Source organism: Syngnathus acus, chromosome 17 (assembly GCF_901709675.1).
Source record: "Syngnathus acus chromosome 17, fSynAcu1.2, whole genome shotgun sequence".
Lineage (NCBI taxonomy): Eukaryota > Metazoa > Chordata > Actinopteri > Syngnathiformes > Syngnathidae > Syngnathus > Syngnathus acus.
In genome coordinates this window covers 4105727-4168163 of record NC_051102.1, presented here as the reverse complement: position 1 = coordinate 4168163, position 62437 = coordinate 4105727, and the positions used below count along the sequence as shown (strand labels likewise).

At 39.2% G+C, this 62437-nt stretch overlaps 6 protein-coding genes and 1 long non-coding RNA gene across 7 annotated transcripts; 2 read left to right on the top strand and 5 right to left on the bottom strand.

Annotated features, from left to right (window-relative positions):
* Positions 1 to 8144: 8144 nt before the first annotated feature.
* On the bottom strand, positions 8145 to 9261 carry LOC119137410 (gastrotropin-like). Its single transcript, XM_037276704.1, has 4 exons — positions 8797 to 9261; positions 8539 to 8714; positions 8379 to 8468; positions 8145 to 8266 (listed from the first exon to the last, which is right to left on the bottom strand). The coding sequence occupies exons 1-4, from the start codon at positions 8861 to 8863 to the stop codon at positions 8216 to 8218; spliced, it is 384 nt and encodes a 127-aa protein (XP_037132599.1). The 5' UTR covers positions 8864 to 9261; the 3' UTR covers positions 8145 to 8215.
* Positions 9262 to 14615: 5354 nt separating this feature from the next.
* Positions 14616 to 15145, bottom strand: LOC119137232. Its single transcript, XR_005100883.1, has 2 exons — positions 14858 to 15145; positions 14616 to 14679 (listed from the first exon to the last, which is right to left on the bottom strand). It is a non-coding gene; the product is annotated as an uncharacterized LOC119137232 (long non-coding RNA).
* A 61-nt stretch (positions 15146 to 15206) lies between these two features.
* Positions 15207 to 19234, bottom strand: elovl8a (ELOVL fatty acid elongase 8a). Its single transcript, XM_037276387.1, has 8 exons — positions 19083 to 19234; positions 18402 to 18468; positions 18130 to 18317; positions 17498 to 17578; positions 17221 to 17277; positions 17015 to 17129; positions 16810 to 16937; positions 15207 to 15715 (listed from the first exon to the last, which is right to left on the bottom strand). Exons 1-8 carry the CDS (start codon positions 19086 to 19088, stop codon positions 15533 to 15535), a joined length of 825 nt encoding a protein of 274 aa, XP_037132282.1. The 5' UTR covers positions 19089 to 19234; the 3' UTR covers positions 15207 to 15532.
* Positions 19235 to 20281: 1047 nt separating this feature from the next.
* Positions 20282 to 22828, bottom strand: selenop2 (selenoprotein P2). Its single transcript, XM_037276389.1, has 5 exons — positions 22685 to 22828; positions 22167 to 22423; positions 21491 to 21703; positions 21291 to 21399; positions 20282 to 21077 (listed from the first exon to the last, which is right to left on the bottom strand). The coding sequence occupies exons 2-5, from the start codon at positions 22391 to 22393 to the stop codon at positions 20817 to 20819; spliced, it is 810 nt and encodes a 269-aa protein (XP_037132284.1). The 5' UTR covers positions 22394 to 22423; positions 22685 to 22828; the 3' UTR covers positions 20282 to 20816.
* A 1335-nt stretch (positions 22829 to 24163) lies between these two features.
* On the bottom strand, positions 24164 to 26250 carry si:ch73-382f3.1 (uncharacterized protein LOC100151273 homolog). The gene is made up of 4 exons (XM_037276710.1): positions 25811 to 26250; positions 25402 to 25561; positions 25153 to 25328; positions 24164 to 24802 (listed from the first exon to the last, which is right to left on the bottom strand). Exons 1-4 carry the CDS (start codon positions 25958 to 25960, stop codon positions 24419 to 24421), a joined length of 870 nt encoding a protein of 289 aa, XP_037132605.1. The 5' UTR covers positions 25961 to 26250; the 3' UTR covers positions 24164 to 24418.
* A 250-nt stretch (positions 26251 to 26500) lies between these two features.
* toe1 (target of EGR1, exonuclease) lies at positions 26501 to 29271 on the top strand. Its single transcript, XM_037276705.1, has 8 exons — positions 26501 to 26871; positions 26961 to 27001; positions 27102 to 27198; positions 27327 to 27485; positions 27670 to 27783; positions 27950 to 28098; positions 28233 to 28395; positions 28595 to 29271. The coding sequence occupies exons 1-8, from the start codon at positions 26758 to 26760 to the stop codon at positions 29216 to 29218; spliced, it is 1461 nt and encodes a 486-aa protein (XP_037132600.1). The 5' UTR covers positions 26501 to 26757; the 3' UTR covers positions 29219 to 29271.
* Positions 29272 to 29955: 684 nt separating this feature from the next.
* On the top strand, positions 29956 to 32218 carry tmem53 (transmembrane protein 53). Its single transcript, XM_037276711.1, has 3 exons — positions 29956 to 30167; positions 30335 to 30438; positions 30524 to 32218. Exons 1-3 carry the CDS (start codon positions 30113 to 30115, stop codon positions 31223 to 31225), a joined length of 861 nt encoding a protein of 286 aa, XP_037132606.1. The 5' UTR covers positions 29956 to 30112; the 3' UTR covers positions 31226 to 32218.
* Positions 32219 to 62437: the final 30219 nt, after the last annotated feature.

Here is a 62437-nt window from a genome sequence, read left to right as displayed (position 1 = left end):
TGACTGTAAAAAAAAATTACAGTTAATTCTAGTCTGGTTCCTATAAGTTAACTTCGTACTATGTATCGAGGTGCTTTGATGCAATTCAACAAGCGTAACATAAAAGAGAATGGTGACAAGTTTTCCTTTATGCAAAATGTCCTTTTATTAATAGAAAATCCTTTCTCATATTTATCATCGCGCTTGTCAAATGTGCATTCAAATTAAGAGTTATTATAAGAAAAATAAAACAATTCCTCCTCATGAATAGCAAAGTTACTGTTTTTAAGTCACACTACACGTGTCTGATACATATCAATAACTCCATCCATCCATCCATCCATCCATCCAATCCACTAATTTGAAGCACTTTGAAGGAATTTTCCAGAGGTAGAGGATTTGGAAACTTCAGATCCAAGGCTGAATCACCATTTTAAATGTGTTTAGGACTTGAATATGTTTAGGATGATATAATAGACCGTGAAGACAACATTATGTTTGTGCCATCATACACTTGAACACGCACATGTATACATCACTCAGAGAGGGAAAATAATTACAGAGGTCAAGACCTGTGAGCAGTGGCCATGACATCGGAAAGGGATATGCAGCAGGCGAGCCAATATTCCCAAGGCAACTGGTGCAGCTCTAAAATTTGGTTACTGATGATGATTTCTATCTGCTAGTTATTAGTACTTTGATATTTTCTATTTTTGCAGCGTGCTTCATGAAATGTGCTAATAATTTTGTGCTGTGGCTGTCCCACACTTTCCGATATATATAGTCATACAATTATTCATATTTCATAATAAGTAATGCTTGCCTGAATGGTAAAGTTTCATCAGCTCAGAATAAAAGCAATCTGTACATAATGGCTAATAAAATCTTGAATGAATTGGTTGAGTCATGGTTGAGTCAGTCTTCTGACATTGACACTATTGAAAACGCAGGAGCGACATTAAACGCTCAACATGGAGACACAATCCAGATCCGTCTCCCTCTGTGCATCACTTTCCCTCCTTTAAAAGGCGGCTTTTTGGTATGCAATTATATTGAACAATAGGCCAAAGCCAATGGAGGATGCAATCCGTTACCATGGAAATGATTATGATGGATTTGTGGATAGACAGAGCAGGTAATTGGAAAAAGATTGATGGGTAACAGGGTAAAAGAAAGTGATAGAAAGATGGAAGAAGAGGGGGATGAATTACTAAAGCAGCCGTGGATGGAAGAAAGCCCCATTACGCCCTATCTTTCTACGATTCTTATAATTATATAATGATGCATCCCTTGCTCATCAAGTCAATAGGCAATCACTCCGTCTTACTTTGCACTGACTCCCTCTTCTTACTCCTTTGCAAGGGTTGTACTTCCACCCTTTTCTCTTTCCCTCACTCACTATTGCAGTTCTAACATGAAAGAAAAAGCGCAACATAATAGTTAGTAATGCCTGTCATCAAATCATGCTGTGCAGGCAGGGGTTGAATAGAGATACCCCTGTGTGAAGAGCCCGCACCAGCAAATAGTCTCAGCCGCATTTATTGCAATAGGAACACATATTGTGTCTTTTCTGATGTTTTGTGTTGGCAGGTTTCCAACCTGGATTAGGCAGCAGTCAGGTGACAGGGACCAGATTATGATTTTTTTGGGAGGAAGCTATTATACTTTAACAGTATCTTTCCAGTCCTTGAAGGCAAGTTCAACATCATCCTATTTGTTGACGCAAAAGTCATTACCAACCAAAATGCGACCCCAGCATCGATGGAGATGACCAAAACTGTATTTTGAATACGCTTCCTTGCCTTTAACTTTATTTTGGTGAGCTTCTATACATCACTGGATCAAAGGTCACATGGCTGACCCCTGACGGCACAGTATAAGATGGGTGGTGACTGACTTGGTATCAATATTATAGATATTTGGGTCAAGCCGCCCACCTCTACATTTCCTTCTTGCTTTCTCATTCTCATCATTATCTTCTTCCTTAGTCCGTTTTCCTCTTTATCTATCTTAGCCACCAGTATTTTCACTCTTCTTTACAAATCTTCCTTTGTGTATTAGCCCTCTTAAGTCTCACTGACCATCCCTTAGTCTTTGCTGCCATCACTGCTCACTTCTCTCTTCTTCACTCCACCGTGACCCTTCACCCTATATTTTTCTCTTCTCTTTCTCTGTCTACTTTTCTCTTTAGCTAGCCTTTTCTTCTTCACTCTGGGTATCAGGGCTTTGTGGAGACCCTCAGCTCAGCCCCCGGTGGGAACCCCAACAAGAGAAAAAGATGCAGAACAAATGCTGAGTGCTGTGAGGGAGGTGTGAGCTCACTTATTCAGAGGTGTCCACAAATAGGCCTGCAGGGGTTTACCATGTAAATTGCGACCAAATGCTTAGGTGTCAACGTTGGCTGGGAAACTGGGAAACACCGGAGATACCAAATTTACAGCATATTATTATTATTATTATTGGCAATCAGATAGCCACAACAACAAAAATAGCTAGCAGCCACCAATGTGAAGTACATCATTATAACGACAATGCTATTTTAAATCCCACAATTGTAGAGTCACTTTTTTGCCACATTGTCTTCAGATTTGCTCACTATCCCTTAATCACACCATGTGGTTAATGATGCCAGACAAATGAACAAATATACAAAGAAAGTAATTAACTAATCAGAGCCATGAAATGCATTTTCACTGTTTGGCCTTGTGGTAAATGGAATCTGACAAGCAGTGAAATTGCATGCATTGGACTTTTCTGTCAGTCCTCATTGCAAATTTGGTACAGACAGTGGAACCGCAATTTAAAAAACCCGGAACCAACAGTCAGCTTTAATGGACAGAAAATAGTGTGCACCCCTAAAAATACCTTTGTACCGTAGTTGTCAATGTCTATTACTTCCAGTCCTTACCATGGTTGTTTACTGTCACTGTGGCAAAATCAACAGGGAGAGACCGCGACACATTTCCAGATTTTTCCACTGGCATCACTTATTAGACATAACCACGTTAACAAACGTGTCTACATGGCGGCCATTTTGGCAGTGGTGACTTTCCAATAGGAAACTCATCAGGACCCCATAAAATGTATTCTAAGATATGTTGAACTGATGGAAAAAAAAAAACTTTTCAAATCAACATGTCACCAAGCGTATGAAAATAGTGACAAAATGGCAGTTCAACCATCCAAAGGTCAATGAGCAAACAATACAGAAAAGAAATTGAAACGCTATCATCAAATGATGGCACTCGTGTCATCATCTCAGCCACTCCTTCCACCTTCATTGCCCTGAGCCATCATTTTACCCTCCATAACCTTTCCATCTCACCATTGCACTCCATCATCCACACCCAGTGCTCTCCCCTTAATATCCAGTTAATGCAACTCGTCATTACATAGTCCTTGACTTGGGAATGTGTGTGCATGTGTGCTGCACAGAAGGGAGGAGACATGTGATCTATATGTTCCAGATCTCTGCTTGCATTAAAATGTGGGACTGGATGTACATTACAGAAGGCTTTTTGGAAGGAGTTCTTCAAGGGCTGTTGAAAACAAGTGTATTGGAAAATCCTTTCCATCCACCATTCAAATGTTTTGCCATGTTTCAGTATTTTAAATTAAATGTATCACGAAAACCACTTCTTCAATGCTTGGTTTGCTATTACAGTCTTGGAAATCTTTCCCATCATTTCAAACCAAATAATAGTCGTATAAATCTTTATAGTTTAAATAAAAGTAAAACCCTTATGTGTATAAATGTTTGTTCATCTGGATTATATATTTGCATATGCATGCATTATTAATCTTGCCATTGTTCTATGTATTAAAATGTAATGAAGTGTGAAACACGCTCTTCAGTCTCTGTGGTGAAGGCTACAAAAAACAAAACAAAACAAAACATAGTCCCTTGTCAACACATCACACGTTTACCATTTATCACATCCTCCCACGTTGCGCATCAGCAAAACTGGGGATATACTGCGGTATACATGATGGTAAAGGTACACAAAAACATGGCGGCAATAACGTTTATTATGAATCAAATGAAAACATATCAATGGAAAAAATATAAATGTGCTAACCAACACTGATCTTCTTTATTCAGAATCCTTCAATTCCACTTTGGGCCATGTACTACATGTACATACTGCTAGCATAGGCAGCTCATATCATACTGATACTGAATAAATACTTTAATGGCACTCCATAGATTTGACCAAAGTGTTGGAGTTTAGAAGTTAGGAAAAGCTTTAAATGGTTAAAAATAACCATTGATTGCACGAGTAACATGTTTGCTGTAGATATGATGAAAAGCCTTTTCTATATATAATCTGTATGCAATTTAAAATTGCAATTTCAAGCATGTACACTGTGCAATGGATTACATTTTTAATCCTAACCCTGCCCCCAAGTGCCGGCCCTTCCACCCAACAGTGGATCTCCATTAGCTGAAACCTCCGGAGGAACATCATGACCTCACCTTGCCCCAAGGCCCTGCTCCAATTTTCATTTATTTGTAGTGGCCTGACAAAGCCACTTGTCAGTGTTCACATCCAGCCAAGCACACAAATATGTTACACACTGTTATTAAAAATATCTTTAAGCACAGTCGGAGGTGGAGTAGGTTTTTCGAATTTCTGGAACAAATAAACGTGTCTCCTGTCTCTTCCGAATGTCACCATATGATGCTGCAGGCTAAACCCTACCTGCCAAGAAGCCCACGCCTGTCAAATTTTGGCTCAGGCAACCGCAACACACTCAATATAAAAATGCATGACCCCAGTGTGTTAATTGAAGGTGACAGCACTGCAAATTATTAATTCCCACTTAATTTAAAGTCAGTCAGATCAACATCAGACCTGACAAATTTTAAATTCTGACGACTCGCATTTCTCTCCAATGTCTTTGTTTCCCCTCCTCCATTGAGTACCCCCTCCCCACTTCTTCTTTCCAGCTGTTAAACCAATTAAATGCTCACAGAGGGTAGACTGCCCACTCTCCTGTTGAGAAAAATACATGCAATAAAAGCCTTCTCTGTGCAGACCTATTGTGTGATGGCAAGGCCGCCATCTTTAATTATGGCCTACGCCTCCACCCTTCGAGACGCTGAATAGCACTGTGCTGTCGGTACAGACAGCTTCTGCTGCCGGATCAGCTTTTTATATTTTGTGTCAAGCAAGTCACGAAAAGGACTGATGTTGGTGGGTGGTACTAATCCATTGTCAGACTTAGACAATTTGAATGGCTTAGAATCTGGAATCCGCTTGTATTATACCTGAAGAAAACTGGCAAAATGGGTGTTCAGAAACATAAAACCTACTGCGTACCGTGCTACACTACAATATTACATTACTAGTGTAGAAATCATGCTGTTCTACTTTACGGCAGCCATTTATTGGGGTTCCGGTTGTAGTGGTAATAGTGACTTGGTCATCCGTACACTTCATTAAATGGTAAGAATGGAATAGGAGGTAGCCCCTTTAAAAATATGAAGTCATGTATTCTGATTAGAATGAATGACCAAATGGGTTTGATGTCGTCTGAACATTTGTCCTGTACCGTAAAAACCTCCAATTTTCTCAAAAGCTCACAGTGCGCCTTATAATCAGGTGCGCCTTATATATGGACCAATATTGAGCCACTACAGCAGGCGTGTCCAAAGTCCAGCCCGCGGGCCAAATGTATATATCTTATATATGGACAAAGTTTTAAAATGGGCCATTCATTGAAGGTGCTCCTTATAATCCGGTGCGCCTTATATATGGACAAAGTTTTAAAATGGGCCATTCGTTGAAGTGTGCCTTATAATCCGGTGCGCCTTATAGTGCGGAAAATACGGTATAAGAAAATGAGAGGTGAAACAAGATTGTCCATTGTCTGAAGCGCTCCCAAAAATAGAACAGGAAAGGCTGTCACAAAAGACTTCTGATGACAGAGAAAACATCCTCAGAAAACCAATATGGAATTTGTCGCAGCATTCTTTGGTTTTGTCCATGGCAATGACACTGTCAAGGCATATGGTGGAGAGAGGCCAATGTTCCTCCTTGGTAACTTGGAAGGGGGGTACCCAGAGCCGGTCTAGAGAATGCGAGGCATGAAGAGTGGGGACAATGTTGACTACTGTCCCCCAGAGAGAAGCCTTGTTCCAGGCTGCGGTTGTACAAGAAGTCAGCTTCTCTTTGAATGAATGAAGGATGGATGAATGTGGGACTGACTGGCTGTCTGGATGGATACATGCCGGCCCGCTTGCCCACAGAGCAGGCATGCGAAGGAACCAGGGCAAGTCTGGGGAATGCGAGGCATAATGTGAGAACAAAGCCAGCAACTGTCCCCTAGAGAGAGGCCCTGTCCTGGGCTAAAGGGCAAAAGGAGTCATGCTTATGAGGATGGATGAATAGATGACCAGCAAGCTTGCTGGTTAACAAGAAAGACATGCAAAAGTTTCAGTCGAATCTGGCTGAGGTGTTTTAATCACAGGAATTATTTTTAAGAAAGAGTTTGGCAGCCTTTCTACTCTTTAACCTCCTCACTTTATACTTTCTGATCTGCCTTTGTATGTTTTTCATGACCTTTGCCCTCATTTCATTCATTTTCTCCATTCAATAACTCCTCAGAACATGTACTCATCAACCTTTCCTCACTTATTTGTACATTTCCTTCTCTGTATTTATTTACCCTTGCCTGCTGCAGATTCTACCCAGCTTGTTTACTCTGCCTTGCCAATAACACCCTTTTTCTTTCCTTTGTGTCCAACCTCTTGTACAACTCATCGTGTTTGGTCTTTGCCACTTCCCACTTCAACTTCTGTGTTTTCTCCTTTCTATGCTATTCAATTTTCTGTTGCCGTATCAACCAATCACGTGCCACATCCTTGAGACAACCCTGAACTCTTTCTTAAGGTTTTTACAACATTCCTCCTTTCTTACAACTTACAAACATGTTCCTCCACTCCACCATACTCTCTTTCTCTTATTTTATAGCCTTATATTTTCAAATTCTTCCTACATTTAAATCACAAATGTGTTCCAAATGTCTGTCTCACTATTATTATCATTATTATTTTATATATATCTATATTATTTTAGTCTCTTCATCTTATTTTATGCTTACTTTTTTGTGGTCCCCAGACTTGAAATACTTAAACACCCAACAAACCGTGTGGGATGTGAGCAAGTCATTTTCTTCCCACTTGTGGCAGTCGAAAATGAAAACCAATCAGAAAATGACAGAATGGCCAATCATCAACAGGAAACTGAGAAGTAGCCAATTAGGCTGGTTTGTCTGCGAGAACAAAGGAAGTAATATTGCCGAATGATTGCGCCACCACTGGGCTACACAAACATGCTCAAATGATACCTTGCTTGTTACCTTCCAGCCCTATTTTTCCAGGAGTGTCCGATCTTGATTGCGTCTGTGATGGCAAGAGAGAACACCTCATTATTACACTAAAGCAGTCGCCATCTCAAAGCCAAAAAACCTGTATTTTGTTTTCATCAGGGAGCTATTGAGTCACCAGCTCTCAGGGCCAACACATGTGCACACACACACACACACACACACACGCATGCATGGACACGAATGCACACTTTGTCTGTAGACTGGCAATCTTATTTAAGATTTGCTTCTAATACCAGTCCACTTAATGAAGCTGTAAATTTGGAACTTGGGAGGAAAGCCTCTCTAGAGCTCCTCTGAGAGATACCACAATGATCCGGAGCTGAGCTGGTTAATTAACTGATTGTTTGGTTGGCTGGAAGCCAGAGAGAAATACACATGGCTCGACAGCGAAAAAGTCCAGAAAAGGAGTGGACACAAAGGAAGAATAGATTTACATTAGGTTGCTTGTCATGTATAGCTAGATCACGCTTTTTTAAGCTGATAATTATTTGTGTATAATCGTTTTAGATTTTTTTTTTTTTAGGGTTGACTGTGTGGATTTTTTTGTGACTTTTTTAGTGTTTTTTTTATTTATTTTCATGAAGTTCACAAATGAAATTTGTATTAGCATATTGATTATTTTTCTTTGTTGAGATATGTTTGGCACATAAGAAGAAAAAAAAACGCAGACTTGATCAACTGAATGTTCAGCCTTTTTGATTGGCTTTATTTCCCTGTAAAATTCCGATTTTTTTTGTTGAAGTTGTTTGAATGAATCAGTCAATCCATGATAATGTCAAACATTATTTATTGCAATAAATGTAGTCTCCAACTACACATGTAGTCAAGGATCATATTGCAGTTAGAGCTTCTTGCTGGTTCTTTTAAGCACAACAGACCCAGCTGTGGAGGTCTACAAAAAGAGAGAACGTAAATATGTTACCCAGACAGGCAGTTTGAGTTATTTTAAGTGCTTTCTTTGTTTCTCACAAGGTTATTTCATAAGATGAGATGAGTGTGGTTACCTCAATGAGCTTTCCTCCACTGATCTCAGAGGTGTGGTGGTAGTTGGGAAAGTTAACACTCAGCTTGCCTCCCTCCATTTGCACGGTGGCCTGAAATAATGTCCCTCGTAGTTATTCAATGCTTCCGACAACCCATAAACATGCCCTTTTTCTATCCTACCTTGAATTTCTTTCCTCCGATGGTCTCCATTTCGCTTTCCTTGCCAACTGTAAATTTGTTGGCAACCTTAGCATTTGTGGGATAGATCTGAGTCCAGGTGAAGTCGTTTCCTGCCTGGGTCACCTCTGTGATCAGTTTGTAGTCACGGCCCTTCTCAATGATGTCAGCAGGGATACCTGGAGAAGGAACGAGGTAGAATGGTGGTCAGCGCTCAGGTTTGAGTTTTTTTGTTGGTCGTAAATATGAATCCAGCTTTACCGAGGAGTTTGCAAAAGTCATCATAGCCCTCCTGGGATTCAGTTTCCCATCGTCCAGCGAAGGCCATCTTGGTGCTGGTGTGTTAGGAGGTGATGAGGCAAGCTGAGGGAAAGGGAAGGTAGCGAAACCCAGACGCTTCTGTGTTTATATACTGCCCACCGCTCACCGCCTCCCAATCATCGCTGAGAATGATGACTTCAGTCAACGATCAAGGATGAAGAAACGTTTATGGAGGAAAAAGCTGACAGCAGGGCAAACTTGTGTCTCACCGCCAGGTCGTTGAACTCTCCTGCAACGGCCTATTGTCACAGGCTGTAGTTTTATGCCGTGGATTGTGACATCAGATATTTGTCTTTGTTTTAAAATATGGGTCGTTTTTTTAACCGGTTTCTTATCTCTACAACAGAAAGTTGGCTCTATAATAAAGTGGATAATTTAAACGGTGATTTATTGTATCATATTTTCTGGTGGGTGCAGTAGCACATCATATCCTCCACTAACTACTGGACCATCTGTTTTCTTTTCATAAAGCTTTCATAAAGCTTATATCTATCTATCTATCTATCTATCTATCTATCTATCTATCTATCTATCTATCTATCTATCTATCTATCTATCTATCTATCTATCTATCTATCTATCTATCTATCTATCTATCTATCGTACATAGAAGGCACTTTTTTTTACATCACAAGTCTTTGATGCAATCAACTATCCTTACTGTGGAATTAAAATATTGATCGACCCACTGTTAGAAAGCGCAATATCCATTCATCAGAGTTCCTGGCTTTGAATCTCTGCTCAGGCCGATGTGTGCGTTGACTGGCAACTAGTCCAGGTTATATACTACTTATATACCTCTTGCCTTAATGCCCCTTGAGATTTGTATTCATGACAATTTGTGCCACTTGCTGTAGCACACAGATTCAGTTTCTCATGATCCAGCCATTTCAAAGAGCAATAATAGTGTTCCTAAAGCATGAAAAGTCAATGTGGCCTTGAAGCTCTTTATTGATATATAAAACATCACGTTGGGCAAGATCCTATAAAAGACACCCGCTATCTTTATCTCTTTGGCTGACTTTTCTGATCTCACACACACTCATGCAGGAAGCCAGCGCTTTAGGCCCACATAAGATTTAAACACAAAAGAGCATGTACCTGGATTTTTCCACGAGCTGATAAATCCATTATCTTCTTGCCTCTGATTTTGAAGTGCACATTACAGACTTGCTTGATGTTAATTTTTTTTTTTACCTTTTACTTGTTTTGGACCAATTCTGGTTCAATCCCATGTCAGTATGGTTTTGGTCTTACATTCATTTCGTGTATTCACTATAAAACACACTCCAAGCAGTTGAAGTACTTTTTTTTTCATAAATGCATCATTAAGTTTGCTGCAAATTCTTAAAAAAAATTGGTCAATAAATAGGAGACAAAAATCAACAATAAAAACTTTGTTGCAACGCCGTATACCAACTAAAACCCTTCATTTGAACTTTCAAAAGCACAATTTGATTCGTTCCATTTTAGAAAACAACTTTCCGATTCGATATATCTAACAAAACAAAACAAATCCATCAAGTCACCATTGTGCCTTCATAAAATGAAGAATTTGTCAGAGTAATTTTAACAAACAAGCTATCAAGTCTTTAAATTTCCCCTCAGAATCAGAAATGAGTCACTGACGGTGACGTCAAACACTTTTGTTCAAATATAGATTAAGACGGGACAAACAAGTTTCTTTTTTATGACTGCAAAAATATATACCGTACATAAATCTGTAGTTACTTTCTTACTTTCTTAATACTTTCAAGGACAAACCAGATGAAGAATGAACAAAGTCCAGTTGTGGGCATTATAACCCTTTAGTTACTCTTTAAAAGTTCTGCACAGTTTAAACTTTTTGGACAATCAGTAACACGAACGTTTCGGCTGTTACCGAATGTCCAATCACGTGCCGATGAAGTCATGCTATACTCTCCAACTCTCCTCCTCCCTCCTCTAATGTTCGGCACCAAAAAATGCCGGTGACAAAAAGATGAGAAGAAGGCAAGAATGTGAACAAAATGAACAAGAAGTCCAACAAGAACAAAAGATGGCAAGAGAGAGGGAGGAAAAGATTCTCAGGGAAGATACATATAGATTCCTTTTATCTACAGCTCGAAAGGGGAGGCTTGTGATGGAGGGATGCCTTGAAATGCAAATGATTCTGCTGCTAATCAAAGCAATAAGATTAGCCTTCCAAATTGAGAAGAAAGGCTCCATTATCTAGGCCGAGTGTCATGTTTAATAACGTGGAACGGCATGGTAATTCACCGCTGATGCAACTGGAGCCTTCCAATGCGTGTGCGTGTTTGCGTGGATGTCTTACAGAGTTGAGTGTATGCGTGGAAGAGTTGTATGTGTGTGTGGAAGGAAAGACACAAAAGATAAAACACTAGAGCAGGGGTGTCAAACTCATTTTTTTTCGCGGGCCGCATTGCAGTCATAGCTTCGGAGGGCCATTATGACTGTCAACCCAAATATATGAGCACATATTATATACAGTAAAAGCTACGAAACAAACTGACAAATAACTCGTTTTCAAATCAGACGAGTAAAAACTGGTCAAATATTTAAAAAGGCAGATATTATTAAAAGTGAAGACAATTTGCAATTCTAGTAATGACACATGAATTTGATGCACAATTTGTCTTCGCGGACCACATAAAATGATGTGGCGGGCCGTATCTGGCCCCCGGGCTTTAAGTTTGACACCTGTGCAGTAGAGCATGCCCAATTGCGCAACTCTGTGTGGGTGTGACTTGTGAAAGTTTTTTTGTTAGGCTAGGCTGACAGACAAAGAGATTGTGATTATTTGATAGCGTGATTTCAGTAATACAACAATCTCTATCTCTCTTAATTCATTTTAAAATGAATATCATTCAGATAGTTTGAACCCAACTCAACCTAATTTATAGGCACAGATAGATTTCAAGACTTTATTTTTGGAGTGTGGAAATTTTTTTCCACATTCTGATGGCAATATTTACATTTTATGGGGAAAACAATTTCAAAATGCAAACAATTCAGACTGTTGGAGCTCTCACTAAGGAAGTAATGAGAAGAAATTTGATGGTCTAATAATTCAGACATGGCCCTAAAGCAGAATTAGGATCATCTTAAATTTCCATTTTCGTCTTTATTAGTACTTTCATCATCTTTGTATAATAATAATCACTCTGCCCAAAAAGGAAAAATACTGGACAGTTTGTTCAGGCCATAGCAGAACCAAACCGACAAAATGAACGTACTCTACCAAAATAGCTCACCCGACAATCCACCAATCATTTACGCGAATATAGTCGTTCAATTTGACCATGACTACTGCTGGCTCAAAATACTCAAAATGGCAGCACCTTTCACTTTGAAAGGCTGACAGGGAAAGCTGCCTCCGTTACACAGGCAACAAGCCCGTATATCCATTAAAGGCCGAGACAGAAATAGGCCAGAGAATCTGCCAACAGTGAGCATTCTGTTGTTGTTATCGCTACCGTTTCTCAATCCATCCTGACAGCTTCCTCTCCTTTGAGGAAGGAAGCAGCAGTCACTGGTGAGCATGAAGCCTTCCCTCTTTCAGGCCCGCCTCCACCCCTCATCCAGGGAGCCAAATTATGCCTACATTAATATTGCATATTACACAGGACTCACAGAGAAGCCACATGTGTATCAGCCCTTTGTCTTCATGTCAAATGAAATATGCTCGGCAATCATCAGAGGTTGAGCGCGAGCCAACAAGAGGAGGGGTTGGGGGTGTGGGGGTGACAGCAGGAGGGGAGGGTGACAAGGGTGAAGGCTGGAGGCTTGAGGATGCGAGGAAGGAAGGAGGAGGAGGAGGGCTGCCTGGAGACAAGTGGCCTCTTAAGGGGTAAAATAATGGATGATGAGGTGAGAGGAGGGACGAGTGAAATAAAAGTGAGGTAAGAGACGAGGGGAGAGAAATGAGGAGCAGTGCAACATGGCTGGAATAGTACTAAAAAGTTCCAAACAGCAGGCAACCTTCTGGAAAAATATTGTATTATCATGGTTGAATAGGAAAAGGAACCTGCTTAAAATGTGTGTTATTTTTCAACAATAATAAGAAATATCAATGTCTTGAAATGGAATTATGCTATGTGTCTTATGATTTATATGTTGTTATAAATATGAATGCATAATGATTAGTATTTTCCATTCCTGTCTAATTACTGCCTTTTTCCACAATTCATTAAAATATTCTAACAAGCAGATTTAAGTCTTTACAATCTATTTAATTACGCTATTATATGTATTTTTTAATAATATTATTGAGTGCTTAATATTATTGAGTGCTTTTGCAGGGGCTGGAACATATTAATGTCATTTCCATTCATTTCACTGGTGAAAGATGCTTTGAGATATGAATGTTTTGAGTTATGAGCGTTTTCAGGAATGTAATGCATATTTCAAGGCACCAAAGTATCATGCCAAGACGCCATCATTCATTCAATAGAAACAGTAGACTGCCATGAAACACCTTTAAGTGTCTATATTAGGAGCCACCAAGAGCTTCTTGGGGGTTAAACACACACACACGCACACACACACGCACACACACACACACACGCATGGACACACGCATGGACACACTTGAGAATGAGCAACTAGCAGGTTGTCTGACTGATTAACACTAGCTCGTCTGTGGTCGAGTACGCTCCTGACGTACTGAGATTGCCGCAGCCTCTTGTTCACCCTCATTGTAGGAAACAACACAGTGGCTCACCGTCGAGCGCACTTGTCAGCCTCTTATTGCCAAACCTCTCACAATCGGCAATTATGTCTGCATGTGTGTATGTCCCCGTTAAAATGTGTGTATCTCTGTCCCTCTCACTGACTCTCACGTCAGCAGCAGCAGCAGCAGCTTCCAAGCACTTTTATCACCTCACTCAAACCTGATTATTAATTATAGTCGGCAAACACTGTTACCAAGGAGACAGCCACAACATCATTCATTAGCACCATCCAAGAAAGTAAAAAGTCTTGCATATGTAACCTGCTTGTTGCCATATGAAAAGTAACACACCACATTATAATGAACCCCACCTCTGGCCACAAAGGCATAAAGTGATCAAAGTGAGGGCGGAAAGGAAAGTCTGTCATGCCTGAGTTGCACACAGGCACTCAGCAGTGATCAGCCTGGAGCAGCGCCTGCAGCAAGGCTCTCTCTAAATTTCTTTTCGCTTGCATGCATGTGTGTGCATGTGTGTGTTGACGATAAAGACACTTGTGCTAAAATGAAGAGCATATTACACATATTTTCAGGCAACAGGAACATGGTTTACAATGCTGCACAGGTGTGAAACAAAACAAAATACACACACACACACACGCACGTTTGCAGGCGCCACTGCAGGTCACCAATTTATGCGCGCTATTGTCAATAAAGTTTTGCAGGTCACCACTGAGGTCATCATAATTGTTACAAAATGGCAGTCGGCCAGCATACTGACCAATATGGCTGTAATGTTTGTCCAAGAAGTTTGGTGTGTGACCCCCCCCCCCCCCCCCCAAAAATAATTGGTCATCGTCTGGTGGGTGCAGTAGCACATCATATCCTCCACTAACTACTGGACCATCTGTTTTCTTATCATAAAGCTTTCATAAAGCTTATATCTATATTATTATACATTATATATATACGGGTATATATATATATACTAAATAATGAGTGTTTATCCAGGAATTGAGTAAGTATTACAAGATGGGGGCATAGCCATTGTCTTGCTGCACCAATGCAGGCAAGTCCCCTGAGGATCTCATCATATTTGTGCACATCAGTCATGCATACATTTGTTGTCTGTATCGTTTGCCACTACACACCCCCTGTCTGGATTGTATATGTATATTTTTGTGGGGGTAAGAAATAAATACTACACGTACCTCATTGAATATGTACATAGACAGGCAGAGGAAATTGATAATATACAATTTCCAAGACAGGGTTGAAGTTGATGGGGTCCCTCTTTGACATCAACACAGCCCAGCCTATATAATAAGTAACAAATACTGAGGCACAACAACCCTTCTGAAAACCCAGAATTTGAGCCAACTATAATATTTATAAATATAGTGGGATACCCTATAAATAGCCATTTGTAGTCACATATTTTAATCTAAACACAAATTCATATGGAAATTTGATGGGAATTAACTTGATGATTATGCACATTGTATAAAATATTCCTTGGAGTATGGATAGAATGGTGATAACTTGACAGTAACACGTTACACGTAACAGTGCTGCCATCTATTGGTTTTCTCTCCTCTCGCATGCTCACTTAAAATTTGAGTCTTTATTTTTTACAAACCCCAAAGTGTTTTAACCCTGAGTAAAAACAAAAGTTGAAACGTTTACACAAATTGTTTAAAATGTTTATAACACGTTAGTAATCCAAAGTTATGATACAGGTTTGTATTTATTGGCTTTGCTTCTTTAGCTTCTGATTTCAAGCTTTTTTGATTTTGTCTATGCCATCAAGTGGATCATTACTGAATGAAACAACAATCATATGCATTAGAACATGTTTTGCACTATGTGGGAATTGTTTTCAGACATGTTAGAAAATAATTTGAGCCAACATACAGTACATATAAAAGAAACCTTAGATAAACTGCTGTGTAGTCGAGTCGCTCTCAACCGTTCTCTCCACCGTGTAAATATATAAAATACATTTTCTCACTGCTTCCATTTCCTTTGCTCATTGGTCTTTGATGTGAGGTAGCTGTGGTAGTAAAAATGACTGAAGAGTGCAATGAGGGTGAGAGCGTAGACAATCACAATGACGTTCAACAAGTCAGGGTAATCACAATCAGTGAAAAAGTTGTAAACGGTGTGCAAGATTACCAGGAAAAACTGAACCTGTGAAGAGAGAGAGAAAACATGAAAAATGATATGAGATTTCAAAAAAGTCACACTTCTAATCAACTCTTTCCCAGAAGAAGATCAAATTCTTATCAGTACAGACCAATTACACCAATTGCACAAAATTTGTTGAGTAATGTTTTTGCAATGACTAAAAAATGCCCATGATGGATTTTATTTTTCTCATAATTGAGGGAAAAATGGACATATCCAAAATAAGAGCACCATTGAATACTTCTCCTAAAACACAAAAGTGAATACACATATGCAGACACGGCTTCAGGTCATGAAATTGTGCAGCCAACTGTCAGTGAAGACTATTGCCGGGTCACCACTGAGGTCGCCATAATTATTCTTACATAATGGAAGCCACACAGAAAAGAAACAACAGCAGTCATCATTATAAAAGACAACAGATGGTCCAGAGCTGAGCTACAACTGCAACTATCAGAACAATGACCAACTAATCAGGAGTTTGTCGCACACCATACGCCAAGATAAACACTAGTACACATCATTATCGAAAAGACGTTTATTGTGCATATGGGCCAATAAATGATATCTCTGAAAAAAAAGCGACTTGGGGAACAATTGACTGTTTTCTTTGTGCAGTCAACGCCAATCATCCAAAATGATTGTATCTGAAGTTGTGAGTGACAACTAAGGACTGCTTTAAAGCTGTAGACATTTTGAAACTGTAGATCACAGATATCAAACTCAAGGCCCGGGGGCCAGATACGGCCCGCCGCATCATTTTATGTGGCCCGTGAAGACAAATTGTGCATCAAATTTGTGTGTCATTACTAGAATTGCAAATTGTCTTCACTTTTAATAACATCTGCCTTTTTAAATATTTGACCAGTTTATACTCGTCTGATTTGAAAACGAGTTATTTGTCCGTTTGTTTTGTAGCTTTTACTGTATATAATATGAGGTGCTCATACATTTATTTAGGTTGACAGTCATAATGGCCCTCCGAAAGAAGCTATGACTACAATGCGGCCCGCGAAAAAAATTAGTTTGACACCCCTGCTGTAGATGGACAAGTTCAACCAACATGTCTATTCAATGCTAATGCTATTAATACTAACCAGTTGTAGGATGGTAAGGTAGTGTTTCCACCAAAGATATTTGGTCATACTTGGTCCAATTGACGCAAGACCATAGTAGAAATACATCGCCACATGAATCAGGGAGTTGACCAGGCCACTAAAGAAAGCTTTGGGCACATATGACACAAGGAGTAAATATGTGCACGCTTAATGATATATCAGCTTTGTGTATTTGCAAACTCACACTGGCCCCCTGGTGTGAACTTCAACCCTATCCAGCAGTTCAAAATCATGGTGCTGTGATGGTAGACATGGAGGAAGGTCAACTGGCTGTTCTTTTTCCTCAAGATGAAAAACATCTGGGTGACAGAAATAGTAAATAGATGCTGATCAAGGTTACTTTTGAATTGTGGTCAATATATTTGAACCAGAAACAATAATCATACTTACTGTGTCACAGAACTCGATATATTTGGAGATGTAAAACAGCCAGCACACGCTGGCCATCTGCGCAAAATGGTCAGAAAAGGTTTTAATGAATTAGTCTGTTGTCAAAATATTTTACAGTAATTTAGGAACAAAATTAATCTGTATTTGATAAATAACAAATAAGAAAATACATGAATACATACAGAAATAAATAAATAAATACATTTAATTAAATAAATAAATAAATAAATAAATAAACAAACAAACAGTGTGGTATTTAGGGGGCGGGGCATATTACCCTCACGGACAGTGGATCGTTGCTGTAGTCAACTGGCTGACACAACATACTATAATTTGCCATCCAGGAAGATACTGTAAACTGCAAAAACAGAAGAACAGGACACTCAAAGGTAATGTAAAGACAACAGTTATGTTGTTAGTTTTGTTTTTTTTAAACTTCTGCATCAGTAAAGGAACAACACTGCCATGTATCATCAGAGTTTTTTTGAAGAAACTGTTGAGCAGTAAAGATTTTCCATTTATATGTTAAAAAGCACAGCTGACAAGGTGTCAATTTGCACTTGCGGGCAAACTGAAATTCCCTTGCTACCTCAGAAAAGCACCTTAATTATAATGAAGTGTTACTTCTGAATACCACTAAGGGCTCTATTTATTGTAATTGTAATTTTGCGTCATTGTGGGTTAGAACACAGGGGATGTCATTCACCAATCAAAACTTAAATTCACTTTCCAAATGAGAAATTCCATCTTATTTCTTGCAAATCAAATTAGAGGCAGATGAATAAATCAGAGAGGATTAATTTGTTTTTAACTCTTATTTTTCTAAAGTATAGTTGTATCTTTTCCTCCATATTCATTATCTGAATTAGCTCATTTTGTTCAAAATTAGTAGAAAAATAATAGTAGTACCTCATACAACATGTATGCAGACAGGCAGACCATCGTGAAATTGTAAACTATCAAGACAAGTTTGAGGTTGACAGGCTGCTTCCTTGCCATCAGCTTTGGCCCAACCCAAACAGCGAATAGGTAGCACATAATTAGGAACCCAGGAGGTACAGGAGAGTAGACCAGCAGCCAATTTTCTATCCTCTTGTCTAGACAGAGAAAAAGTACATCAAGAACATTCCAGAAATGTTTTTGTGATAAAAGGATAAAAGGAAAAGATAGTGAACGCATACCTCCCTTTTCCAGAAATTTCTCATAGGATAAAGAGGCTTTTTGCCATAAGGTGAGCTCCTGGGAACCCTGAATTTAAATAGAAACAATAAACATTGTGATACAAAATAAGCAACCAAGAAACACAAATAAAGAGGTAATAGATAAATATTTACAATAGCATGTTCTGTAAATGCCACCTGCTAGAGAGAGAGCGAGAGGTCGAGAGACCAGTCACACTCATTTTCACACCTAAGGACAATTTTAGAGCGCGCTAACGGCCTACCAAGCATATTTTTGGGATGTGGAATGAAACGGGAGTACTCCAGGTAAATCCACGCAGAAATGGGGAGAACATGCAAATTTTTACAAAGGAACACCGGAGCAAGAATAGAACCCCGGATCCCTCTGAACTGCGAGGCCGACATGCTAACCACTGCCCCACCCACCATGCCAGCCCAACCCTGATATTACATTGCATTAATTATACATGATTTCTGTTGATTACACCATAAAATGTAAAAAGAAAATTCATTAACTTGCTTCAAAGAAGTGAGTTAACTTGTAGACCAAATGTCAATCAATGAAGAGTTTGGCAATGGAACATGCACACGCCTAAAAAATACCCTCAGCCGCCATCAAACTTCAATTTTACTAAAAAGCTTTTATTATACTAGTATATAGTGTTAAGCATGAGGACCTACCTCCATTTAGGCGGCGATTGATTTATTTTCCTCGTCAGTTCCAACACCAGTCAAACTCATGCTCCATTTCAAACGTCAAAGTGAGGTAATGCAACTTCTCACTGAAGCATTTCCTGTTCTGCAACAATAAGTCATATTGCCTCCTTGCGACACCTCGCAACTTTCAACTGGTTCATTTCAAGGTGCAACAGTTTACGGTTCACTACTTTCACTACTTACTTTCATGACTTAAGTTTGGCAATGAAGCAGGGTCAATATTGAAATGCAAAAACAATAACAGAAATAAGACTTCACCATTCTAGATATGTTTTAATTCGTGCACAAACCTTACACACTTGTGACAGAGTTACTTTACGTTTGACTACTTTTCATTACTTTTCATACATTCACAGAAGAACTTATAATCCCTTCAAATCATGCTTCAAAGAGTATTTATTTCTTTTTGCACAAGCACTTCTAGCAAGTGGAAAAACTTGATATGAGTAAGCAAACCGCCCATACAGGAATGTTCCACCCATGCAGGAATTCTATTGTCATTCACATCAGACTCATCTCATCAGAACGAACTAGCAGGTCTAAAATTCTCAGTTTTTAAAATACACCTGATAGATACTATCACTCATCTGATATCTCTACCAAATCAGTGCAACCTTTAAATTTGAACACGGTCTGATTTGAAAGGGGCCTATTTTCATTCCCAGGGCAAGTTCAGTGCAAAACGCAGTCTAACTGTACACATGGGTGGAGTTTTCTATCTTTGGGGATTTTGCTTGACATGTGCAGACAGAATAGGGCACAGGTGTCAAACTCACGGCCCGGCGGCCAGATACGGCCCACCACATCATTTTATGTGGCCCGCGAAGACAAATTGTGCATCAAATTCATGTGTCATTACTAGAATTGCAAATTGTCTTCACTTTTATAAAATATATTTTTTTTAAATATTTGACCGGTTTTTACTAGTCTGATTTGAAAACGAGTTATTTGTTGTTGTTTTGTAGCTTATACTGTATATAATATGAGGTGCTCATACATTTATTAGGGTTGACAGTCATAATGGCCCTCCGAAAGAAACTATGACTACAATGTGCCCCGCGAAAAAAAACGAGTTTGACACCCCTGAAATAGGGCGTTATGCGCCGTTGTGGGACGGAAGCAGGTGACTCTCAGCCAATCGGAGTGGTGACAGAAAACTGACATATCCGTATGAATGACTTTATTTTCACGCTATGCACATGAGTCACAACAAGTAACTTCTCTTAAAAACTTGTGATAAATAAGTCTCATAAAAATTAAAGCTGTGCATCCCCAATGAAACGAATTCAAGAAATAGCAACACATTGCGACTCCGTACACGTGTTGTCAAATAATATAATTATATAATATAATAATATAATTAATATTGGCATTAATTACGACAATTTCTAATTAATGAAGCACATGAAAGACAAAATGTTTGTTCACAATAAACATACTGAGGTGTACTTAGCATCAGTGCACCGCATCCTCTGAGCCTGTCTGAGAAACAGCAGCTGTCAGTCCAAATTTAGCGTCTCTCCTTACACATCCATCTGCAGCTTCCTGTAGCCAGGTTCGAGACTGTAGACTTCATTAATAGGAGCACGCAGGGAGGAACGAAAGCTACTGTTTCAGCACACTTGGAGAAGACAGCACAATCTTGTTTCAGTACAGTACAGACCACTATATTTTACTACAACTGTTAAAGATAAATGTCTACTCAAAATGATCTTTTACAGGATGGTGACTGTGGTTTGAGGGCGGTTGATGGTGATGAAGGTGACTGAGGCTTCCAGTTGTATTATGCTGCTGCTGATGATGATGGTGGTGCTCTATCTGAATGGTTTTAGGTGTTGTTACTGTCATTTTGGAATCCACTGCATCCACTTGATTTCTGGGTGATGCTGTGGTGTGGTTGACATTGAATGGTAGCGTATCATTCTTTGTGAGAATGCCATTTACTGTTGTAAAATTAGCCTGGGGAGTATAAAAAACATTATTAACTATTAATCTGGTCTCTCAGACTCTCATATTTTATATTCAGCAAAATAATATGATGAAAATATTACAAACACCAGTATGATGCAAAGTCATTCACAGCTCTTTTTAGTAGATCTTTTTAGATTTTGCAGTCCCGTCATTTTATTTGATGTGTAACAGTATTGCATTTGTGTTGAAGTGATTACTCACAGTGCAGTTGCAGATGTTTTTAAGATAGGTGGCTCTGATGGCAGCCTCAACATAAGGGTATTGCAAGAAGCTGAATGGAAGCACTACATGGAATGTGAGGAGACCACACCTGGACAGGACATGAAAAGAATGACCTTTGACATTTGGAGTTTCCTTAATGTTGGGAAAGCCAAGCACTGCAATGTGTAAGATTATTTTACCTGTCATAGACTAAGAAGTCATCTTTGTCACCGTCCAGCACCCCCCACACATCATTTTGAAAGGGAGTCTGTTGGTAAACTGGAACTTCAGGAGGAGCTTTTCTTTTCAGCTCCCAGAACATTGCTCTGGACTGAGGGTCTTGCTCATTAACTATCATGAAGGAAACCTCTGTCAAATTGTTACGGTTCAGCTTGTCACGCAGGCCTTGGATTCTAAAAATGGATCCAGAAGAATAAAAGGGTTACTAGTGTTGTTATTCTCTTTCACACAATCTCACCACCGCTGCTTTTGAAGTACCGTATTTTCCGGACTATAAGGCGCACCGGACTAAAAGGCGCACCATTAATGCATCATGTCAGATTTTTAATCTAAATCAAATCCATCGCCATTTTATCTTTTTTATTTAAACTTCAGACGCAACAAATTACTTTATAATCACAAAATAATGATCCATGGTCTTTTTGATTCATGATTCATAGTCTTCAGCGGGCCACTTATGATTGATTTCATGACACAATGCTTTGGGCCAGTTTAAATTTAGGAATTTGGTCCATATATAAGGCGCACCGGACTATAAGGTGCACTGTCAGCTTTTGAGAAAATTTAGGTTTTTAGATGCGCCTTATAGTCCGGAAAATACGGTAATGAATATTAAATATTAATTGGTTTTCTTACTTGGAGGCCTGAACGAGACAAAAATGTCAGCTCGCCTTGAGTAGTGCTACCACCACCACACTTCCAAGCACCATCTGCATGGGTGCTTGTCCTTTTATGTCCCAATAGGGGGCAGGTTTACAGATCCTGGTGCCTGCGTCCTCCCCCTCTACCAATAGACTGGCTTGGGAGGCCAGTAGCAGGCCTGGCAAGGCCGCACATGTCCACAGCAGCAGGGGAGAGAACATTGTCCTCTCTGGCTGTTGAAACACACCCACCTAAGAAAGGGCATGAATTCAGTCTTAGTCATTTGCAACATAGGAAATAGTCTGTAAACTTGTAACAGTAGCTGAAATCATACATTTGGTTGGTAGACTATAATGGTCAGCATCGTGGTGTAGTATTTTTTTACATGTTACATGTACATCAAGACTCTCAAGGTTGCTGATCATAATAATAATAATAATAATAAAATCATCATCATCAAGTAAAATTCATATTTACAAAATAAATACAATATATTTTTTAGAACAACTCACCTCTGTTGTATCCTAGCTGTCCTTTTGACCTAAAGAGAGAATTAGATCTCTGCTGTTTTTGAAGCTTCTGCGCTGGACTCTTCCCCCCTAAAATCAAACAAAGAGGTGGAGTGAAACACTGTCCACAAACAGTGCAACACGTGTCTATTTAAAATGTTTAAGGTTGATCAAGTCCGAGGTCCATGCCTCTTAACTTTCACCTGTTTAAAAGTAGCTTGTGTACAGAAAAACAAATCCAACAAATTCTCACTTTTATCTTGGATTATACATGACAGACACCTGGCATAATAGGAAAATAATGAAGTCGGCTAGTTTAGGATTAATATACTTAATGCGTTAACCGCTTTATGATCCATCCATATGGCTTCAAATCCATAAAATTTACCGTCTTCGGCATTCAAATTTAGAGGTAACAGTGTATAACCGGTGGACGAGTGTGATGTACTTTTAAACATCTTTTGTAAATGTAATATACTATACGTGTTGTCAAAGGCTACATTTAACCATTTAAACTTCTATAAAATTAGGTTGCGACAATGAAACTAAAACAAAATGGTGACAACAGCTGAGATAGAAAAGAAAACCATTGGTCTACAATATTATGCGTAACTAAATGCCATGTGACTCAAAACTCACACAATGTGATCTTTGGAACAAAGCAAGGGGCCAAAATCAATGACGATTATCAGTGCAAGAAGAGAACCCAGTGCAAAGTTTTTCAATACTTTAAATAGTAGGCTACTCGCATTACATTACGGTATACACATTGATCAAACCAATATTTATTTTCAAATTTGCTAATTTTTATCCAATGTGTCCAATTTTAATTTCAATATTGAGTGCCTTCCCTGGAGATAATCTGTGCAGGCACAGCGAGAACAAATAGAGAAACAAACACGATATGCTTCAACAACACTTTCATCTTTAAGAAGGTATTCACATTTAAATTAGGTGAATGGGTTAGGAATTATATCCGTCCATTATCTGTACCGCTTGTCCCTTACTGTTTTTTTTAATATAGGGTTTCCTCTAAAAGACTATTCCTTCGTTTTGGTTGTATATTGAAGGGTTTCAGATCAATAAATGAATATGAGACAAAAGTTTAAAATTATAGCTTTTATTTCTTGATATTTACATCATGATGTGATGAGCAACTTCGGACAAAGCACCTTTTGTTTGAAGTCACTCACTCACTTTTTAAGTGAGCAAAAGTATTGGAACATGTGACTATAGTTGAACTTGAACAAATGTGCCTTCTAGATTGAGTGCTTAAAAAATAGATAGTGATTGTTTTTTGGCTTTGGATGCATACTAGTGTACATAAAAGTATCATAACATTTTACCCATCGAGAAAAATGTGTTAACATGCTACATGCTTGTGCAATTGCAGGCTTTCTTGTATAATTTTTCTTAGTCTGACACAATAACATCATTATTAATATGTTCTGGATTATTGTGGTCAGTTGTATTTTTGTGTTCCTTGGGTTTTCTAAAAGAGTCGTAAAATGAAAAAAAAAGTTTGTGTTTGGTCTGCTAGCGGTCACATGACTCAATTGGTTGCATGTTTTAAGTTTCTCAACAAATCTCAGCATACTTTTGTGTAACCTCGTGTTAAGCGTGTTCTCCTGCATCTCATCAAACTTAAAGAGCATCCTTAATTAAATGGTGCAAAGCAAATAGTGTCCATTTGATGAGAGCTCTCATTTGCTTGATGAGTCACGCAAACAGCAGAAATCAGGACAAGACACCAAGAAGGTCTTCCTCATCATTGTCGCCAACATCTTCTGTTGGGCTATCGCAGGTGGCCATGAGTCCCAGGCCCAGCTCTGCCAATTCCTCACAGCTCATGTCAGTCGTTACCATGATCTTGGTTTCTAGGCGGTTACATAGAGTCCGGTAGGAGGGTAACGGGTACCCCAGCTCTCTCAGGTACTCGTAGCCTTTGGTGCCCACCGCACTTCGAATCTTTCTAGCCTTCAGGATAGTCTCTGGAGACCAGACGGCTCGGCGAGACCGCTTGGTGAGAGACAAAGCGCGGATCTGGTCCTCATATAGAAAGTTCTGGAGTCCCTTCTCAATACGGTCAAGCCTGTAGAGACGTTTCTTCATCTCTTCTGCCTGAGACACACAAAGCAATGATCTTTGCTATGGTCATTATTGCACTTGGAAAATGTTGTCACCTGTGAAAACTATATTAAACTTGTAGTGACAAGTGTTAATGCAAACCTAGAATGATTTCTTGCTGAAGGCACACCCTAGCAGTTAGTGAGTTGATCTGCTGCACAGAGATTCCAGATTTCAATCTAAGTTTGGGAATTTGCATATTCTGCATGCTTTTGTGATTCCAATCAGATTTTACTGACAGTTCACCACATTCCAAAAAAGATGCACACAAAGACGTGACAATTGAACATTGGTGTGTAGCCCTTCTACTGTATATCAATCCATACCAATAAAATCGCTCTCACCTCCTTTTGTAGTCTTACGGTATGCTGCATCTCTTTCTCCAGCTGTTTTTTGAGGAGGTGGCATTGTGTGCAGGACTGCTGGTCCACAGCTGGCCTATCTCCATCCTCCTCTTCAAGGCCAAGCAGAGGAGTGCGTCTAGCATAGCCATGATCACCAACATTCAGCTCCTTCTCCACTACAGGCAGAACATAACTATTCTATTGTACTCCCTTATTCTGCTGGTCACATGGATATAGAGTAGCATTTACCTAGCTCAGGTTTCAAGGGCAGCATAATGAATGGAGTAGTAATTGCAGGGTAAGGAGGGTCTCCGGCACTGAAGAGAGTTGGGATGGCATTGGGCTTCAATTTCTTTCCTCCAGCTGGGGATTTTGCCAACTCCTCAAACTGACTCGGCTCAAAATGGTCCTACAATATTGAGAGGATGATGTGGTCATATTGATAGATTGATTTAAAAAATAATGCTACAATAATAAATACAAAATTAATTAAAAAAAAAAAAAAACGTAATACATGAACATAACAGAAATTAAGCGTGGAAAGAATGATCAGATTCCAGAACTGTTTTTTTTTTTTAAACACAAAATTACTACTCCTTAATCATGACTATGGTGTATATTTTTTTTCCACCGAGGGATTGACAGATACTGTACTCACTTGGCATAATCTCGAGTGTGGAGTTGGTTCAAAGTCGCGTCGGCAATTAACAACCCATTTCTTCTTCCTGACAAGATCTTTGGGAAATCTATACAGTTGTTTCCCGATGCTGGTTGAATTGGAACAATTAGGAGCCGAACATCCACCCATTGTACACGAAAACAAACAAACACCAGCGTTAATAGTATTGTTATTGTATGAATTTGTTATGCTGACAAACAGGCACCGCAGAGGTAAACATCTTTTTTTTTTCTTCTTTTTTTTTTTTAAGCAAAACTGCACATTTACATTGCTCGAAAAAAAACTAATTTGTCAATTGTCAGCTCACTCACATGACGAGACCGATTGGCATAATATTGGTACTGTGTTAATCCTAAATTACAAAACATCCGTATTTAACTAAGTCTTTCTGACTTTGTTTGAGCCAAAATGGCGACCTTCCTTTTCCTAGTTGGGCATTTGACGTCATTTATGCGCCTGAATCAAATGCCTGAAATAAAAAAAAGCACATTGAAACACGCACCAAATTAACAGGAAATCTTGATAATATATACAATGGGAAAACTTTCAAAAGATTACTTTGTGGTGTATACGAAATTATATTGACATCCTAAATATTATTTTGGAAAATATTGCTGCTGGCCAAACAGGCTTATCGTTATCTCTCTATGTGTATGACGCTAAAGGACCCACGGAGCACGTTGTGGACAGTCGTGTTTACCTGCCGAATTATACCCCGAGTCGGCATTCATTTAGTGACTCTTAACAGTTATTATTGCATTATGACTACATTACGTTATATACAACCGAAAGAACCTGATAATGCAAATAGTTGGTAGGGTTGTTTTTCCCCCCAGCTCAGCTATTTCAAGTAAATGCACAATTGACGCCCTTTCGCGATCCTTTTCGCTTCAGTATAAGCAGCTTTGATTTTTGTGAAAGTCAAAATGACATCCTCGTTTGTTGTTCCTGTTATTGATGTTCAGAATAGCAACTTCAAAGAACTTTGGCCTGCTATGGTAGTGGCTATTAAAACATCTTCCTTCGTTGCTGTTGATACGGTATGTGAATAAGAAAATAGGATTAAATGCTGTAGCAGGAATAAAAGATGCAACAAATGACCCCTACTTATTGCAAGTTATTGTTGTAGGAGCTGAGTGGGCTTGGAAATAGAACATCATTGCTTGCAGAGTGAGTACAAATCTTCTGACCTTCCTAATTTCAACTGGACTTCCTCCGAAGCTTATTTCGAGGCCTTCTTGCTAATGCTGTCTTGACTATTGTGTTTCAGATCTATAGAAGACAGGTATAAATCGATTTGTCATGCAGCACGCTCCCGCTCCATCCTCTCCTTGGGAATTGCCTGCTACAAGATGCTCAGCAATGAGGTGCAAAAGACGAGATATTTTCTGATTGCTTTGAATTTGAGACATATGTAAACTAGCATAACATTAGTTGTGGATCTCATCAATTATGTTGAAGCTCTAAAATGTGCCCTTCTCACTTTTTATCCCAGGCTGCAGACACATACCTGGTCCAGGTATATAACCTCACCTTACTGTGTTCAGAGGAGTACATCATAGAGCCCCAGTCAGTCCAGTTCCTCGTACAACACGGATTTGACTTCAACAAGCAGTATGCAGGGGGGATCCCCTATCACAAGGGTAATGATAAGGTAATGATCCCATTTGAGCCTGTTGAAAATTTAGTTTGTAACTTTTTTTCACCTATCATCTTGCTGTCATTCAACTACATGCTGTGGAGCCAAGCGTATCCTTACTACATTGTTTGACGGATTAAAAAAAAAAATGCAAATAAGTGTAGTTTTGAGGTTTCCTCTCTTTCTCTGTTTTTGCAAGGGAGGATCAGACAACCAGGGTGTTCATATCCGGGCTTTATTTACTGAGCTGCTACGTGCAAGAAAACCTCTGGTGCTCCACAATGGCCTCATTGATATTGCTTTTCTCTATCAGGTAGGATTTTTACATTCATGGTTTTGTCCGTTCAGGTCTTCTGAATTGAGAGATTTCTTAAGCAGATAGTTTTCAGAACATGTACTTAATGGTTGGCTTTAGCTGTCAGCTATTTGGCTGCTCTTTCAGAATGAAATTAATGACTTTTTTTTTTTTTTTTTTTTAGAATTTCTATGCGCATCTACCAGATCGTTTAGCCACCTTTACAGCCGATCTCTCCGAGATGTTTCCTGCAGGCATCTTTGACACTAAATATGTCACAGAATTCGATCTTCGCTTCAGTGCCTCATACCTGGAGTACGCCTATAAGAAATGGTGTGTATTTTCTTTCTGTGCGTACATGCTAAAGCGTCTTGCTCTGAGAAAGTAATGGGAAGGACGAGACAATGTACAGTTAATGTATGTAATGTATTTTTGACTGCTTGGTTGTCTTTCTCTATTCCTTCCAGTAAGTTGGATAACAGTCGAAATGAGGCCTCTGTTGAGACTGGTCGTCATGTCTACCTGGAGTTCTGTCAGTATGCCGGCGCCATGTCCCGCTATGTGGACCACAGAATCTGTCCAGCTGGAGCTCCGAACTCAGTCAACACTGAGATTTGCCAGTCCTTCTCGGTTAGTCTACCTAAACTTTGATTATAAATAGTCCAAGTGAAGCATAGTTATTGTTTGGATTAAAAGGGAATGGGAATCAGTCTGGAGTTTACTTATCTCAAGTTAAATACAAATGGTACACAAATTCTTTAGTCAGCAAATAGATTTTTTGCACGTCATCACCTATCCTGTCCTAAATTTTCTGTATTTGTCTTTTCAGGCATTTGGTTGGTGTTCAAAAGGCACCAAGTGTCGTTTGTCCCACGACACTGACCTTATCATTTTCCAAGATGATAAATCAAAGGATGACAAAAGGAAAAAGAGGAAACGTCAAAAGAAGAAAAAGAAAGAAGAGATAGTGGATGATGACTCCAATTTGGACGGTGCCCCCCAAAACAAAATGCCCTATTTGGAATTGAATCCAGAGGAGGGTCATCAAGATGTGACAGCAGGGTTTCTGGAAATTACAAATTTGATGGACAGTAATACCCATGAAGGTGAAAATGTGAAAACAAATAGCGAGGGGAATGAATTAGGTGAGCACAACACAGAGTCCACAAACACTGAAGTGACCGGAAAAAGTGAAAACAAGGCAGAGTCGGGCACCCACCGAGCCGGGTTCGATGCCTTCATGACAGGATACATATTTGCCTACTCGTGCACACTGGTGAAAAAGGAAGAAGTGAATGCAAGCGGAGAGGAGCAGATATGGCCTCCAACCTCCTTCAATAAGGTCTACCTCAGTGGCAAGTCAACGCCGCTCAACATAGTAAAGAGCACCTTCTCCAAGTCATCCAAGGCCCACATGCAGAAGATGGAAATGGTTTGGGGAAAAAAGAAATAGAGGATGGAGGATAAAAGACTAATCTATCAAGTGACTTTGGAAATAAAAAAAAAGTTATTTCTAGAAAAAAGGATGCTCATTGGGTCATCATCATCAACATTCTCATGTTTTAATTGATTTTTTTTAATATAGAGAAACAGCTGAAAAAAAGACTTCTTGTTTCATATTATGTTCTGTCAAGTGCAGCTGAGCCTGTGTTGAATTGAAAGTGCTACGTAAATAAAGGTAAGAATCCTCGTTTTCAAAATGGTGTGATGTACTTTTCTACTCCATTTTCTCACCCTTTCCTGAGCTCAATATCTTCCATTTCTACTTAGTGTTCATACATAGGTACATCAACAATAAGCAAAGTCTTCCTGACACTTGCTTCATTACCTTTTTCATCCAACTTAAATTTGTACCTAACCTTAGACCTAACCGAGAAATTGGTAGCAATTTTCCCCTACCCTTCTGTCATGCATCTCATCATCAGTTTAACATTAGATTTAGTGTCCCAAAGCTTATTTAATTATTTCTATTTCATTATTTTCTTTCGTTTTTCTACATGGTTCAGTAATATATAATTCTACGATTTTCTGAATGGAGTGGAATCTTTTTAAGCTCTCTGCTGCGTTCATTCCCTGCATTATAATTTTGTGAAAAACAAAGCACACACCTCCTGTACAGGAGGGGGCAGCATTGTATCATTTACGCAGGATGATGTTTAAGAGGCCATAAGGAAGACACAACTTCCGGCATAGTAGCGTTCCCCAATTGCCGTTAGTTGAGGTGACAGTCCACTGATAAACTGTATTGCACTGTATATATTACGGTACCCTAATGGCTTAATCATCCCCGCTTACTGTAATCAATCTTCCAGTCACTTAAAGCAAGCTTTGACTCCTACGAACTGAAATGGAAAATGATGGAATCGACTACAATATTGTGTTTCCAGATGAAGCGACTATCGGTGAGCATCGTTCGACACCTGTGCCGTATTACTAGTTAGCCTAGCTTACGTGCTAACTTTTTCAAATCGGCGTAAATGTCAATCTCGTATCTGCGTGCTAAATTAGGTTTACATCTGCTTGGTTTGGACGTGATAACAGTAAGTGCGCATCCTTTTTCCTTTTCCAGAGGCACACTGGCAGGGAACAAAAGAGCCTGTTGTGATATTGTTGGGATGGGCAGGCTGCAAAGACAAACACCTCACGAAGTACAGCTCCATCTACAATGAACAGGTTAAAGGTTTTATTGTTATTATTTTTATTTATTTGTGTGTTTTGAGGCGATCTTAAATTATTTTCTGATTTTCTTCCAATACAGGGTTGTGTCACTCTCCGTTACACAGCTCCACTCAAGACTGTATTTATCTCAGAATCATTTGGATATCGAGAACTTCGCTGTACAGCCCTCAAGTTGCTGGAGATCCTCTATGACTACGAGGTGGAGCAGAGCCCCATTTTCTTCCACATATTCAGTAATGGTGGATTTATGCTGTACAGATATATTATAGAGCTTTTGCACAACGACAAGCAGTTTAGTTCCCTGTGTGTCATCGGGGCTGTTGTGGACAGCGCTCCTGGTAGTGGGAATGTCATCGGGGCTGTGCGGGCACTGGCAGCCACTTTGGGGCCAAAAATAAGTTCTATTTTGAAGTACCTCCTGCTAGCAATCTTCGCAGTGACTGTTTTCCTATTGCGAATCGTGCTATACCCCTTGACAAAGTATGTGCACAAGAACCATTATGATGCAGTGCAAGATAGGCCACCCGTCTGGCCACATTTCTTCCTCTACTCTCGAGCTGATCAGGTGATCCGGCCAAACGATGTCAAGCTCTTTGCAGATAACCTCAAGCTTAAAGGTGTTCCAGTGGACAGTTATGATTTTGTCTCCAGCGCCCATGTGAGTCATTTCCGGGAATATCCGGAGCAGTATACATGCAAGTGCCGTCATTTCCTAATTGCCTGTATGAAGGACACCGATGGGACACGCATAAGGAAGAGACACCGGATTCAGGATCAGTGAAGCATGGAAATGAAAGTGGTGTTCAGTAAGCTGACATCCTAACAAAATTCTCCAGGTAGTTGACATTGCATTTTTTGGGTTAATCGGATATGTATGACAATTGAATTCATTATAGTTTTAATCATTTTAGCACATGCCTTCTCAAATCTTTTTTATTTTTATTTTATATAAATACACACAAAACAGGTAGTTGATTCACACTGGATGAATGGGACTTAATAGAAATTTTATTTAATGTGTTTGATATGTGATGCCTTATAGGTTAGTATTAGTAGTTGGGCAAGTTAATTGTTATATATATTGGAGCATACGCCTGCAGTATGTAATCTTTGAGATGTAGTAGTTGTGATTTTCATTAAGTTGGAAATCTTACCAGAGTGTTGTAAAGTTAAATGTCGAGTTAAAAAATGGAACATAACACATTACGGCAGATGTCAAAGATGAAATGGCTTTTGATTTGTTTTTTTCCAGAAGCTGTTGATGTGATTCCAGGTTGGAGTGAAAAAACCCCCAACTCAATTAGCAATGAATGCATCGTGGTTTTTAAAAATCGACACACCCCATATTCAAAACCTATTTAATTTTTTTTAAATATAAAATGTAAAACCACGATTAATCTTTTTCAGTTCCCACTTTTCTTTTTTAAATCTTTTTGAGTGCCTCTGATTAATTACGAGTTCAGTTGTTCATTTGGAACTTCCCACTTACAGCTGAAGTAAAACAGACCCAGACGCTTTTGGTGATGTGGGGTGTTGTCCTTGCGACCTTTTGGAATTCTGGCCACAAAGTTCCATCTTGTTTTTATCGGCTCTCAAGACAGCTTTTCTCGTGAGTAGCTGATTTGATTTTTTTTCTCAGATGAAACCAAGTTGAAATCAACTTGAGAGAAGACTTTTTCCTTCCATTGTATGTGTCCTCCACAAGTTTCAAGGTCTTCTTCCCAACTAATGTGCCTTCAATGAATCAGACTGCTAATAAAACTTCTCAACCATACTTGCGTTTACAGTCATTTGTCCTAAATGATTGCGGCCTGCTATTTTCTGTCAACGTGGAGCTGTAGAGAGGAAAAGAAGAGGGAAGTTTGCATATCGGCACAGCCAAATACAAATCAATCATTCTTTCATTCTACTGTATGCTTCCTCCAATGGGTCATCAATTATACAGGTATTCAAAACCAGTACAGATGCTTGGAATGTAAATGCTTCATAAATTCTGGTACTCTCACTTTTGAAGGTCTTCAACATGTTGAGTGACAGTGAAATGAATCTTACAACTTTACAGGGTTCAAACCCAATACCCCAAATCTGGCCCGCGGGCCAAACCCGGCCCGTGTTTAAATTTAGACCGACCCGACGCATCGTGTCATAAAATCAACAATATGTGGCCCATTGGCACTGTCGTGGGGATCTGCGCGCCCCGGAGCGAGCCACAGAAATGAAACGCATACCAACGGGAACGCGCACATGAACGAGCGCTCATGATCGGGTGCGAGCTCGTTCTCACCTGTCTCTTCCCAGTTCACGCGCACACAGGTGTCCGTTTGCAAGATCAGTGACACAAACATTTCCTCATTCAAATGTCTGCACGCCAAGGATTATGACGACGCTGCACAGGGAAGGGCAAAATAATCCACGGATTTCTGGTGAGAACTCTGTCTACTTACTACTAAATCTCTAAACACTATTGTGCGTCCGCGCCGCCCACTCACAGTGATTGCAAACAACAAAAAGACTGGATTATTATTTTGTGATGATAAAGTATTTTGTTGTGTATGAAGTTAAAATAAAGATCAAACGGAGAATGATTTGGATTAAAAATCTGACATGATAGAATCTGGCCTGTTTATTGCAGTCTAAACAACCATATAACCCTTCTCATTAATATGACAATAACAATAATAAAACAAACTCAATACATGCAATAGAACACTCATTCAAATTTCATAAAATCGTTAATTTGTATTTAATTTAGTATTATTTTTTTATCTTTAACTATCCTAGTAATGCAATTGACAATGGATTCTCATTTGCAATATCAACCTATCTGCAGACAGTATGACAACATTTCCTGAGGAGGGCAGCATTGACTCACACTCCACATCCTTCCATAGCTTCTCAAGTAAACAGCCCCATCGCAGGGCCCTGGGCTTCAGTAAAGACACTGCAGCATCAGTGTCGCACTTTAGATCTTTCATGTTTGCACTGCTTTGAGTTAGCTGTGGTCTCATGCTTCACATTTGTTTAAGATACTGTCCCTAAAAGTTCCTAAAGTGTCTTATGCAGCAGGTTTATGCAGAGGGCACAAAAGAACTCATGATGGATGGTTGATTGGAAGGATGGATGAAAAGACGAGGTAAAAAATGAGGCCTTGACGGAAGAAATTACCCCACAAAGTTAATGAAGTCTCACAAGCTGATGAGGGGGAAATTGCTGCGAAGCAGGGTCAGCGCTTTCTCTTTAGCCTTTCCCTCTTTTACAGAAAATGGCTGCAGTCAAGAACCATACTTTTAGAGGACACAGACCACTTCAGCACAGCAATTTGACTTGTGTGTGTGTGTGTGTGTGTGTGGAGTGGGGGCGCACCAAGATTAATAGTATTAAGTGGTAGCACTCAGCATTACAGTCTCAATATTCTTTTTTCCCATTCTGACAATCGCAGGCAATATACCGCACGTTGCCTTAGTTTCATTGACTTTTAACTGTGATTTACATTTTACAATGTTATGTCTGGTTGTGATAGACAATTTAAGAAAAAAAAAAATACAAATGTTCATGTTCCAATTGAGCTGACTGACAATTCAACCAAGCCTAGCAGATATTTCAAAAAATGTCATTCTGGCTTTTTAGTTTAATGTCATTCTCAATATGACTTGTTTGTATTTATACACATGGTGACATTTTGGATGCTGCTCTGTGAACTCGCCTTCTAGATCATTGGATCGGATGTGCACGATTTTATCTGACAGTTGCACACACATACAATATCAAATAATATCAGATGGCAAAACTCTGATCTTCTTCGCTGTCTGGTTATTTGTTGATTGACATTTTGATTCTAAAGCTGCCTTTCTTTGACTTTTCGACCAACGATAACAAAAAAGAAAATACACATTTTCTCTTCATTGTGGTTTCTAATCAATGTCACAGGAACATCCAATATATACCGATACTTGAGATCAATACTTACTCCTAAATATAAGTTTATTTTGTCCTCTCTGTAATTTTACACTTTTATGGAAATTAAATTACAGAGATTACAGGTTTGACTCCAGAAAAGACTTGTTTTTATTATTTCCAATGGGGAGATGAACAAATTCAAACAAACTGCAAACTATACTGTTTTTATTGACTTTTTTTCCCAACTATTACTAAAATGTTGTTTACTTACAGAGTGGGGGGGGGGAGGGATTGTCCACTTCTTGTCCCCACTATATAATGTTAGAAAATCTACTTTGTCATATACACCATTATATTCATTTTATGAGGGCTTAGCCCTTTCCACACATTATCTCTCCTTCCAAGCACAAACCACACGCAAGCTCACACTCAAATGTGTCACATTGGGTTTACCGGTCCGTGTGATACACCCTGTTTTGAGAACCTGGCTTTTCTTCACCGGCGTGCGCCACATGACTAGCTTTATGATTAGGTGGAGTGGGCAGCGGTTGAGAAGTAACTCAAGTCAACCCCTAATGAGCAAAGTATCCCGTAGAAGTCAAGTTTTGAGACAGCATGGGGGCATGGACATATGGAAAGCCACAAAAAGAAGCTTATGCTTCATGAGCACGCACAGCTTTCAGTGGGTCGAAATCCAGAAGACCAAAGTCTTGGTGCCTTTGAGTAACTTTAAAAGGTCTCCTGGTGTTTTGGATTGAAGAATGAAGAGGAAATTGATGTGTGGAGTCTGAGAAGGGAATCAGTTTTTGGGGCAGGCAGGGAGGTGTCCTCACAATCTACCCTGGGCTATCTCATCCTCTCAGCCCTCTACTTAAGACCAAAAGAGGGAAGCGAGGCGATGGAATGTTAGATAAAGAGAGAGCCAAAAGGCAAGGAGAGAAAGGAAGATGGAGAGTATGAGGAGCAGCAGTGTAGCAGCCCCTCAGCATGTGTGCCTCTCGCAGCCTATTCAAAGCCAGCGTGCGCACGTGTGTGTGTTCCTTCACAGATGTCCTTGAACAGAACCCCCTCGGCTGTGCGGATCCCTGCTGCCACTAGAGAACATTTGACAAGCAGCGGGCTCTTGTTAGAGCGCTGTCAAATTAGAGGTGTGTGTGTGTCTTGAGTAAATGTCCGTGGGAGTGTGTGTTTTTTTTATTTTTTTTTTTAGGCTCCACACTGTCAAATTAAAAGCAGCAAACAAAATGTGCATGTCACACAGACAGCCTGCTGCTGGTGCTTCTTTGTCTATTTGCTTGTAGGTGAATGTTTGAACGTATGTTACATGCATCATTTTTTTTTTTTTTAAACATTCTTTCAAGTCTTTTCCAAACAAAAATATGTTGAAAGAACACCTCTCGTCAGGCAGCAAAGACTTCATACAGTGCCTTCTAAAGAATGTATTTGTGTTGCTCCACTAAAGAGGCTAATGTTACTTTGCCTTCATTAAGAAAAAAAATGTTATGATTTATGCAGTTGCCGGCTGACTAATATCTTTAGAAGTTTTTTCCCTTTATCTTGTAGCTGGGCGGCCGATTCATCTTCAAGAGTGATGAGGGGAGGTTGCTCTCTATGCAAAACGCATTAAAGCTAAATGAGGAGTCTATTACTCAAATCTGCCTGATAATCCGTTAGCTAAAGACCCCTGGCCGCTAACTAAACAGATTAAGTTATGTCATTGCTACTACCACTGGCTTGACAACTGTACACTACTTAAATTCTCACACACGAGTATACAAACTTGCACAGTTGCGCACAAACATTGGCTACTTGAGCATCCCTGCATGAATTTTGACTTTTGGCCAGTTTGTTAATTCCATCTTCGCCAGCACACTTCATAGAATTAATTCTCTATTCTCCGCCCACTCTTTATTTGCTGTTTAGTGTGTGTGTGTGTGTGAGTGAGAGAGAAAGAGGGATGCGCAGGGGACTCATGAAGAAGCCGTGTTTGTATGAACATGGGCAATTCATCATGCCTTGATTAACATACAAGCTCATCCTCCCTCTTGTTCTCGCTGTGCTTTCGGTCATGTGGTGATAATTACAAATAATTTATTCCTACCGGTTAATTGTCTCCTATTTTTTAACAGAGGGCCCTGAAACACAGCTGTTATTAGAATCACATTTTTATTGAAGTTACTTGTTTCTCCTTGACATTACGTCAGCTTATCCAATCAAAATGGTTAAGCAATTTTTATATTGTGAGATCAGGAGCAAGTTTTGTTTTGTATGCCGTCCCCGGCTATACAATATCTGTGACGATCACTCATGCAGCATGCAAACTAATCACAATATTGACATTTTGCACCGACTCTAATGTTATCATCTGAAACACTAGTGACTGCGCCAGCTGGTGCCTCCGCTGTGAACTAATGCAACAAAGGGAAAACTAGGGGGGAATAAACCTTGAGGTCGAAACAGAATCATGCACCGCAGCTGCTTCACTCAAGCTAATGGACCTACACGGACCTGCAGTTTAATCCTGCTCCCACCACCGGAACCAGGGAAGCATGCATGAGGAAGTCAGGATTTTCATTTGAAGAATGAATGGGAAGAATATACTGTCCATAATGACAAACTATCAAATTATTTAAAACATTTTTAAATTCATTTATTATTATAAATTATTTTATAACTTATTCGTAATTTTCTTTATTATTTATATATACATACATTCAAACTTTAAAATCATCCAGTGTTGTGAAAAGAGAAACATGATCCATCTGTCACATTTACAAGATGATTTCATCCAACGGGTGGCAACATTTACTGTATATTATATCATATATCATCATTAGAAGCAAAAGTGACACAAGCAATACTAAGTATTGGAAATGCAGCTGCTCATTTTTGTGTCATCTTTAGTGTGGTCATAGAAAGGACCTGCATCACACACGGACGCACAATTTGGTGCAAGAAGGTCGGTCTCCAAGTACCCACGACCAACTACATCTTGCAGTTCACCTTTCCGTTTGCCAATCTCATTTGAAGCACAGACCCCAGCGGGTCAAAATCACAAAAAGTTACAATTCTAAAAGTAATCAGCTCGGCTTGAGACAATACATGATCCATCCAGGTCAGACATCAGTGTCCCTATCATGCCAGACCTTGCAGAGGGTTGACCTATGCTCGGCTTGTCTTGTTCCCAATGACCGTTTGTTACTAATTAATAGACTGAAGGCCATTGTGTCATGCTGAATGGAACACAAACTATATGCATTATACATGACCACATCTCCTTGTACTGCCAGAGACACAAGACTAAAAGAGGACGTCAACAATTCTACACATCGTCCAATGGGAATTAATGGAATCACAAAAATAAGTCTGCTGTAATTCAATTACAGGCAACAAAATTATCAATTCAAAATTGTAAGATGATGGGAACTTTACAGTTTGAATCCCACTGCCTAAGCTGCATTGAAAAGTAAAAAAAAAAAAAGATAAATCTAGGCTCTTAAATGGTTGGTGTGGCTCTTTGAGTCCTTGGTGACACTCACTGGACACAAACGCGCACACACGTGCACATGGTAGCAGAAGTTAATGTATAAATTGCCATTATCTAAGCCGCCGCCAGTGGCAGTGGCACCCCCACCCCCTGATCACCTCAGCTGACAAAAGTTAATTTGCACTAATGATGTTTTACTCCTCTCATTATCTTAAATCATAGTCCCTTCCCTCCCCCTTCCCTCTTGCACAAAAAGCAGAGGAGAAATGCAAATAGTAAGGTGCAAAAAAAAAAGATGCAAAGCAAAAGAGCCACAGAGTAAGTGTGTGTGGAATAACAATTCAGAAAACACTCAGCAGTTTGCAACTGGCATTGTTTTGGACGAAGCTGATGTTCTCGAAAACAGCTTTCTACCCTTATAAATATTTTAAAGCATGGTATAATTACCAAAGCTACTCAAGATCATTTTTGATTAAGAGATGCCCACGCTCAAGTGTTTTTTACTGTACACCCTGCCAAAGAGTTGTATTTATGTTGCAGGCTTAAGTGGTGGACTTTGTACAAATAAGAGTTGAAGTCTAACAAGTATAGAGTGTTTAATGATTTAATGAACTTTTTATAATGTAAATTGGAATATTATAGTTCCATGTGTGAAATAAGCTAATGGGTATTTTATTGTACTATATTGAATGTAGACCCAAATTATCCCGCAGAACTTTATAGAAGGCGCATTAAGAGTTTCAAACAGAGGTAACTAACATCCACCATAATAATACTTTCCATTTAGTTGTTAGTGTGTATCATGCAGTCAAGACTCACTCGTTAGCATGGTTGGTTGTCAATAAAAATGACGTTATGTTATGGACCAGTCTTACTATCAGACTCATTTTGGAGGAATTTATTCTCCTTTTTGATAATTTACCATTTTATACAGTGCATAACACCTCAAGAAGGTTTTTCTGGTTGTTGTGTGACCATAATTTGGATGGTCATCCATTTCAAGGAGCTTGATGGATGTTAACATGTACACAGTTGCTTTTATGTCCTTAGTGACATAAGCAATCATTCAACACCACACGCGCACACACATCCACTGTGATGCCGGGAGCATGCCATGTGAGTGATGATCACTCGCTATGAAGGGGTGAGGGATCAGGAAGTAGCTTTCGTGATGGATCAAAAGGTTACATGGCAACCAGGCGAGGGGCTTCCTGCATGACAGAAACATTCTTCAAAAGGACGGCGGCCAAAGCGATCAGTCCTCCAAATAGACAGCGTCCAGTATCTAGGCTGATGTGTTTGCTTCATCTTAAGACATCCTGTCTGTCTGTGTCTTCATCTTCATCACGTTCACCCTGATCTGGCCCTGATGCTCTCCGCAATGGGTGATTTCGCTTTAACTTGACACATTTCCCATAAACGTCATTCTGCTTTTTTGGCTCATGTTAACTTTTCACGTGTCACCTCCATTTACATGGTTGGAGGAATTTTATTTGGCTGTATATGAAGCATTTTATAGGCTGAGTGTCTGTGGCTGAACCATATTATTTTGGAGTCAAGAAGTGATCAATCGCTATGAATCAAATTTCTCACGGGTCAAAACTATACTTTTCAAAAAGATGGCTAATTAATTTGATCTCTTTAAAAGATTGAACTTTTTCTGATTTGCAACAAAACATTAACAAGCACTGATCAATTCTCACTTGTTTTCTCAACAAAATTAGCAAGTCAAATGAAGACAAATGCTAACAAGAAGTTACCGTTAGCACAATGGAATGGCAGGAGGTCATCAAGTGATGAGAGGTTACACGTTAAGTGACTATATATCATCATATCATTCTTTTTCTATTGTACTTGTGCTGTGGCCTTCGGGAAGGTATAGAATCACACCACCCCAAACATAATAAAGGTAATTTACTACTGAAGCAAATTCCTTAGCTCTGGGCCTCCACTCCATGTTAAACAGCCAGCTGACCTTTAGCGTCTGATTTCATAAAGAGGGACAAAATCAGATTAGCTCTGGACAGGAAAGGTCAAATGCACTAGCAGTTGTGGTGGGAACGTCGCCGCTAGCCGGCAAGAAATACACATTGCGACCACAGCCGTGTGGAGTGCATGCCCGAGTGTGTGTATATACTGCATGGGTGTGTGGCAGCCCTACTGACGGCAGTTAGCCCTTGTGGCCTCTAGAGCCGTTAGCTGAAAGGGCAACATATCTGACATGGGTGCCGTGCTCCCTTTTTATGGCCCAGTGACCGCACATGCTGATACACATAACCATGTGCACATTGGCTGTGTGAGGACATTTCATCCTTGCAGTTTTTATTTAAAAAGCACAGATACAAACCATCAGCCACTCGAGAGATAATACAGTACCGTATTTTCCGGACTATAAGGCGCACCTAAAAACCTAAAATTTTCTTAAAAGGCGACAGTGCGCCTTATAGTCCGGTGCGCCTTATATATGGACCAAATTCCTAAATTTAAACTGGCCCGAAGCATTGTGTTATGAAATCAATCATAAGTGGCCCGCTGAAGACTATGAATCATGAAACAAAAAGACTATGGATCATTATTTTGTGATTATAAAGATATTTGTTGTGTCTGAAGTTGAAATAAAAAAGATAAAATGGAGAATGATTTGATTTGGATTAAAAATCTGACATGATGCATTAATGGTGCGCCTTATAGTCTGGTGCGCCTTATATAAGGACAAAGTTTTAAAATGGGCCACTCATTGAAGGTGCGCCTTATAGTCCGGAAAATGCGGTATCTGTATTTGGATAAGATTAAAATCTGTACAAATTATTCTATTCACCAACTCAGATGTAGTCCTAAATGAAATATCAGTAAACAATAACATACTTCTTACTGACTACAATCTATCGCTACAAAAAAAACAACTGAGGCGTTGGGTAATACTGTCAGAGGTATTCCTTTAACAACGCTTATTAATGTACAAACTATTCCCATGGATGGTATGAGTACGCGTCTGTGCAAATGTGCTGCAGCACCGGTTAACAAATAGCTTACTGTACTTCAGTAACTGTAAGCTTCTTACTTGTGTACATGGTTGAAGCATTTGCAAGTGTGTCTGTGTGTGTGCGAGACATGGTTAATGTTGATTGTGCTGCCTCACAGCAAGATGTTGACAGTACCATGTCTGCTGAATGAAGGAGATGATGGTAACAAGCACGGGGAGGCGGTCAACACCCCTCCTGTTTACAATATGGAGGTACTCAACCTGTCGAGACCATAACTACTGCATACAACTGTGTGTGTGTGTGTGCAAATATGTGAGTGCATTAATACCACCTTGTCCGCCACCACTTTGTTGTCACATGTCTCCAGCTTGCTGTGTGTGGCATACCAAGGGGGTGAGAAGGGACTTTGTAGTAAAGACAAGACACACATATAGCGCTAATTATTCATGTGCAAGGATAGATGCATTTTTTTGGTGCTCAGTCAGTGCTGTGGTAGGTGACTAGGACCAGGACCTTCTAAAGAAAAGAATTGGGGCCCTTGGAAATGGCAGTATCAGCACTGGCCATGTCATGGGCTTGTGCACAGCAGTGTGAGTCACTTGACACTTGGGACAGGAACAGGGATAGTGAGGAAATTCATAGTTGTCTTAAAAAACAAAGTATTGTATGAAGGGAATGGCAGGACTCGGGTATCAGAAAAGAGACCCATGGCTCACGTTGTGGAGGTGACTGGCAAACTCATCGGTGCCCCATAGACACCTCTGATGGCTATTTTGTAAAAGCAGGTAAAAGCCATACTGGACTGTGGAGGACTTCATCTTCTCCATTGCTTTGGGGTCCTTGCCTGAGGCAATCCCCTTAAATAGGACGAATAGGGTTACACCTTTGTCGCCACAGCAATACATTGCTTAATTTACTGTACACACTACAAAGGTTAACTATAATCGCTGCATTGGCCGGTGTGTTTTTGTTTTTACTTGCCGACTGTGTCTTGGACCTTTGTGTACTTTTTTCTTATGTTAACTGTTTCAAAACTGTCTTTTCTTTCTATTATTATTATTTAAAATGATAGGTTTTATCGACTTGTATGGGAAAAAGCATAGAGACTAAGCATTAGTAGGAATGATGTGAAAGTAAATAATACCAGAAAGACTAAGACATGTACAAGGGCCATAATGGCTCCAATTTAATTGCGCTTGTCGAACACCTCAAGTTAAAAGCTAACACAGTTATCATAATAGGCCACGCCAAACGTCAGCCAACTCACTTTTTTTAAAGGCAAGCTTAATTTCCCATGATGATGATGATAATGATCAAGTGGACAACATGCTCAGAAACAATTAGCGCTAGCTGCTGAAGTGGACATTTTCTCTCAGTGGAACATCAAGGGCCAGGGCATAAATAAGTCCCCTTGTCAGCGATTGCCAAGTGACAGCTAATGACTCCCATTAATATGCAAAATAGCCGCCATTTTTCTTTCCTTTACTTCATGTGTGCGTGTGTATGTGTGAGATACTTTCATGCACTTGGCCTGCCCAGTGCAAAGTGACCAGCACAAGAACATTTCTAATTTCGAGTCAATTATGTCATTGAGCTCGTTTGGATGTTCATTTGTATGCAAATGGAGAGACTGTTGAGTAAGTAGAGTGAAACTGGCATCAGACAACATAGGACAAAAATACTCACGAAATGTTGACCCACATGGACAATTTGCTGGACCTGCCGCGCATGATTCTCCAGATAATGGATGGATGGGCACACCATACAAAAACCTTCACATTCGATTTATTAGGTCATGAAATTACTATACTTATTCTATCGAAGTAATCCAAGAATAACTAATAAAGTTGCATTGCGTCAATATTATGGTATGTGGATTATGTTACTAACCACATTTATTAACAAGTACCGTATTTTGCCCACTATAAGGCTCTCAAAAGCCGACAGTGCGCTTTATAATCCGGTGCGCATTATATATGGACCAATATGGATTCGTGGATGAGGACTAATTTATCAAAGTAAGCTTTACGTGTTTATTTTGTGTGTTGTGTGATATTAACGTTTGAGCAACGTTGAGTTATTGATATATTGTTATTGTTTTCACTATTTCGAGTGTTACTATATTGTGATTGTATTAACGTTTGAGCAACGTTGAGTTATTCATTCTATGCGCTTTATAATCCGGTGCGCCTTATATATGGACAAAGTTTTAAAATGGGCCATTCATTGAAGGTGCGCCTTATAATCCGGTGCGCCTTATAGTGCGGAAAATACGGTAACTGTAACAATAACTTGCACCGATTAGTTCTCTGTGGTTCTGAGCCAGGGCTGCGGTTATGATCCCCAAGTTGATGAATCTAAAAAAAATTGATGAATTCTAATCTTAAAGTTGATCTGGTTCTTATCTAGTGCAAGCTGTGGCATGAAACGGCGAGCTCATCATTTTGCCACCTGTCACCCAGAAGATTCCAACCTACGATTTAGCAAAGCAGGCCTGCTCCCAGTAAATGATTCCTTGATCCATCATTCTACTGTTATCTGATCTCATGCTGTTGATTAGATGCTTATTGGAGTGAGGAGCAAAGATATCAATATGATCAAGGGGGAGAAAAGGTTGAGCATGATGGAAAGTGGAGGATGCAGAGAGGATGGGGAGGGAAAGGCATACCTAACTTCCTGGCTATGATGTGTGCTCACCATTGCTGCCTCATTAATACCACTAAAATATCTTGGTGACATCGAGCAGCCATTACAGCAGCCATCAGCAGTTAATGAACAGATAGAGTCTACAGCATTGCCACTACATTCATTATCACTGTATTGGAGGTGATGGTGCTGATTAATAATTGGTTTGTCACGCGTATATTTTGGGTGATTAATAAGGGTATTGATTCAGGAGAGGAGGCTTTGATGAGTGTGTGTGTGTGTGTGTGTTTAAGCGGTGGGGTGACACGAGAAAAAGTGCATAGACCAGCATTGTGGTTCAGAAAGTCAATGTTTGGCCAAAAAGATACTGATCAGAGCAGTATATATATATATATATATATATATATTTAACTTTGGCCTTAAATTTGCCCTTATGGGTATATATATATATATATATATATATATATATATATATATATAAGGCCAAAGTTAAATATTTTACACAAACATGAATCCCATTCAGCGTAGAAACAAAACAGACATATCAATCTCTGCAATTCCTCCATCCAGTCTAGTGTGTGTTCTGTTCCATTATGGCTGACTCTCAAAGGAGACATCTTGTTCTGTGTCTATGGAGTAGATTCATGACTATTGATCAACCATGTACTGGATATATAGATCTGTTAAGTATATAGATAAGACATTTATTATGGGTGATCTTCATCCAATATATATGGAGCCGCTACGTAGATATATAGATCGACCACAGACAGGTTTATAGCACATTATCTGGATCTGTACTCAAATACTGCTTGAGGCCTCTGGAGAAACGTTCCTTTGTTTTTCATCCACTCCATCCAGGTAAAGGACCTAGATGAATGAAGATTTTGTTTTTTGGCAGCGCTATCAGAGGGCCACACAGTATATGACAAAAATGCTATTTCAAATAATAACCAAAATATAAGTTTGTTTCATTGAACCAATGTATATCACAGTATCTTAATATGCCATGATTGACAGTAACATTAAAAAAGGTAAACATTCTGTCACGTTTACTTCTCTATATAAATTTGAAATATTTCGGTACATGGATTTGGAAAATAATATCCGATTAAGTACTATGCTTCCAATGACACAAGGTGGCTGTCTTGTTATGTGAGTGTAGAAAAAATAAATCCGTACTGGTTGAAGTTATCTTTTTTGGGGTTTAGGGTAAGGGTTAGGGATTCTTTGCAATGCCCCAATATAATCTTAACAATACTCTCACTGCCTTTATTTAATGTACAGAAATACCAAACATAATATATCCATCCAGACATCACTGACCAACCAGTATGATGAAGTGACACTGAGCTCCGTTGCAACAGAAGGAGAGGAAGCCTCCCCTCCCTCTCAGATTAAAGAAAGCCTCGGTTTCCGCAGGGACAATAGGGAAGAATTACCATATGAATTTGACCACGGCCTCTTAAAACCATCAATCTCCCCACGCTGAGCTCCATGACGCCAGATAACCCCCTGAATATCCCCTCTTAACCTCAATTTCTCTGGATGCATTAAGAGGTGCTTGCTGCAAGGCGAGGGGAAAAGGAGTTGAAGGTGTTGAGGTTGGCCTGCACTGGCCTGCTGCTACATTTCTAACCCACACCCAAAACATGTTCATTGCAATTAATCATGTGTGTGTATATATATACCGTATTTTCCGCACTATAAGGCGCACCAGATTATAAGGCGCACCTTCAATGAATGGCCCATTTTAAAACTTTGTCCATATATAAGGTGCACCGGATTATAAGGCACACCTTCAATGAATGGCCCATTTTAAAACTGTCCATATATAAGATATATACATTTGGCCCGCGGGCCGGGCTTTGGACACGCCTGCTGTAGTGGCTCAATATTGGTCCATATATAAAGCGCACCTGATTATAAGGCGCACTGCCGGCTTTTGAGAAAATTGGAGGTTTTTAGGTGCGCCTTATAGTGCGGAAAATACGGTATATATGTATATATCCCAATGTAGGTATGTTTTGTTAGTATTTATCTACAAAACTGAATTCCTAGACTATCTACAAAGCCCTTAAATTTCCAATTCTTTTCAATATCAGGACACTAAAAAGAGAAATATAACACAAGGAAAAGGTCATATAATTATGGAATATGATGGAGTTCCCCATTTGTCAGGCAGACATACAGGTGGATAACATAATGCACATGTCCGAGTTCAATACACGTCCTTAGAGGGGGGAGGTGTGTCAAAGGCAAGGGAGAGGCAACAATGATATAGAAGCATCAGCCTCTGCGGGGACGAGCGACGGAGAGCTGTAGTGAGAGAATACAGGTGTAATAGATTTCTGGTGTCTGTATTTCATGTTGAAAATTGGCTGGTACATCCAAGCGGTTTGATCTATGAGGGCCGTCGTCTTAAGAAAAAACCTTAGTAAATGTGTAATTTCTCCCTTGATGGAACACAGGCGAAAGGCTATTCTTCTTATTCCCTCTCACTCGCTCTTCATGTTCTGTCTTGTTCTCGCTCTCTTTTGGGATGTTTCCATGCTAGATTCCCCTCCCTCTCTTTTGCTCGTTGATGTCTCCATTTCATTACCACCCCTCCATCTATCAACCTCTCCCAGTGATTTTCCCTCCACATCGTTGTAAATGTGCTCACTGGATTAAGTTTACATGGATGACAATAACAACATGACTCATGAGCATATTGTAAACAAAATCTTATTTCGAATTGATTTCGACACGAATTGCAGACTTCTCTTGTGGCATTGCTGTGGCCTAGTGCTGCAGTTAAGTTGCACACAGTACAGTGGAGCACTGCTGTCTTTGGGAAATTAAGTCAAGTTTATTTATATAGTAGCCCTAAATCACAAGCAGTCTCATTCACATATACAAAACAAATTGACAATTATTCTCAAAGCATCCCCTGATCTTAGCTCCCAAATTATTGTCTTTGAAGGTAACTAAACATACTGCATATATATATATATATATATATATATATATATATATACACACACACACAAAACACAAACCACAACCACGTTGGCTGGCTTGTAATGGCTCTTGTTTGCAAAATAGAATATCATCCTACAGGAGTTTTTGCTATTTTTTGCTATTTTATGGACTGAGGAGTAAAACAAATACTTCATGTCGGTGCATCTTGTTAAACAAGAGTTAAGTGGTGAAATTATTTACTTTTTAGTGGTTTAGGTAAAATCATGTTATTTTAGTGGTGTCAGTTTAACACATTATTAACATGATTAATCCAAGAGTTAACAACAAAAGAATGTGATTAATCATGATTAAATATTTTAATCCCTTCACAGCACTTTTCTTTTTTTTTAAATAAGCATATGACAACTACCTGGCAGCATACAAAAGAGCCCAGTATACATTTTCCAGCTAAGACTGATGAGTGATAGATGAACAGAAGCCATCACAAATCACAAGTGGATGAAGTACTGCTGTGATAGTCGGTGGCCAACATGTGCTAATAATGTGAGATCGGTTGTCTCTATCAGCGGTGGGCTGGGCGGGCCTTTTAATCATGGTCTAAGGGGTGCCGAGCCTCTCTATCATCATTGAACTGTGTCCAGGGCTAATTGTGGCTATATTTCACTGTCCCCGTGGACTGCACATCGCAACGATCTGCTGCTTTGCTGCAAAGCCCCACACGCATACAAGAACACATACACCCAGAAGAAAAGTGGTATGAATGCATTGAAAAATAGGTTGCTTTTTTACTTTAAACTATTATTAAAACCCCCCAAAGATGTTTAAGTTTGGATAATATTGCTCAGTATTAATGCAGCACCAACTTTCATGTTGTGTCACCACTCTTTTTAATATTTAGGGTCTTTGACAATTTGTTTAGTTATGGCACTGAAATGCATGGGTGCTGGTGTTGATTAATTCCATAGTGCAAAAGAAAAATAATACAAATGCATATTATTAAGAACAGTTGACTGGTCCAGGTGCAGTTTAGTAAAATCCTAGTTGAGAAGATCCTGAATTCTATCCCGTGTTGCCAAACATACAAGAGTGCAGTGTTCAAGGACGTTTTGTAGTTTTCCATCTGTATTGTCCTTAATGGTGCTTTCATCCTTTTAATGAGCAGTTAAATAAAAAAGCAAATGTTTCAGGGAAATTGTTACAAGAGAGGTAAGTGAAAAGTAAGCAGGAAATACATTGCCTTCTCTTCAAGCCTGACATTTACAATACGTAGTAAAGTATTTAGAGTGGCCGGCGAAAGCACTGCCATGGCATCAACGTATTTACAGCAATGGTTGTAAATCTGATAGTGTTTATGTGACGATTAGCACTGATGGCTCTCTGTGGTTTGCAGAGAAGTTGTGATCATTGTGCACATACAGTACTTATTTGCAGTTCCCTTTTGTTGTGTAACATTTACAGTGTGCAATGTGAAACATGTGCTTAAGTCTTCACCATTTTCGGCTTATTTTCCTGAACTTCTAACATTTTCTTCCCCAGATTTATATTAACTGGTCACAATTTGTATCTACCGTATTTTCCGGACTATAAGGCGCACCGGACTATAAGGCACACCTTCAATGAATGGCCCATTTTAAAACTTTGTCCTTATATAAGGCGCACCGGACTATAAGGCGCACCATTAATGCATCATGTCAGATTTTTAATCCAAATCAAATCATTCTCCATTTTATCTTTTTATTTCAACTTCAGATGCAACAAATTACTTTATAATCACAAAATAATGATCCATAGTCTTTTTGATTCATGATTCATAGTCTTCAGCGGGCCACTTATGAATGATTTCATGACACAATGCTTCGGGCCGGTTTAAATTTAGGAATTTGGTCCATATATAAAGCGCACCGGACTATAAGGTGCACTGTTGGCTTATGAGAAAATTTTAGGTTTTTAGGTGCGCCTTATAGTCCGGAAAATACGGTACCTAGAAGTGTTGGCATCGTAGCTTACTGTCATGTAGCATAGCAACAACGTAGCTAACCTGCAATCAAAGTCTAAAAAGAGCTCTATAAGATTATATATTCTCGCTGGCTGTACAGCAATTTATTGGTTTGGTAATCAAATACCTTTTATCTATTAAAAACAAAAGATAAATGAGGTTTAGGAGTCAAACATGTAACACTGGTCTGTAAAAATACCAAGTGTACTGGGCCAGATTCGTGTTGGGCATGAAAAAAGGGGACAGCGGATTGTTTATATACAACTAGTTGAATGCTTATACCCACAAATGCGTCAGTGAGCAAGCCAGTTTGAATTTTCCCTGATTCAACTAATTTCCGTAATAACTACCCAACACAAAGTCTTTCAGTCTTGGCTTCTGGCCTTGGCTGAAGAGCTGCCATTTTCAAGCCACCGATGGACAGACACTGTCTGTCATGAGCGAAAATAATTTCATTGTCTTACGGGACTTGCTTTTGTCACCCATTTTCCAGTCTCTGGAGTCCACTTAGATTAAGTAGAAGCCATTTGACTGTTCAAAGCCCCTATAAACAATACGCGGTACCCTCATAGCCTGATCCTTGTGAAAATGTGGATAAAACAATGTTTGTCAGATAACGCATGTTCACAAAATGTCCAATTTTTTTTGTTCTTTTTCAAACAAACCGTTTTGTATTTTTTGTCTCATGTGACCGTTAAAGGAACTGTGAGCATGGAGGCAATATTGACTCACTATCAACAGAAGGTTTTAATGAAATGAAATGAAAATGTGTTGCATCAGCTTCCAAGTCCCTCTTAGGAAAGATCCCATCAAGCACCTCATTAGTCCCTCTCAGCCATAAAGCCGTCCCATCAGACCACACTGTCATAACTCACTTTACAGCATTGATTTTAATCACGGCAAATGTAAACATATGTATTATCAACATCAATGCACAAAATAATGCTGTAATGTGCAATTACAGAATGGCATTGATTTTTCTTCCTCTTTTCATATGCCCCCCCCCCCACTCTACTCTCCTCCCCACTTCAATGTAATCACAACATCATCCTACATTGAACTGATTTAATAAAGCTGCTATTATAAATATATACAGCAGGTAGCCTGGCACTGGCTGAATATTACACAGAGGATTTTCATAAATTTCAATATTGTGTGGGGAGTGACTGTGTTTTGCCTAGAGGTGAAACAGGACAAAATAGGACAACCACTGTGTGATACAGGGACACTCAAATACAATTAGAATGTTGCTTCAGCTTTTCACTTTTGTAGTCTAAATGTGTTAAATGTGATTAAAAAAAATACTGAAGATTCAGTGGTATGAATATTTTGTCAGATAAATGGTAGGAGATAGCGATTGCTGTAGCATCCTGTGATAGCAAATACAATCACATTGATGCGTCCGTCCATCCATCCCATTTCGAATTCCTTGGACAGGAATTTAATCATTGCACTTAATCTTGTCACTAAATTGTCAAACAACTCAATTAATTTGTACCATTTTTGTCAGAAATGCTTGCTTATATTCGTCCGGACATCGGCTTGGAAAGATAAAAAACCCAAAGTGACCAATAACAGAAAGAGAGGCATAGTGTCAGAAATGATACATGAATAAAATCAAATATGGAATGTATGTAATGGAATTGAATAACAGCAAGAAGGTGGGAGGGGAACAAATGTGGGGGGGGCGTTAAGAAAAGCACAGAAATGAGAAAGAGGTGAATTGTTTTTATGGGGGAAAATATGTCTTACTGTTCCCGTCGAGCTGCTCCGCGTTAAGGGAATGACGATGTTAGCTGAATAAATGATTAACTATATCAGAGATGCGGTTTTTATATGACCAATACATCTCTGCCTGGCTCACAGCACAATCCCGCACTTATGGAATGTGCCTAATCCATAACCATAACGTGGGTATGGCAGCATGGACTTATATATACCCGGACATTTGCTCTGAATGATAATGCTCATTGCAGCTCACATATTACTGGGTCGACGATCTAATACCTGGCAAAGTAAGAATTACCTAAAAGAGAATATATGTATATATATATATATATATGTATATATATATATATATTATATATATATATATATATATAATGTACATGTAGTTGGATCTTCATCGTCTCATCGTAAATTCTAACCTTGTTATTTTTAATTCATGTGCATGGCAAGAGCAGTAAAAGTGTACAAACTAATTAAATATGCAATGAAAAATGACTTTCCTTTCCTCGTTTACACTCACCACGCTTTGTTCTTTGCTTCCGTTCAGAACCGTTCTAATGAGGACAAAGTGCTCCCTAGTTGAGCCACAATGGCTCCGCTCACTCTGACGAGAGCTAAAATGGCTGAATGGAAATGAGAGGGGCAGAGGAGGTCAGTCCCTCGCATCTATTCTCATATTACTGCACATGCACAACACGCAGCCACATGTGCACAAATGACTATTGCACATTGAGGTGTCATAGATGCATAACGGTGACAGCCAGCATCTCTCTTGCCATCCCTCTCTTTAATATTTGCATTTGAATCTACCTCTCTCGCTCTCGCTCTCCCTCTCTCTCACCCCCTCTCTGTCTCATCTCTTAATATTATCATGTGAATTGCCAGCAGGTGATGGGGTGTTGAACGAGAGATCAAATTGGGGAAATGTATTAGGGAAAGTGGAATAACTGACCGCTAACCTTATTAGCATATCCCGGGTAAAGGCAGGCAAATGGTAATTTATTTATTCATTATTCTATTTATTTTGCCATTACATAATGTTGATAAGACAGGCATCACATTCCGATCAGCAGACGACCATATAGCATTTGAATTTTAGGAAGATGCACTCACTCTATGAATTGCAATATGTCATTGTCAGAGAGGTAATTAAATGCTTACGGACAATCTAAGTGTCCCCTGTTTTACACCTGTGGTTAATTTTTCTTAAAACACTCCACATTAACCACCACAAAATAACCATGACCCAAAAAAAGCAACAACTATATATTGTTATATAATACAATCTGTTTTTGTATGTGAGATACAACTCTAAGATTTGGTAAATGAGTTAAGGATAATGATAATAAAGCCCTTGCAAAAAGCATTTACAGTATTATTGGTCAATATGAGAGTTGTAACAAACAATTCTGCTTTCACAAATAACAGTAACAACGCTCAGCTTTGTGTAATTCAACAATATGATTATTATTGTGATTATAGTTTACAGTGATGTAGAAATGTGCCATTATGCTGAAAGCTGTTTCTAATGTATTTTTAAATATAACATACAAAATAATGTATTTTTAAATATTAATACAGTTTTCAATCTGGTGTTATACAAGTATTAAAAACACCTCTCAGAATAATGTGTTCCATACTATTGCAAAGTACAACCTTAATCAAGCAGCATTTTCTTTGTAGAAGCAAAAATAAAACAATATTGGCTGATAATTACACAAGATACAGATGATGCCAGTGATGTCATATTCAGTGTTATAGCTGCTGCCTCGGGTATCGACAGTAAAGAAAAGAAAAGAAAAATGGACTCAATTGAAGCTGACGATTTTCTGTTAGAAAATAATTGGATCATGTCATCACAATCTTTTCTTTAAATGCTTTTTTTTTCCTTCAGAGGTACGGCAAATGTATTCCAAATGAAGACCTATGGATGTACACAAAAAAAAAAAAAAACTGCTGAAATGAGGCTGATTCTCAAATACACAGAGCAAATGACGAAATAAACCGTCCGTTTAATTTGTATCTTATGGCTGCAAAACAGTCCACTTTGGGTCACTGTATCTTTTCTGGAGCTTTTTGTCTTTCGCTCCTTGCTCCCTCACAGCAGTGCGAGTGAGCGATGGAGAAATCATAGAGCCATCAAAGCTCACCGGCTAGAGGAAATCTCTTCATTTGCAGCCTGCAAGCTTGACACCTGAGCTCCAGGCTCCTGTATGTTGTACTCCCTGCGCTTGGCCGTACGTGTGTGTGTGTGCGTGAGAGACTGATAGTCAGATATCCCAGCTTCCCAGCAGGTCTGTCGTTAAATTGTCTGTGTGTTTTACAAGTGTGTGTGTGTGTGTTGTGAGGCACTTGAGGGCTGTGGACCTGTGCCCCATCCATCAGTGTTAAGATGGCATATTACTGTTAATGAATGATATTTGTGTTCAGCGTGTATGTCAGAAGGGAGGACCAGCGTAGCAAAACAAGCCCTCCCCAATCACCTCTCCTCCAGCCTTCTCATTTTCTTTGTCATTTGCTCCCCTGTTTTGCATTTCGGGAAGTTATTCCAGCTGAGACGCAAATGGAATTTGGGCATTAAAACTACTATTTTCTTTTTACTCTCATGTTAGGAACATAAATAGCAAGTACTTTAAAGAGGAGAACAGAATGTTTTTGTCTATTTTCTTTCCTTTTCACTTTCAATTTCTTGGTTGTTGAAGTTGTTTATCACCTTCTACCGCTTGGTGACAGAGATTACAAGCCCACAAGAAAGTATTGAGTAAAATGCTGTTTTCTGTTCAAAATTGACTTTTAATTGGTAGAATGATTTAAGATTTTAAATGAGCAAAAATATTTCGTACAAATTGACTTTAAGAAGGACTTGTGAAAACTTGTCATTAGTTGCAGAGTAATCTTGTGACAGTTATATATAGTATGTAAAAAAATGTCTATCACATTTAACCTTTGACCTTTGAAAAAAAAAAATACAATGTACATTTATCAGTCACTTGATTTGGAACACAAAACAATGGTGCTGTTTCCATGTTTCTGTAATATAGAGCAGTTTCCCAGTCAGTGTCCGCCTGGCTGACAACTGTCACACAAACCCCCAGCAGATGTCACTCATTCATTAGTAAAGGATGGGCAAGCCAGCAAGCAATAATCCAGTCTTTAACACTGCAAATCAATTACATTTCCAATTGACTATTTCTATCTTTCCCAGAGAAAAGCAGGAAAACAATGAATGAGTGGAGGAAATCCTAAATGGGTCCCATTGAGTTCACACTTGTGTCATTGTGTTGAATTAACACTACGTGAGCGTCAATAATTTATTATGTGGCAATCAGTTTCGGAACTGTTCATGTCCTGTTCTGACGTGACCATCGGCAAAATACTTCATGAATCTGTCAAACAGGAAGTGTGAAGTCTTGCTGTTTCCTGTGAGTCTATTAGCATCAGTTAATTTGTGCTGCACCCACATTTTGTGCAATTTTAGTGTCCTTGTCCTTCCTTTAATCAACAAAACACAGGCCAACGATCCACAACACGATTTATGAATCAGTATGCATACAAAAACCTGTTCCTATAATTGAAATTTATCAAGTGAGGGCTGTTTCCTCTCTTGGTACACCCGAGAGAGTAAGCCCGTTTTGGGAAGGTTCTGTTAGACATTTGCTTGTTATCTTTAGGCTTGAATCCACATGCTTTAGAAGGCAGGAAGTGTCAGAGTCAGAAACAGGAAGCAGGAAGTTATCAGCAAGGATAATCTGAAAACATTGGGCTGTGGAGTACATCAAGAGAATAACAACAGACTCACGTTGCACCTGGCCATGTACAGTTGCCTATTGTCACAAATGCTTTATAGTGGGAAATTTTGCCACATGACTTCATCTCTTATCTGGTGTTCAATATTTCAACACACAACTGTTTACTGCAATTCAGTGAGATTACTATTACCGTATTGTCTGCACTATAAAGCGCACTGGATTATAAAGCGCACCTTCAATGAATGGCCCATTTTAAAACTTTGTCCATATATAAGGCGCACCAGATTATAAAGTGCATAGAATAAATAACTCAACGTTGCTCAAACGTTAATGCAATCGCAATATAGTAACACTCGAAATAGTGAAAACAATAACAAAATATCAATAACTCAACGTTGCTCAAACGTTAATATCACACAACACAAAATAAACACGTAAAGCTTACTTTAATAAATTAGTCCTCATCCACGAATTCATATTGGTCCATATATAAGGTAAAAAAAAAGGTAAAGACCCAATGATTGTCACACACATATCTGGGTGTGGTGAAATTTGTCTCTGCATTTAACCCATCCCCGAAGGGAGCAGTGAGCAGCAGCGGAGCCGCACCCGGGAATCATTTGGTGATCTGATCCCCCAATAAGGCGCACCGGATTATAAGGTGCACTGTCGGGTTTTGAGAAAATTTGAGGTTTTTAGGTGCGGTTTATAGTGCGGAAAATACGGTACTCATATGCATTTTTTAAAACTCAACCATTTACCATAAAAGTACGTGGCGAGATGGCAAAATGTGTGAGAGGCCTTTTTATGTCGGGGTGTGTGTGTTGTGTGTGAGAAGTACAATAAATGTTGTTAGCATCACATCCCATGCAACTCAATATAAACGCATTTATTCACTTGCTCCCTTTGTTTGGAATGATACCTGTTGGATGTTTTGAGGAAGTGATATGATGACTGAGGGTGCAGGTGTCTGAGTAGTCACACAAAGGTAAGAGTTCAACGCAGTTTCACTCACACACACACACACAAAATATAGGCTCAGACCTCTGTCTCTAATACCTTCCGCTTCCTATTGTGGCAAACCCACACTTACACACACACACACAGACCTAAAAGGCTCCGGGATGTTCTCACTTTCCTAAAATAGAGCTACATCAAGCAGGTGTTTCCCCTGACGGAGAGATGGGAAAGCAGGGTCAGACTGAGCAAGCAGTATGTGTGTGCGTGTATGTGTGGGTGTTGCCAGACGCTTTGTATCCTCAAAGGCTTGTTGTTTATCACGATATGTTTTATGGCCTTAACTTCCTGGGACATTTACGTTTGACTGGATTGTTAGCATTTGACACACAAAATTGGAAATCTGATAATATAATATAATATAATATAATATAATATAATATAATATAATATAATGTTGCTTGCTGGTAGTTTGCATCATATTTTCCCATGTTCGTATTTTCCGTACATGACGGTGACGTTGGCTGCCTGTCTTGTATGCGATTCCTTCTAAAAATGTGTTTAATGGAAGCAGTTTAAAGAAAATGAATCAGCTTTTCAATCAAGATGATTTCACGAGAAACACCTTCATTTTTAACTGACTCGTATAAGGACGGGACACCGAAATCGATCAAACCCAGACCTTGAGAATGGATGTCAGAGTGGCTAGTCCTTCACTCTCCTTCCAGCTCTCTTCTCTCCTCATCCATCCCTCCATCCATCCCCTCTAATCCTGGCGGTGTTAATTGAAAGTCAGGAGAGGGCACTCTTGTGGTTTCATTATTAATTTAACACTCAGGGTAACTTAAAGTGCAATTTTCACCCACATGTGCAACAGAAAAATCAATGGCCACAACAGCAGTGAGCATCAAGGTTGATTACTGATCGCACCAGAAGAAACTGACTGCTACTTGAGGAAAGAAGATTCAAGTGTGTGTGTTGGTATGTGTCATGTAAAGAGTTTAAGTGTGTCATTAGGTGACCCCCCCACCCCATCCGAAAAAAGACCCTACCCCGTGTTTGTGGGATTATGTGTATTTTTTGTATTTTGATATTTTCAATATCATTAATTAGTCATGCAAATGGTTATAACATAAAAGGAAAAAAATATTGTGTGTGTTTGTGAGTGTGTGTCAATGTGTGCATTTCTCTATGTTCAATTGGCCATATACAGCTCATATTACCTTTAGCTCTCCACTGATTGGCCCATGTGCTTGAGGATTAAATGGGGGAAATAAAGGTATATTGCTCAGTAATGCAATCTGTCCCGCCAGTTGAGAGATGAGCAACCTGCCCTTTACGCAGAGCGGACTTGCTGGTGATTTAGAGCAAGCAGATGGAAAATTCTAATATGTTAGCCTAACCCTGAACGGCTAAAAGCTAATTTATTTGACAGAATTACACTTTCCTTCACATGCACTTCTCTCTTGCTCTTACCCTGTTCCTTTCTCTATTGCGCACTTTCTTTCTTAAATCACATGCATTCTACTTTTAGTTCTTAAACTCAAAGGAGAAAATGCAAAATTACCGTAATTCATTGAGCAGAACACACTTGGATTTGTTGTTTACCGGTACCTAGTGATTATGAAAAAGGTGCACTTTGATTTCTAATGATGTCTAATGTTACAAATGGTTTTCTCATTATTCCAAAGGTGTCAAATGAGAGGATTTTTCATAATAAATAATATGAGAGCCTTCAGAATCATTTTGATAAAATTAAACATATGGTAAAAAGACTAGGTTTGTATTATTTATCAACAAACGTGGTAAGAGGCGATGTTTACCATGGAATGCGAGCCTGTTCGTTATTTAAAAAAAAAATACGAGGGCCTCGGCAGTTAACTCTATTCTCGTTATTCTAATTTATAACCATTCGGACATTGTGTGGGTTCTACTAAATGAATGAGGACCACTGATAACATGTTTGATGCTCTTTTCCTCGTTTGCTTTACTTTAAAGTACCGCCGGGTTCTTCTGTATTCAAACTACATAAAAAGCTGTTGGCGACAGAACACAGGCTCGACAAATCAAAAGCGTGATTGTCCTGTTAATTAACCCAAAACACACTCACACAGAGATACATGGTCTCCCAATTTGTCCCCTCCCCCTCGTTTTCATCAAGCTGGATGAGGTATTTCAGCATGATTGCCCCTAAGTGGACATGTCTGTCTTGATAAACACTTTATGCAGATCAGCTTCCACTTGTTTTGCCTTTCTTGCAAGGGAGAGAGAAAGAGAGAAATAATACGACTCTAATTGACCCATTTGGCTGCTTCTCTGCCCACAGGAGGGGGCTTTGGCTTTTAATGTTTGATCGGCCTAATTTCCCCAACACATCATTAGCGGCCATCTTCAGCCTCGACTCCTAATAACCTCTTTATGAGGCGAATGGATGCCGTTAAAAGTCTTTGTCTCGCTCATCTCTCTCATCCCTCTTCTACGGATGCTTCTAATTAAGTCAGATGTTCGGGATATGGTAATAGGGCCCCAAACCTGCTTGAATTGAATAAGCAAGCCTCTCTTGGACTCCTCAGCCATTTACATAATTTCTTTATCACTTAAAACACACTAATTGTTAAATGTGTATGTGTGTTTGTGTGAGGCAGTGCATGCGCCGGCCGGGTAAGCCTTTGGCAGAAATGCAGCACTAATTACAAAGTGAGTGGCTACGCTCCAGAGTCAGGGTGTGTAAAAGCAACAAGCCATTTACACAAAGGCTAATAGATTCCAGAGTGCCAGTCGGCCATTCCAACAGTGTAGGGTAACATTCTCCGAGCAAATCTGGTCTTTTATTATGCATTGTATCCTAATAATAGGTCAGCACTTACAATCTAACGCTCAAAGCAACAAGGCCCACATTCTCATTCGTTTAACATTAACAGCAGCTTCGTAGGATGTTTGTGGAGCAATTACCAATTCAACAAACCCATTGGCTATTTCGTCAGGCACTTCTCATCATGCCAGCATTTATAATAAACTACAGGACATTCTGAAAGTGGGAAAGTATCACATTTGTCCCAGAATAATTTCCAACTGTCGGAAGTATAGCGTGCAATTATAGATACTAGGGCCAGATCTATTGACCAGCCGATTAAATTGGCCGATTATGGCCAATAATCGTCCAAATGGCTGATATTTGCCGATAATTTCTACCTTTATCCTTTTACAGCAGTGCTTCGTCAGGCAATGCAAGTTATGCAAGGGATTGACCTCATTTATTATTTTACACCTTTATCCTCACAAGTGTCACGTGATAATAATTAAGCTTAATAATAACATAGTAAGGCCGAAATAAAATATTCTTAAATATGACACAAACTACTGTTAACAAACACACCAAGCATTTTTTCCGAACCCTCTATTTACAGTTGACCCCTCGTGACAGCAAAAGTGTGCTTATAATTGAGCCCCATTGAAAGCCATTGACAGGGACGATTTAATGCATTCTATATTTTTAATCATCGGTCAAATTATTTTTTAACATGTATTTTGTTTTGTGCATCGACTGAGCCCTGATGGATACATCAAGTTTATCAAACTCTACTGTATGTGCTCAGCTGGCAAATCATGACAGTAGCTTGACATCCTGCTTGTTTTTTGTGCGCGTGCGCTTCCTTTGTCATTCGTCATTGCATGTTTTTATCAAGATCACACACAGCTGTGATTGTTCAAAAGTAAGTTTCCTTGAATAACAACCCAATCTGGTATGTTGGAGATATTTAGCAGATGACTACTGACAGTGACTAAGCAGGACGCAGCTGTGGGGAGTCATGACGTCTGTGCATTCATCAGAGAACAATAATACACCCTAAGTGCCTGCAGTGTATTCTGTTTAATATGCTGTAAGACTTAGACCAATGCATTACTAAAGCCAGGGAGTCACACATTAAAAAAAAAAAAAGACAATAGGGGTAAAGCCAAAAAACAACGCGACGATCATAACTGAAAATCCCGCTGATCTCACATACTTGATTACTTAATGCTGACAAAAGACTAATTAGACAGTTGAGTCCTAGTTTGATTAAGGCCAAGGATGATCAAGTCAGACAAGACCATCTTTCTGGAATATGAGTGACCTTAGTGTTGCGTGACTTGAGTGAAGCTCGGAGGAGTATTCTTTGAAGAACCGTTGTGTACACTACTTTTGCTTTATGGTTGTTGTTCCCCTCTTGCAGGTACATTAAATCATCTTTAAGCTCACCCACTTCCCCTATTATTTTAAAAATTGTAACTCATCCACTCTCCTTCTCTTTCAGACATGTGTTGCTTTTACCTAATAGTTATTAATCACCAAAGTTGATCGTAAAGGATGCAGCTAGTCCTGCACTGTTGCAATGAGTAATGCGTAAGGTGTAAAATAATGTACGAGTGCAAAATTCTCATATGTGTTCTTTTGATATTTAAAAAAAATGGCTCTAATATGATATAAGATCAGTACAGAGCAAATACGTTTTGGTCAAATGACGCTCTTTGTACCATTAGTACACAGTAGCGTGTATTTGAGATACACAACAGAAAACAATGCAAATAATTCAACCACTTCTTCAGTTAAACTGATATTTATTGAGCATATGTAAATAACCAATCTAATAAATACATGTAAAGAAATGTAAATAGACTACAACCCTAGAAGGAGACCCATGTGCTCCTCCATAAAGGTTGAATATTTATTATAATACTTTATTATTAATTTCATTTTCATTTTTTATGCCATAACTTCACACACACCTTCATCCTTGTTCCTCTGTTTAGTATTTTAAAAAAAAAATCACTTCTGAGTTCCTAACCATATGTTAATGAGGGGGTCCCGACTCCCACATCTCGGAATACCTTGTAATTGATTGCCACCGAACAAGGGGTGGGATTTTTTTTTTCTTAAAAAAAAAAAAATTAGCAGATAAATAGATACCCTACCAACACCATCACTTCCTTTCTTCCATCATCTACCCTTTGCCTAATGACAGGGGCTGGGCAGCAGTAATGAAAAACTATACATCACAATCAACCGGACAGTCCTATTCATGGCTATGCATTATGCTCACTAGTCATAATCATCGCTGCTATGACAGAGGGATAGATGTGGACGGGGGAGGAGAGGGGGAACCTGGTGAAAAGAGAGAGGAAATGGTGTGAAATGGCTTGGAGAGAAGAAATAAAATTGCAAGAATAGGTAAAGAGGAATGGAAAAGTGTGCACAAAAGAGAGGGAAGCGAGAGGCGATGAAAATAGATGCTAGTCTTTGTGCATTCCATTTGTTTGTAGGATCGCAGTTGTAATAAATTTGCTACCCACTCAACATTCTCTACTTTGTTCCAATTATTTGGGTATTCTGAAGTGTTTCCTGCTGTGTCCAAATGTCCACCCTTATCCCCTAACCTCTCATTCACCATATAGTCCTGCTCTATATATGACACTAGAAAGAAGCCACTACTTTACCCCGTACGTGTGCATGACGAAGCGGCAATCTCTGACCATTTATTGTGAATAAAAAAATAAATAGTAACTATTTATTTTCTTTGTTTGACATATTTTCAATAAAATAAAATGCATTTATTACTGCTTTGATTATCACGCTTGCACCATGTTTGTTTATCTGCTCACAGTGTAATGCGGTCTATATTCAATTTTTCAGTGAACATTGATGGGTATTACTTTTCCAAGTGGATTGTGGGTAATGATGAGCACCCCGCATTTATGCTTCTTGGCCATTCGGACACCCATGCAAAATGTTTAGATATGAATCACATGCAGGACGAACAAATGGTAATGCAGTGTTCCCTCACTTTTAGGTTTGGAAAAATAATACAGACATATGCACATATTTTGTCCATATAGAAAAAAAAATTTTTTTGTCATACTGTTAGGAAGAGTGCAGTCGTATGAGCCCCCCAATAGTGCTGATGAAAAATTGTGTCCCGCTCCATCGTGACAAAATTATCAGTGGAGGGTCTGTGTACATGAATAAGCGATATAATCAAGCTCAGTAAGAAAGTTTGATCATAAACCACATTATATGACAAATTCAAAACGCCAAAAAACAGAGACAGACAATATCTCCCCCATAAACATGTCTGTGTTTTACCTGGTCAATGGGTCTAAGAGTCCCTATAATTATAACTGCAACCAGTGTCAAGGAGCGCATTTGGAGCATAAAAACATTTCCATACCCTTCACACACTCACCTTTCTTTATTGTTCTATTTTTATAGACTGGCGTCTTACAAGCCAGCAAATGTCACTGCTGTTGTTAATCCCAAGCAGCCAGTCTAATGAGAGCATGTTTCACACACATGCTGCTCCTTTGAGGGTATGTCTACATTCAGCACAGGCACGTTATAATGTTTAATGTGTTATGTGTGTGCAGGTGTCACCCCTGACCTTGCCCTCACCCACATCTCATCCCATCTCATTAAATATGTATATCTTATCACACTCCTTCTCACTCACAGCTCCTCTTTTACACACATGGAGAAACTCAAACTACGTTACTTTGTCGTCTGTGGTCTTTCTCTGCTGTGGTGCGCACAGAATGGAAAAAGCCAAGAAACGTCTGAATACGGTTAAAAGGATTATTTGTAAGAATAATGATCTTAAACCGTAATACCAACCGTCTGGAATGTGAGCATGGTTTATCGGTAAACAGCGATAAAACACCTCTGTGGACTCCTGTAAAATACAAAGCATCCTCTTTGGCTTTAATTATTAAGTGGACTGGGGCACTGCTACAGGGTATTACAAGAGGAGAAAACTTTACTTTGAAGTGCAGCTCAAGTAATCGTTACAGTACAAGAGCAGTAACAAAACATGTCAGAGCATTTTTAAGCGTTGTGATTGGAAAGTCAATAATCCAAAGAGTAATGATGCTCACGTCAATATAATAAATTATCACCGACATCTGCACCATCATGCTGGATTTACTCTGCAGGTCAATTAATTCATCTTAACAGTGTGTTTCCACTTTCATCTTGTTTTATTATTGTTGTTGTTTATTATACTGATATTTTAAAATTTTAATAAATATATATTTATTTAGATGTACTGTCGATATTCACATCTTGTGCTTTTTGATAATGATGCAACAAAATATTTCCAAAGCATGATTCTTCTGCTACTACCATACCATGATCACATCAGCCAGGTGATGAGAGGTTCGTGGTTCTGTCCAAATATGATGTCAACAACATGAAGTGCAACTGGCCCCCAGTTCAAAAAAATTGGTAGCCCACCGGTGCGCACTTTGTTTGTGTCGTAGATGAGGCAGCCAGAAAGAACGTGAAAACCATTAGTGACGTATTTTTTGATGGACTACGCGACGGAAATGCCCAACATGGCGTATTCTTGAAGAAAATTCCTTAAGGTTGACTTCTGCTTTAAAGTTATTATTTTTTGGCCAGATTTGGAGTTAGGGTTATGCCTCAACTTTGTTTCTTGCATTTTTAAAATGGTATTCATTATTCATCATTCACTGCGTTTTTATTTTATTCCAATGTGACAGTGGTGGTATTAATCAGTGTATTAGGTTACTTAAGTCCTCAGTGAAGGCCCTG

What these genes read in the sequence shown, in the direction of transcription:
- LOC119137410 (XM_037276704.1), bottom strand. Translation starts at nt 8,863, where the DNA reads ATGGCCTTCGCTGGACGATGGGAAACTGAATCCCAGGAGGGCTATGAT. An exon ending in TCGGAGGAAAGAAATTCAAG is followed by an intron (nt 8,469 to 8,538) that starts GTAGGATAGAAA and finishes ACATTATTTCAG; the next exon opens with GCCACCGTGCAAATGGAGGG. An exon ending in GTGGAGGAAAGCTCATTGAG is followed by an intron (nt 8,267 to 8,378) that starts GTAACCACACTC and finishes CTCTTTTTGTAG; the next exon opens with ACCTCCACAGCTGGGTCTGT.
- elovl8a (XM_037276387.1), bottom strand. An exon ending in ACGATCCACTGTCCGTGAGG is followed by an intron (nt 17,278 to 17,497) that starts GTAATATGCCCC and finishes CATTTTGCGCAG; the next exon opens with ATGGCCAGCGTGTGCTGGCT. An exon ending in GTTCACACCAGGGGGCCAGT is followed by an intron (nt 16,938 to 17,014) that starts GTGAGTTTGCAA and finishes ATGTGCCCAAAG; the next exon opens with CTTTCTTTAGTGGCCTGGTC.
- si:ch73-382f3.1 (XM_037276710.1), bottom strand. Translation starts at nt 25,960, where the DNA reads ATGGGTGGATGTTCGGCTCCTAATTGTTCCAATTCAACCAGCATCGGG. An exon ending in GCCCTTGAAACCTGAGCTAG is followed by an intron (nt 25,329 to 25,401) that starts GTAAATGCTACT and finishes TTCTGCCTGTAG; the next exon opens with TGGAGAAGGAGCTGAATGTT. An exon ending in CCGTAAGACTACAAAAGGAG is followed by an intron (nt 24,803 to 25,152) that starts GTGAGAGCGATT and finishes TGTGTGTCTCAG; the next exon opens with GCAGAAGAGATGAAGAAACG.
- toe1 (XM_037276705.1), top strand. Translation starts at nt 26,758, where the DNA reads ATGACATCCTCGTTTGTTGTTCCTGTTATTGATGTTCAGAATAGCAAC. An exon ending in AGAACATCATTGCTTGCAGA is followed by an intron (nt 27,002 to 27,101) that starts GTGAGTACAAAT and finishes ATTGTGTTTCAG; the next exon opens with ATCTATAGAAGACAGGTATA. An exon ending in AGATTTGCCAGTCCTTCTCG is followed by an intron (nt 28,396 to 28,594) that starts GTTAGTCTACCT and finishes TTGTCTTTTCAG; the next exon opens with GCATTTGGTTGGTGTTCAAA.
- tmem53 (XM_037276711.1), top strand. Translation starts at nt 30,113, where the DNA reads ATGGAAAATGATGGAATCGACTACAATATTGTGTTTCCAGATGAAGCG. An exon ending in TCCAGATGAAGCGACTATCG is followed by an intron (nt 30,168 to 30,334) that starts GTGAGCATCGTT and finishes TTCCTTTTCCAG; the next exon opens with AGGCACACTGGCAGGGAACA. An exon ending in GCTCCATCTACAATGAACAG is followed by an intron (nt 30,439 to 30,523) that starts GTTAAAGGTTTT and finishes CTTCCAATACAG; the next exon opens with GGTTGTGTCACTCTCCGTTA.